This window comes from Haematobia irritans, chromosome 4 (genome assembly GCF_050003625.1).
Source record: "Haematobia irritans isolate KBUSLIRL chromosome 4, ASM5000362v1, whole genome shotgun sequence".
NCBI lineage: Eukaryota > Metazoa > Arthropoda > Insecta > Diptera > Muscidae > Haematobia > Haematobia irritans.
Window position 1 is genome coordinate 48943605 of NC_134400.1, and position 71173 is coordinate 49014777.

At 36.1% G+C, this 71173-nt stretch overlaps 2 protein-coding genes across 2 annotated transcripts; both read right to left on the reverse strand.

Moving 5' to 3' along the window:
* Positions 1 to 40799: 40799 nt before the first annotated feature.
* On the reverse strand, positions 40800 to 41759 carry LOC142235389 (uncharacterized). Its single transcript, XM_075306643.1, has one exon. The coding sequence runs from the start codon at positions 41757 to 41759 to the stop codon at positions 40800 to 40802; it is 960 nt and encodes a 319-aa protein (XP_075162758.1).
* A 582-nt stretch (positions 41760 to 42341) lies between these two features.
* On the reverse strand, positions 42342 to 43250 carry LOC142235390 (uncharacterized). The gene is made up of 3 exons (XM_075306644.1): positions 43115 to 43250; positions 42918 to 43064; positions 42342 to 42838 (listed from the first exon to the last, which is right to left on the reverse strand). Exons 1-3 carry the CDS (start codon positions 43248 to 43250, stop codon positions 42342 to 42344), a joined length of 780 nt encoding a protein of 259 aa, XP_075162759.1.
* Positions 43251 to 71173: the final 27923 nt, after the last annotated feature.

Sequence of the window (71173 nt, forward strand, 5' to 3'; positions counted from 1 at the left end):
TGACAGTCCCGGAAGCTATGAAAATGCTGCTTTTCAAGCCACAGGTACAGATGGCTTGCCAAACCAGATATTTCTTTGCGAACTTTGACAGTTTTACGTGCTTGAAAATATCTGCTACCTTTCCCCTTCCTTTTGCCGTATAAAACTCCTGTCCCGGAAGCTGCTTGTAGTCGGCTTTGACGTAGGTTTCGTCGTCCATTACCACGCAGTCAAACTTCGTCAGTATCGTCGTGTACAGCCTCCGGGATCGCGCTTTGGCCGTCGTATTTTGTTTATCATCGCGATTTGGAGTCACTACCTTCTTGTAAGTCGATAGTCCGGCTCGTTTTTTGGCTCGATGCACGGTTGTAGACGATACACCCAGCTTATTTGCGGCATCTCGGAGAGAGAGGTTAGGGTTTCGCTTGAAACTACCGGCAACTCTCTTTGTCGTCTCAGCGGCTTCCGGTTCTCGATTTCCCCCCGATCCAGACTTCCTGGCTGTCGACAAACGTTCCCCAAACACTTTAATTACATTTGTAATGGTTGATTTGCAACTCTTAGCGATTTTGCCAGCTTTGCGTGCGAGTAGCTCGGATTTTCGCGATGCGCGAGCAAAATTTTGATACGCTGCTCTTCTTGCTTGGACGGCATTTTGACAACTGAAGAGTGAATTCCAAAATAAAAATAGGAGCAACATTCTACACACACACACCTTCAAAATGAGGGGTGTTCAGGTTTTTTAAATGCAAAATTGAAAGAAATACGTCAAGTTTATATTGACCAAATTTTGACCGTATCACCCTTTATAAGTTCAATATGAACTAAAGCAAATGACAATTTTCGTACGATTCCCAAAAATAGTAAGAATGAACTACTGTATGGTTAAAATAGTCATGATTTGGCGTCACTGATTTTCTTCTTTAATTCTAGTTTATTTCTTCTATGAGAGGGTGTAATTTCGAGAACTGCAGCTAAAAAGTACAACAGGGTATTAAATTTTCCTGGTTTTAACAACACTTTGGGGAAATCTCAAAATGTGGAGTAAAATTTAGTTCAATTTTCGTACGAGCTAGTTTATTCTTCCTATAAAACAGTTTACTTTTTTTCGGTGTGGGGATTATATATAATTGTGGACCGATAGTAACCAATTTATGCATGGTTGTTAGAGGCCATATACTAACTCAACGTACAAAATATTAATCGAATCGGATGAAATTTGCTCCTCCAAGAGGCTGCGGAGGTCAAATCTGGGGATCGGTTAATGTGGGGTCTATATATAATTATCGGTCCATAATTATATATACCCTCAGATTTGACCAATTTTTACATGAATCTTGGGGCCCATATATTAACACCACGTATCAAATTTCACTCGGATCGGACAAAATTTTTTCCTTCCAGAGGATCCGCAAGCAAAATCTGGGGATCTGTTTATATAGGGGCTATATATAATTATGGATCGATAAAAACCAATTTTTGCATGAATGTTAGGCACCATATATTAAGACCACGTACTATATTTAAATCGAATCAGATGAAATTTGTTCCTCCAAGAAGCTCCGTAAGTCAAATCTGGGGATCAGTTTATTTGGGGGCTATAGATAAGTATAGACCGATATGGACTAATTTTTGCCTGAATGTTAGGGACCATACACCACGTACCAAATTTCAACCGAATCGAATCAAATTTATTTCTCCAAGAGGCTCCGAAAGTCAACCCTTGGAGTCCGTTTATATGGAGTCTATACGTAAAAGTGATCCGATATGACCCAGTTGCATAGCATCTGACCTACATTGAGTGCAAACTACTTGTGCCAAGTTTCAAGTCAATAGCTTGTTTCGTTCGGAAGTTAGCGTGATTTCAACAGACGGACGGATGGACATCGCTAGGTCGTCTCAGAATTTTACTATGACCCAGAATATATGTACTTTATGTGATCTTGCAGCAATATTTCGATGTGTTACAAACGGAATGACAAAGTTTATATGCGCCTATCCTATGGTGGAAGGTATAAAAACGAAAAAATCAAATTTGTTTCCTAGTATCAAGTACCCGAAACTCAAATTTAAAAGATAATTAGTGTGAAGACAATGTTTTTGGAACCGGCGTCCTTTTTTTCAGTGCATAGAAATTTCGTCCAAATCGGTTCAGATTGAAATATATGTATATGGGAATATAATCATAATAATAATATATATAACTCCCTACTATATATGTAATAGATACTTTTAGTTAATTGTGTATTAAAATATACTGAATAGTCAAAGTGAGCCTGAATCTTTGTTATAAAAAGTACTCCTTGTGCAATTTTTTTAATCAAAGTAAAGCTCTGGCTTCTGGGCGATATAAGTACAGTAATCTCGCATATTATCAGTATCTTATAAGGTAGGGTTTGTCATTTTGTTTGTAACACATACAAATAACTATTTGTGGCTATAGAAAGTATATATAGTCTTGATCAGGGAGAAACTATAAGACGATATAACGATGTCCGTCTGGCTATCTGTTTTAATCAGGCTACATCTTTCAATAATGAACCTGCACTGCTGACATTTTGCGCAGAGACGTATTTCTACAAGCAAGTCAAGTTTGAAGATGGGATACATCGGCCTAAGTTTAGATTTTGCCCCAATATAAACCGACCCCCCCCCCCCAGTTGGGGTCTTTTTGACATAGACATTAAAACTTTTATCCGATTCGCATGAAATTCAAAACATATACTGAAAAAAATATTTACGTGATATTAAAGATTACGCAACCTTAATTTTTGGGATGCGAAATTTACAAAATATTAAGGACAAATTTTTTAAAATAATGAAATTTTAATAAATTTAATTTAACTAATGCTTCAAAATGTTTTTCATTAAATTTAGGACACAAATTTTGTAAACTTGGGTCCCTCCGTTAAAGTCCCCTGTCTAAGGCTAATTTTCTTTAAAGTAAAGAACCACATTTTTGATTTCAAGAAATTGTCCTTAAATTAACTGAAATATTGAAACTTTAGATTTAATATAAAAACGCTTCAAATATAGGCTAAGACTTATCTTGAGGATTTAGCGTCTTTGGTTTAAAGTGTTTTTGTTTTTTTAATTAATAAAACATTTTGTACTTTGAAGTATCCGTTATAAATTGGATTTTTATACCCTCCACCATAAGATGGGGGTATATTAACTTTGTCATTCTGTTTGTAACACATCGAAATATTGCTCTAAGACCCCATAAAGTATATATATTCTGGGTCGTGGTAAAATTCTGAGTCGATCTAAGCATGTTCGTCCGTCTGTTGAAATCACGCTAACTTCCGAAGGAAACAAGCTATCGAAACTTGGCACAAGTAGTTGCTATTGATGTAGGTTGGATGGTAGTGCAAATGGGCCATATCGGTCCACTTTTACGTATAGCCCCCCATATAAAGGGACCCTCAGATTTGGCTTGTGAAGCCTCTAACAGAAGCATATTTCATCCGATCTGGCTGAAATTTGGTGCATGATGTTGGTCTATGGTCTCTAACAACCACGCAAAAATTGCTCCACATAGGTCCATAATTATATATAGCCCCCATATAAACCGATCCTCAGATTTGGCTTGCGGAGCCTCAAAGAGAACCAAATTTCATCCGATCCGTCTGAAATTTGATACATGATGTTGGTATATAGTCGCTAACAACCGTGCAAAAATTGGTCCACATCGGTTCATAATTATATATAGCCCCCATATAAACCGATCCCCAGATTTAGCTTGCGAAGTCTCCAAGAGAAGCGAATTTCATCCAATCCGGTTTTAATTTGGAACATGGTGTTAGTATATGATCTTTAACAACCGTGCCAGAATTGGTCCATATCGGTCCATAATTATATATAGCCCCCATATAAAACGTTCTCTAGATTTGACCTCCATATCGGTCTATAGTTATATATAGCCGATCTCCAATCACACAAAAATTGGTCCATATCGGTTCATAATCATTTGTTTGTACATGAAATTTTATTTCTATAGAAAATTTTGTTAAACTTTTATTTTTATAGAAAATTGTTGTTAAAATTTTATTTCTATAGAAAATTTTGTCAACATTTTATTTCTATACAAAATTTGGTCAAAATTTTATTTCTATAGAAAATTTTGTCAAAATTTTATTTCTTTAGAAAATTTTGTTAAAATTTTATTTCTACACACAAACAATTTTTTTTCTGATTCAATCACGAACTTAATTGATCCAATTAATTTTTAATTGAAATGTCTTCAAGCACAGAAAAGATAGTATCAATTAAAAAATTAATTGAAGGTCAATTAATTAATTGATACAATTATTTTTGTGATTGATTTTTGTTTCAATTAAAAACTTTGTTGAATCAATTAAATTTTTAATTGAATATTTTTTAAAACTCAATTAAAATTTTAATTGGAAAAATGTTCGTGAAATTTTTTTGTGTGTATAGAAAATTTTGTCAAAATTTTATGTCTATAGAAAATTTTGTCAAACTGAATTGTATACGTATTTGATCGATCTTTTTTGATTTAATATATACCACGTATGGACTTACATGCAATTTAGAAGACGGTGTTAGGTTTTAATATACCTTGCCATCGGCAAGCGTTACCGCAACTTAAGTAATTCGATTGTGGATGGCAGTGTTTAGAAGAAGTTTCTACGCAATCCATGTTGCTGAGTACATAAGCTTAGGCCTGGCCGAACTTACGGCCGTATATACTTGTTAAACTTGCATATGTTTGTACATGAATACCTTTATTAATAAACTGCGAAAAGAGAATGAAAATTTGATAAATGAGATCTTTACCCTAATTTTAATTTTATTGATCCTAGATTTAAAGCCAGTTAGGTCGCAAAAAATGTCTTTATATTAAAGAAGCTTTATCTTAAGGGAAGGTCAAAATCTTTGGATCCAAGTAAACTTTTTTTGAGTGTAGAGGTACTTTTGGTCCATTCATAGGTGTGCCGAATTTGGTGTGAGTATGTCAATGTTTTGGTACATTTTTCGAAACAAGTGGTATTGTTTTGAAATTCCAAATTGTAGAGTCTACACGTTTAATCTAAAGCACAAAGTTACACATACACTCAAAAAAAGTTTACTTGGATCCAAAGATTTTGACCTTTCTTTAAGGATTTTGGTATTGATACCGAGCCAAAGATGCGGCTTCTTTAATATAAAGACATTTTTTACGGACCTCCCTGGCTTTAAATCTAGGATCGATAAAATTAAAATTGGATACAGATCTCATTCATCGAATTTTTATTCTCTGTTTGCGATATATTAATAAAAGTATTCATGAACAAACAAATTCCAGTTTCAAAATCTAAATTATGCCAAGTACTTCAAAGTAAAAACTGTTTTCTTAATACTAAAAAAAAACTTTAAACCAAAGATGCAAATCCTTAAAATTAGTCTTATCCCCTATTTGAAGCGTTTTTATCTTAAGTTGAGTTAAAGACGATTTCTTTAAATTAAAAATGTTTTTTTTTCTATTTTAAGGAACATTTGCCTTACTTCAAAGATCTACAACTTCAACAGAGGGATGCAAAATGTAAAGATTTGTGTCCTAAATTTAATGAAAAAAATTTTGAAGCAAGGATTATAAACTTTCTTTTAATCGAAATGTCATTATTTGAAAGAATTTCGTCCTTAGCATTACGTAAATTTCGAGTCCTAAAATTTAAGTTGCATAATCTTCCATATTATGTCAATATTTTTTCAGTATATTTATCCTGTAGAATACGTAGGAATAATAGTAATGCAGTTAAGAAAATAGAACAATAAACGATCTTAAAACTGTCCTTCTAGATACACACAAAAAAAATTTTTCTGATTCAATCACGAAATTAATTGATCCAATTAATTTTTAATTGAAATGTCTTCAATTACAGAAATGATAGTATCAATTAAAAAATTAATTGAAGGTCAATTAAAAAGTTAATTGATCCAATTAATAAATCAACTGATACTATTATTTTTGTGATTGATTTTTGTTTCAATTAAAAAATTTGTTGAATCAATTAAATTTTTAATTGAATATTTTTTAAAACTCAATTAAAATTTTAATTGGAAAAATTTTCGTGAAATTTTTTTTGTGTGTACAAAATACTTATCCCACTTCGTTCAAATTTTGCCAAAAAAAAGGCCCATATCTCGCAAATATTACGAGTAGATATATTCGCACACACACGTAATCTTTTTATGCACTGAAAAAAAAGCATGCTCGTTTCCAAAGATTTTGTCTTTACTTTAACAAGTTTGGTATTGATTCCGAGCCAAAGAAGCGAAGAATACTAATAAGGGTACTTTTAAGACAAAATTCTCTTTTAAATTTAGGTTTTGTGTACTTGACTCTAGGAAGGAAATTTAAAATTTTTCGTTTTTGCAGCTTGTTTTCTTCATATGCTATCAAAGTCCTTTAAAAACGGGTTAACGACAACTTTGTTTTCCAAATTCAGACTCGACTTCCAGTAGAAATTATGCTATGTTTCAAGTAAAAAACGTCTTTAAAATAAAGTGTTGAAAAACATGTCCTATATTTGAACGATTTTTTGCTTTGTAGTCAAGATACAAAAAGGCAACAAATTTAAAGACAATTTCATTAAATTTAAAGAATTTTTCTGAATTGTTAAAGTCAAGTTGACCTTAGCTCAAAAATTTTTTCTTTCATGCTATGATACCCATTTTTAAGTCAAATCACTTAATTATAAGGACAATACGACTTCATTGAAAAGTTTATCGACTTTTGGACAAGGAAAAAAACTTTATATTAGAGAAATGCGTCTTCTATGCTAAGCTAAATTTGCATTCGTATTTTAAAGACATGCAATCTTTGACCTTACGACAATATTTTTTTCAGTGTGGAGGTATATAAGTTCTATCATGAAAATCGGTTCATAATTGCGCGTTTGCCAAGTAAAACGAAATTTCATACATCCGAGGTGTCCAATTTCTAACGTCTATAGGCCAGCCCATGAACCCACTAGGGACCTACAAACCCGAACAAAGAATAAACTATGTTGATATCTTAATCCATTCAAAAGTTTCAGAATTATTTCCAAAAATTGTACTATTTATAAAGAAATAATAATTTTTATTATGACATATCTACTACATTTACTCGAAAGAACTTATCAAGTAACTTGTAGTAAAAAATTTTTAAAAGAGACATGCATTTTGACATTGTTCTCTTAAAATTGTTTACTACTTTTACTATTTTTTGAGGTTTTGGAACGGTTTCTAGCAAAAAGTAGTAACTAGTAGTACGTAAAGGAACACAACTTTTATTTGGAAATATATTAGTGATTCTGTGTATATGAGAATTTTTTCTCCGAAATAATTCGCTTCGTAAAAAGAAGCAAAACGTTTGTTTATCGTATCGTACTTTTTGTGAAGCGTTTTGCTACATATTACGAAAAAGTTTGATACTGTCTATGAACAACATTCATGTTTTTCGTATGCTATTTTACACTTTCGTTTTCGAATTATTTTCAGTTTGGTTGCCTCAATTTTATTCATCACCCAAATGAAAAGTAATATGAAAATGCGATAAAATGTTGAATAATAACGGAAATTTTACAACTTCAACGAAACTTCTTGGTAATTTCAAAGAAACATTTTGGTACTTCTTATGAAGAACATTTCGTTAAAAGTACAAATGTTTTACGAAAAAAGTTAATGTCAAATGTTTGTTATATTCCTAAAATTTTCCTTGTACTATTTACGAAAATAAATGAAAATGTTGTTGTTTTAACAAAGACGTTATAAAGAATATTTCATCATATTAACGAAGAGAATTCTTTCGGTGTATGAAATGTGTAATTCGATTGTGAACAACTAAAAGTGAATCTCTTTAATTCAATCTTACAATTTACAATTTTTCATATTCCTCCTAATTTGGGTTGCAGCAAAATTTCAATTTCAAAACACTATGCCTCATTGTGTCACCCTAAGTTATATGACATTAGCGATATAAGCAAAATAACAAAACAGAAACGAAAATGTCAAGTAACGAACAACAGTCAAGAGCCGCAGTAATGGCACTTTCAGAAAAAGCAAAGTAATCATAAAAAACAGCTTAATTACATCATCAAAATAACAAATAGCCACAATTTAGATCATTTTTAATAGATTTCCATAAATGTTTTAAGACACATTGAAAGCGACATCCGCCACGCCGCAAAGCCAAAGTATTTGCATTGTTCTCTTTATCGCCCTCTCTCTCTATCTCTCTGTCCTTTTATTACAACAATTATTACGATTATTTCATTTTTCTCCACTGTCATCGCCATAATCATTGGCATTATCATCATGGCACCAACATAAAACAACAAAAGCACCAGAAGAACAAGTAATCATTGCCAGTCATCCATCCGTGGCATGTGGCATGCCAGGAAATAAAGGGGGATGGCATTTGGACTTTTTAGCTGCCACAGATATTCACACGTAATGCATGCATTCATCATCGCCAGTGCTGTCATTCTCATTTCATCGTCCCATTTTGTCCATAATGCTAAATTCAAAAGCACCAATTAAGTGTTAGATATTCTATAATAAATCGAACTGGCCGTTGCCTCCTTTCCATTACTTAGTCAAAAAGAAAGAGGTTAGCAGGAGCGCCTTTGGGGCTCGTATGACAATACGAATGCCCGGCACTATGTCAATCGAATCGATGTTACATCATCACTGTATTCCCTCCGGCAAATGCTGAGATTGATTCATGAAATGAAATTCTCGTGGCTACACAAAGAAGCAAATTTCATCTGATCCAGCTAAAATTTGGTACATGGTGTCAGCATACACCGAAAAAAAAGTTTACTATTTTTTATGAAAAATGAACTAACCCGTAGTAAGAATGACCATGATTTGGCGCCAAAGATTTTTTTCATCGATATAAGTTCATGATTTTCTTATAAATTAGTTCATGTGTTGTATCGTATTTTAGTTCATTATTACTATGCTGTGGGAAGAATATTGTTAAACTCATTCAAAATTTTCCTGCTATCCGGAAAAATGAACAATTTTTTGGGAAACCTGTATTAAGAAATTGGTTTGAAATAAACTGTTTGTCGATATAATTTCCAAAAAAGTAGAGAAATTGAGGAATCAAAGGTACAACAAGCCTGTATACAACTAAGAAATTTTTCGTACAAAACAAGTCAATTTTCTGTAATCACCAGTATTATATTTCAAAAAATTATTATTATATTACACAAAATTATGGGTTATGATATACAATAAAGGATATATTTTTATTAGTACGTTGGATGCAGTTACTTGTCGGTAGTTAGTAATTGCTTCTTCAAAAGAGTAATATTCTATGTTATTAGGACTAAACTAATTAATTTACATTTCCATGTTTTCTATTCATATGAAAGATATATGTGGCATAAGTTGCTATATTCAATTGAATTGTCCAATTTCATCGATTTTGGCTAACTTTTGTTGGGCGGATTTGTCTTATAAGCATCTGAAATTGCAAAGTTATACAAAATATTATCAAATTCTATCGTTCATATTGATTTTTAACTTACTGTTCAAGAGTATTTCCTAGAGCCAATAAGGATATCAGCTTAATTAGCATTAAACAGTAAGAATATTCAAAAAAAAAATACCATTACAAGACCTGTCTACCTGCAAGTGAAAATAATTATTTTTAATAAATTGAAAGTTTGGTTTTATTAAAAACGGACAAAATACCGTTTATAGAAAAACTTACCACATTGAAAAATTCATCCAGTAGGTACATTATTGGAATCATATCCATGGACTAATGGGACGTTTTTGAAATTATTCTCTGAATATATTTGAAATAAAAAATATTATAAAATTAGACATAATTTCCACTTGCCAGTATAGCATTTAGTGTTTAAGGTGGATATTAAGTTCGAGTTTAGAGGCTAAAATCGCAATTTCTCTTTAATAATCCATTATAAAAAAAACAATCTTTATAAAAAACTTGGTTTGGCCTATTCTCCGTCAAGTTATATGTAAATTTGTATCGAAGACGTATAATTTTATACTTTTCTTAGTGATTTATTTTTAATTTTAGCGGCTAAACTCGAACTTAGTACTCACCTGTAGGAATTGCTGTAACATAAAAAATATAGATTAAAAAAAAAATGGTTGCATCTCCAACTTGTGATCCAGATGTGTAATAAATATAGATCATCCCATTACCACTCATGTTGTATATTATTTATGTAAATCAATTAAAAATCCGCACTAATTTTAAACTATTAACAGAAATGTACAGTTCCTTAATCTGTTATTTGTTTTTTAATCAATAAAAAGCGTGTTTGATTACTCTAACATCACATCATTCACTTCTCAGTTTCTAAAATGTTTCGAATAAATGTATTTTCATTAATAAACACCAATACCGCACGTACAATTTTGCAAAATTTTGTGCACTTCATAAATGCATCAACAGAACTGAATGCAGCAATAAAACGCAAAGACACAAATAGTCACAAAGGATACATACCTGCCGTAAAGAAAAACAACTCCACACACACACACGATCCCTTTCTGATCTCGCTATTGCAAGAAAAAAACTCGCACCACAAAAGATACCAACAACACACAAGAAACATTCCATTGTCTCTAGAATCAAAACAACCAACAACAGCATAAATGACGCAATAACAAACACAAACAATCATACGAGATATACACAAAATGTCTCTAAAATCACCCTCACATGATGCACTCACATTTTCCAGTAGCACGTTTATTGATTATTTGGAATTCTATCTAAAGGGGTGATTTGTTAAGAGCTTGATAACTTTTTTTTTAAAAAAAAACGCATAAAATTTGCAAAATCTCATCGGTTCTTTATTTGAAACGTTAGATTGGTCCATGACATTTACTTTTTGAAGATAATTTCATTTAAATGTTGACCGCGGCTGCGTCTTAGGTGGTCCATTCGGAAAGTCCAATTTTGGGCAACTTTTTCGAGCATTTCGGCCGGAATAGCCCGAATTTCTTCGGAAATGTTGTCTTCCAAAGCTGGAATAGTTGCTGGCTTATTTCTGTAGACTTTAGACTTGACGTAGCCCCACAAAAAATAGTCTAAAGGCGTCAAATCGCATGATCTTGGTGGCCAACTTACCGGTCCATTTCTTGAGATGAATTGTTCTCCGAAGTTTTCCCTCAAAATGGCCATAGAATCGCGAGCTGTGTGGCATGTAGCGCCATCTTGTTGAAACCACATGTCAACCAAGTTCAGTTCTTCCATTTTTGGCAACAAAAAGTTTGTTAGCATCGAACGATAGCGATCGCCATTCACCGTAACGTTGCGTCCAACAGCATCTTTGAAAAAATACGGTCCAATGATTCCACCAGCGTACAAACCACACCAAACAGTGCATTTTTCGGGATGCATGGGCAGTTCTTGAACGGCTTCTGGTTGCTCTTCACTCCAAATGCGGCAATTTTGCTTATTTACGTAGCCATTCAACCAGAAATGAGCCTCATCGCTGAACAAAATTTGTCGATAAAAAAGCGGATTTTCTGCCACTGATTTTGGTAATAAAATTCAATGATTTGCAAGCGTTGCTCGTTAGTAAGTCTATTCATGATGAAATGTCAAAGCATACTGAGCATCTTTCTCTTTGACACCATGTCTGAAATCCCACGTGATCTGTCAAATACTAATGCATGAAAATCCTAACCTCAAAAGAATCACCCTTTATATAGCCCTCAGATAAATCGATCCCCAATCACACAAAAATTGGTCCAGGCAAAACTTTTAGACAAGCGTTAGAATGCATTAAAAATCACAAAATGTTATAAAAACTATTTATTTATCAAAATATCACAAAATTTTTTAACGCACATCCTAAATACAGAACTCCGATCACACATTAAGAAGTGATGCAAATTCAGTGCAACGGCTGTTGAAATGCAGGACATCCGTCCTATGGCAATCCCATGTTAAATTCATCGCTTCTGCGCCAATTTTGCACTACTTCCAAATCCAAAAGGAAAATCCTCACTACATTTTTGGCGGAGCTTGTTTTCTGGGTTGTTTTAATTTTATTGCTCAAAAGCAAAAGGAACTTTATTTTTAAGTCATTCTTAGTTGATGCGTAAAGAGTGCAATTGTGATTCCTGTTGCGATTTTCATTTTCTGTGGTCGAAATGTTTGTCTGCCCACGGCTTCAATGCAGTCTTTAAAATATTTTCGGTATTTATTTTGACCGACAATCAATGAATACGAGTTGCCACACCATTACTATCGGCGGCGTACAGTGGTTCCAAATCGCTTTTTTGGAAATAATTCTTCTAATTTTGAACAGATAAATGTTTTTCTTAAGTTTGAACTGATTTCGATTATTTTTTTTTCCTAGAAAGAACTTGTAAAGCTAAACAAAATTGTGGAGTTGACAGCAAAACAAAATTCCAAAGCTTAGAGGAAAACACCCCAATTTTCACACAAAGAAAAAATATGTTGATATCTTTATCCGTTCAAAAGTTGCAGAATTATTTCCAAAACAAAGCGATTTGGAACCACTGTGCGACGCACAGTTCCCTTTATTTATATGAAGCGATGTTGGCCAATTCTTGCATGATTGTTAGATACCATATACTAACACCATGTACCAAATTCCAGCCGGATCAGATGAAATTTGCTTCTCTTAGAGGCTCCGCAAGCCAAATCGGGGGATCGGTTATATGGGGGCTATATATAATTATGAACTGATGTGGACCAATTTTTGCATAGTTGTTAGAGACCATATACTTAGGTTAGGTTAGGTCAGGTGGCAGCCCGATGTATCAGGCTCACTTAGACTATTCAGTCCATTGTGATACCACATTGGTGAACTTCTCTCCTATCACTGAGTGCTGCCCGATTCCGTGTTAAGCTCAATGGCAAGGGACCTCCTTTTTATAGCCGAGTCCGAACGGCGTTCCATATTGCAGTGAAACCACTTAGAGAAGCTTTGAAACCCTCAGAAATGTCACCAGCATTACTGAGGTGGCATAATCCACTGTTGCAAAACTTTTTGGTGTTCGGTCGAAGCTGGAATCGAACCCACGCCCTTGTGTATGCAAGGCGGACATGCTAACCATTGCACCACGGAGGCTCCCGTATACTTCCACCATGTACCAAATTTCAGCTGGATCGGATGAAATTTGGTTCTCTTAGAGGCTCCGCAAGCCAAATCTGGGGATCGGTTTATATGGGGGCTATATATAATTATAGACCGATGTAGACCAATTTTTGCATGGTTGTTAGAGACCATATACTAACACCACGTACCAAATTTCAGGCGGATCTGATGAAATTTGCTCCTCTTAGAGGACCCGCAAGCCAAATTTGGGGGTCCGTTTATATGGGGGCTATACGTAAAAGTGGACCGATATGGCCCATATGCAATACCATCCGACCTACATCAAATACAACTAAATGTGCCAAGTATCAAGTCGATAGCTTCGTTCGGAAGTTAGCGTGATTTCAACAGACGGACGGACATGTTTAGATCGACTCAGAATTTCACCACGACCCAGAATATATACTTTGTGGGGTCTTAGAGCAATATTTCGATGTGTTACAAACGGAATGACAAAGTTAATATACACCCCATCCTTTGGTGGAGGGTATAACATAAAAAGAGGATATCGCTCAATTAGTGTGGTAAGAAATCAAAATTTCCCAAAGATAGGGCAATAGATTTATGTAAGAGCTACATGTAAGTCAAAAAGATCGGCTAATACATGTACATTTGAAATTTGAGCAACATTGGTTAATAAATAAAAGTATTATGGCCAAGTCGATCGGTATATATTTTATGGGGTCTAAAATCAATATTTCTGATAGGCACATTTTTTGGCAGATCAAAGTTATTATAACCTGGTTTAGGGTATAAAAAATCCACTATTTGATAAATATATAGTAATGTGTTTGTCATTCTTCCCTTACCTTAAATCGATAAAGAAATCCTGCTGTCGATAATGTTGAATCAATATTCAAAAAAAAAGCAACAATGAATTTGCAATAAAAGACACTTTTACACAAAAAGAAAAACCACTTGGAGAAGTTTTGATACCCTTTGAAAAGCTTTTGGGGTTCGGTCGATCCATGACCCAAGGCAGGCTTATAAACCATTGCCCACGGTGGCTCCTTTCACAGTATTGATGAAATTACTTCGCTGGTTCAATTTTAATAATTGCGAAATTATTTCTACCAATGCTGGAAGTGTGGGACGGCTTATGATATAGTCTATACCCCGTCCGACTTAAGCATTTCCCTTCCTGTCAATGTTATCCATTTGCCTGTAGTAATTTCTAAGATAATATGCAAATTTGGACGACACCAGTCACCTTCTTTTATTACTCATCACTTTCATTACAACGAGTGGAATATAATTTAAGTGCACCTCATTAACAATATTTATCATACAACACATAACAATTATCCTCTAAGGGCTTTGACTGGTAGATCAAGGCATTGACTAATTTGTTGGGGGTGACTAGAAGTCTTTACGCCTTAGGAAAAATGTTTCCAAATTAACTTATTTGTTTTGGCTATAAAAAATATTTGATTGTATATTTAATGCATAACGCCTTGGGATATAAAAAAAAATATATAAATAAGACAAATATCTTGGCGAGACCGTCTCACACGTCACACAACACATCAGAATTTCAAACCATTCAGACATTTACAATAAAAAAATCTACTATACTAAGAAGTTATTAGCTTGCACACTCCCTTAAAATGGAAATTCACTAATATTTTTATTTTCATTTTTTTTTAACATAAAATCCCATATAAAACTGACAAAGATGTAATTAAAATTACAGCAATAAAAAAAGCTGAAACATTAAACATTTATCTACATTGCCGTGAAATGAAATTATAACTAAAGAGAAAAATGAAACAAGCCAATAGGTAATAAAATTCTACAAAACGTTTTAATGTAATATTGCGTCCGTCCCATAGCCTTTGGTTTAGGAAGTTACTTATTGAGTTGTGTAAATAAATAAAGTGAAAAGACATTAGACATTTTATGTGTATTAAAAAAAATATGAAGTATTGCTAAATTATTCTTTTTTATTGCAGAGATCTTTGAAAAACACTACTTCTTTGAGTTTTCGTTGGAAAAATTCGACTTTTTTCAAGTTTTTTAACCTTTCCAAAATTGGAAACGCCGAGATTTTGACTTTTTAGAATTTTAAAATTCTTTCTTCGACATTTTGAGTTTTGGAAAAATCCCAATTTTGATATCAGGACTGTGGATCTTTTAATGAATTGTCTGTACAAGAAGAGATACATCATTTTATACCCACCACCATATAATGGTGATGCACTGTTAGAAAAATATGTTTTTCATATGTTCCGATATAAACAAAATGTGTTTCGGGCACAATTTTTAAACACAATATATTTAAGTGCAAACATGTAATGTTCCTAAACTAACACTAAATGTTTGGGACACATATGTTAATATGTTAGAATATATTATGTTTGGGGCATGAATGTTTCATAAAAATAATATGTGCGAATGTAAACATATATAAATTTACAAATTTCGAGTAAGGTTAGGTTAGGTTAGGTTATGTGGCAGCCCAATGTATCAGGCTCACTTAGACTATTCAGTCCATTGTGATACCACAGTGGTGAACTTCTCGAGTAAATATATATATGTTGTGATATTTTATTCAGAGAGCGACAGAGAGAGAGAGAGAGAGTATAGAGAAAGAAATAGAGATGGAAACCGGGAGGGTTGACGACAGATATCAACATAACACAGCGAGAGAATCAAAAGAGAGCAATTTCTGTGAAACTGCTTGTATGTTGTTTCGGAAAGTCTAAATATTATTTAATTTGAATACTCGTGTAAAGAGAATAGACATTCGAAAGCGGGCATTAAGTTCGAGTTTTGCTAAAAAATTGAAAAAGGTTATTTTCTTTAAAATGAATTATTAAAGAAAAGTAAAAGGCAAAACAGGGTCATTTTAGAACGATAATGCCAACTTAATACCGGCCTTAAGGGTAAAAATGAAATTAAGTACAAAACACGATAAGTTTTAAATGCATTTAAAATGGTGTTAAATGCTAGTAAAAAACTGTTCACGGCTAACTAAATTTATGTGTATATTATAAAATTATTTATGTATGTTTATACTCGACTCCACGTTCTTCTTTTGTTAGAGTTTTTGAATTCCTTCCAACAAAAAAAAATTTATCCAAAAGCTCAGTCCATTTCGTTTATATCAAGCACTGTTCTTTTCTGACTGTAAATCTTTAATAACACACATTTCGAAGTTTCATTGTAAAAATTTCATTTAATAATATAAAAATGTAAATACAAAAATTAAAAAATTGGTGTTCGGTCGGAGTAGGGATTGAACCCAGGACCTTTTGCATGCAAGGCGGACATGCTAACCACTGCTCCACGTGACCAACAAATATATGTTTCTGTTGAATAATGTTTTGTTTGCATCGGCTCGTGGGCGCTGCAAACTATGCTATATAAATGTAACTTATAACGATATTTGTCTATTGGTAACTATAACAGCTACGTAGCCCAGTGGTAGTGTGTTGGCTTAGAAATTGCATGGTTCCCGGTTCGATTCTCAGTCCAGGCGAAAGGTAAAATTATAAAATTGAATAATTTCTTCAACATTATTTGTATTACAGAAAAAGGTGCCAAGAACTAAAAAAATTCGTGGAAGTGATAATTATGTGAGGGAATGAGCACAATCTTCTTTGGGGAAAATTCTTCCAAGCATATAATATTTTTGGGCTCAAAATGCTTCACAACATATATGTTCACATAAAACAAACATATTAATGTTTCGGCATTATCCACCAATATATGTGCTTCCTGCAAAATATGTTTGGAACATATGTTAGAGAAGCGATTTTTTCTGAGGGTGTGGGGGTATAATAAGTCTGTCATTCGGTTTGTAACACATCGAAATATCGATTTCCGACTATATAAAGTATATATCAGGGAGAAATTGGAAGACGATATAAGCATGTCCGTCTGTCTGTTGTAATCACGCTACAGTCTTCAATAATGAGGCAATCGTGCTGAAATTTGGCACAGATTCGTCTTTTGTCTGCACGCAGGCCAAGTTCCCATCACACGGTTTGTGGTATAAACCCATCACACGGTTTGTGGTATTGGGCTTCTAAAAACCGTACATTTTATTCGATTTCCCTAAAAGTGGAACTCTAGAGGTATTTTAGTACCACAAATAGGTGTGCCGAAAATGGTGTGTATCGGTGCATGTTTTGGTATTTACCTCATATACCATATGATAGACTGACCTTCAGATTTGAAGTCTTAAGTGTGTAGACATCCCAATTTTTATGCGATTTGCCTGAAATTCAAAATCACGATTTATTTTGGGTCCCACACATAAGTACGCCGAATATGGGCGTATCGATCGACTTTGATATACCCCACATATAGACCAATCTCCCGATTTGGCTTCGATGCACCACAATTTTTATCCGATTTGCCGGAAATTCAAAATTTATTTTCGGTCCGTAAATAGGTGGAACGAATATAGTGTGGGTCGGTCCATGTTTTGGTATAGTTTCCTTGTGTTAAATAAGTCTCCCGATTTCTATGTTGGTATATATATATTTGCTTGGCAGAGTAAATAATAAATAAGCATGCCTAAATCAGCTAAAAGGTGCAGTATGCTGTAAAAAAGAAACTGTTTTGTGGTAGATGTGAACGAGAAATCAAAGAAGAAAATGGTGATTATATACAATGCGACAATTGCGAAAAAAGTTACCACTCTCAATGCTCTGGTTTGAGTCAGCGAGACTTTAATCGGTTATTGGAGGATGAGAGTGAGATATTCAACTGTCAAATGTGTGAATCGGTTAACGAAGGTGGTGACATTAAAAGAGAGTTGATGACAATAAAAACAGAACTAAAGAAATTGGAAAAATTGGAGAAACTGGATCAGCTGACTGAATCAATATGTCTGAAAAGTTTGATACTCTTTTTAAGGATGTCAAAGAAAACAAAAAGAAAATTTATGATATACAAAAAGAAAACAATAAACTAAAATCTAAAGTACAATATCTAAAAACATCAGTTAAAAATCTGAATGACCGAATGGTTAGAAACGATTGTCTTAGTAGTGGTCTAAAAGTAAAAACAAGTAAGTAAAGTCTAAAGTCGGGCGGAGCCGACTATATTATACCCTTCACCGCTATGTACACAAACATTTGTGTTACCATCTCAACTACTTCAAATTTGTTGGGAGCTGTATAAAGGTTTGCGTTTCCAGATACAAATACTTTTAATGGAGAAATTTTTTTTGTATTTCTACAAAATCTCTAGAATTAAAATTTAAATAGGATAACGCCCTGGGATGAAACACAATGTTAGTAAAAAACCAGATCGGGGATAACTATACATGACAACTATATCTAAATCTGAACCGATTTTTTCCAAAATCAATAGCGATCGTCTTTGTTCCCCAAAACGATCCTGTGCCAAATTTGAGGACTTAAACTGCGACCTGTACTTTGCGCACAAAAATCGACTCAGAATTTAATTCTAAGACGATCGGTATACTAAACGATGGGTCTCAGACTTTTCCTTCTTGGTTTTACATACAAATGCACAAACTTATTATACCCTACAGTGTGGCGCAGGGTATAAATATGGGAAATATGAAGCGGCAGAAATTTTAATGCAATTGTACAAAAGAGCATTTATGATTTATCACGCGATACTTATGTATTCGAGATATAGGACATTTCGAGTAACATTTACAATTTTTGATATTTAGCAGTGGTGATTTTACAAGAATATTGGTTAGATCTCGCCAAGATATGTAGTCAAGAGTGGGTTGTGATATATTATTTGGTCAAGTCGGGCGACTTGGAGCCTTATTTATGTTATGTATTCGAGATATAGGACAATTTTAGTAATATTTACAATTTTTTCAACTCATCAGTGGCGATTTTACAAGGATATTGGTTAGATCTTGCAAAGATATGTGGTCAAGTGTGGGTTGCGATATATTATTTGGTCAAGTCGGGCGACTTGGAGCCTTATTTAAAACTCAACCGTTCTGTGAAAATTCTGGCATTACAGTGTATAGGATATGACTAAGATATGGGGAAATCATCACAGAGTTCTGTATAAAGTCAAGGAATTTTGGCCATATTTGTATAAACCGGAAAAACGAATATATGGAGGCTTTATCTAAATCTGAACCAAATTAGATCACACTTGATAACCTAAATATCATATTAAATATATTCTCTGTGGATACTATCCGGTCAATTGGAGGAAAATCCCATTGAAAATGGGTCTAAGATATGAAAAAGTCTACCATATTTCCCCAACTCTGGTGTACGTATATATGGGAGCTATATATAATCTGAACTGATTTTGACTAAATTTGAACTGCATAGTTAAAATAATAATTTACCAAGCATTGGTAGAATGCCAATTCTGTTCTCTGTGCAAAATTTCACGAAATTCGGTAGTAAACTTTGGCCTCTGTTGCCATATGAGTCTAAATCGGACGAAAGATATATATGGGAGCTATATCTTAATCTGAACCGATTTGGATAACATTTTGCAAGTTTTTCGAGACTCATAAAATATTCGGATGTACTGAATTTAAAGAACATCGGTTGATAAACACGCAAATTATAACCAGATCGGGGATAAATATATATGACAGCTATATCTAAATCTGAACCGATTTTTTCCAAAATCAATAGCGATCGTCTTTGTTCCCCAAAACGACCCTGTGCCAAATTTGAGGACAATCGGACTTAAACTGCGACAGACAGACAGACAGACGGACGGACAGACGAACAACGCTAAATCGCCTCAGAATTTAATTCTAAGAGATCGGTATACTAAATGATGGGTCTCAGACTTTTCCTTCTTGACGTTACATACAAATGCACAAACTTATTATACCCTGTACCACAGTAGTGGTGAAGTGTATAAATATGGGAAACATTTAAATCTGAAGCAATTTTAAGGAAACTTCGCAAAAGTTTATTTATGATTTTTCTCTCGATATATATGTATTAGAAGTTTAGGAAAATTAGAGTAATTTTTCAACTTTTCGACTAAGCAGTGGAATTTTGACCATTTTTGTCGAAATCAGAAAAACATATATATGGGAGCTATATCTAAATCTGAACCGATTTCAACCAAATTTGGCACGCATAGCTACAATGCTAATTCTACTCGCTGTGCAAAATTTCAACTAAATCGGAGTTAAAAATTGGCCTCTATGGTCATATGAGTGTAAATCGGGCGAAAGCTATATATGGGATATATATCTAAATCTGAGCCGATTTCATCCAAATTTGGCACGCATAGCAACAATGCTAATTCTACTCGCTGTGCAAAATTTCAACTAAATCGGAGCAAAAACTTGGCCTCTGTGGTCAAATGAGTGTATATCGGGCGAAAGCTATATATGGGAGCTATATCTAAACCTGAACCGATTTCAATAAAATTTGGCGCACTTGACTACACTACTAATTGTACTCCTAGTGCAAAATTTCAACCAAACTGGTATAAAACTCTGGATTCTGGGACCGTATTAGCATTTGGATAATATTTTGCAAGTTTTTCGAGACTGATAAAATATTTGGATGTACGGAATTTGAAGGAGATTGGTTGATAAACACGCCAATTATAACCAGATCGGGGATAAATATATGTGACAGCTATATCTAAATCTGAACCGATTTTTTCCAAAAACAATAGCGATCGTCTTTGTTCCCCAAAACGAGCCTTTGCCAAATTTGAGGACGATTGGACTTAAACTGCGACCTGTACTTTGCGCACAAAAATACATGAACAGACAGACAGACGGACGGACAGATAGACAGACAGACAGACGGACATCGCTAAATCGACTCAGAATTTAATTCTAAGACGATCGGTATACTAAACGATGGGTCTCAGACTTTTCCTTCTTGGCGTTACATACAAATGCACAAACTTATTATACCCTGTACCACAGTAGTGGTGAAGGGTATAATAAATGAAAGTGCTAAAGATGCAATTGTTAGACTGTCAACTTAAGTTGCGGTAACGCTTGCCGATGGCAAGGTATCTTAGAACCTCCTAACACCATCTTCTAAATTGTATGTAAGTCCATACGTGGTATATATTAAATCAAAAAAGATCGATCCAATACGTATATAATTCAGTTTGACAAAGTAGACATAAAATTTTGACAAAATGTTCTACAGAAATAAAATTTTAACAAAATTTTCTATAGAAATAAAATTTTCACAAAATGTTCTATAGAAATAAAAATGTTGACAAAATTTTCTATAGAAAGAAAATTTTGACAAAAATTTCTACAGAAATAAAATTTTAACAAAATATTCTATAGAAATAAACTTTTAACAAAATTTTCTATAGAAATAAAATCTTGGTAGATTACTTTTGGCTCGAGTGACAACCATGATTATGAACCGAATAAAATTTGAACAAAATTTTCTATAGAATCAAAATTTTGACAAAATTTTCTATAGAAATAAAATTTTGACAATGATGAAAATTTTATTATGAACCGAATAAAATTTTAACAAAATTTTCTCTAGAAATAAAATTTTGACAAAATTTTCTATAGAAATAAAATTTTGACAAAATTTTCTATAGAAATAAAAGTTTGGTAGATTATTTTTGGCTCTGGTGGCAACCATGATTATGAACCGATATGGACCAATTTTTGTGTGATTGGACCAATTTTGGTATGGTTGTTAGCGACCATGCCTAATTTGAACCGGATCGGATGAATTTTGCTCCTCCAAGAGGCTCCAGAGGTCAAATCTGGAGAATGTTTAATATGGGGGCTATATATAATTATGGACCGATATGAACCAATTCTCGCACGGTTGTTAAAGATCATATACTAACACCATGTTCTAAATTACAACCGGATTGGATGAAATTTGCTTCTCTTGGAGACTTCGCAAGCCAAATCTGGGGACCGGTTTATATGGGGGCTATATATAATTATGAACCGATGTGGACCAATTTTTGCATGGTTGTTAGAGACCATATACCAATACCATGTACCAAATTTCAGGCGGATCGGATGAAATTTGCTTCTCTTTGAGGCTCGGCAACCCAAATCTGGGGATCGGTTTATATGGGCGCCATATATAATTATGGACCGATGTGGACCAATTTTTGCACGGTTGTTAGAGACCATATACCAACATCATGTACCAAATTTCAGCCGGAACGGATGAAATTTTCTTCTCTTTGAGGCTCCGCAAGCCAAATCTGGGGATAGGTTTATATGGGGGCTATATATAATTATGGACCGATGTGAACCAATTTTTGCATGGTTGTTAGGGACCATATACCAACACCATGTACCAAATTTCAGCCGGATCGGATGAAATTTGCTTCTCTTTTAGGCTCCGCAAGCCAAATCTGGGGATCGGTTTATATGGGGGCTATATATAATTATGAACCGATGTGAACCAATTTTTGCATGGTTGTTAGAGACCATATACCAACACCATATACCAAATTTCAGCCGGATCGGATGAAATATGCTTCTGTTAGAGGCTCCACAAGCCAAATCTGAGGGTCCCTTTATATGGGGGCTATACGTAAAAGTGGACCGATATGGCCCATTTTCAATACCATCCGACCTACATCAATAACAACTACTTGTGCCAAGTTTCAAGTCGATAGCTTGTTTCGTTGGGAAGTTAGCGTGATTTCAACAGACGGACGGACGGACGGACGGACATGCTTAGATCGACTCAGAATTTCACCACGACCCAGAATATATATACTTTATGGGGTCTTAGAGCAATATTTCGATGTGTTACAAACGGAATGACAAAGTTAATATACCCCCATCCTATGATGGAGGGTATAAAAAATATTGTTTAGTTTTCTTAGTTGACCTTTGGAATTTTATAATTATTGGGATTCTTTTTGGCTTGAGGTCATGATAAATGAAAAATGCTGGTGTAGTTGCTTTTTTCAATGTTTTATTATACCCTTCACCACTACTGTGGTACAGGGTATAATAAGTTTGTGCATTTGTATGTAACGCCTTGCAAATATGAACTTTGCAAGGAGAAAGTCCATTACTTTGTAAAACATAATATCTCGCTGAAGATGATCACCGAAGGTATATCGAAATATCCGAAATAGCAATATTTCAATAATAAAACATTGAAAAAAGCAACTACACCAGCATTTTTCATTTATCATGACCTCAAGCCAAAAAGAATCCCAATAATTATAAAAAAAAATATTATTAATGAAAACAAAATCAAAACTTAAGGAAAATGAAACCACTAAGAATGTGTTTGTGAATGACTACTTAAGTAGAGAAACTTTGAGTCTGTTGAACTACGCAAAATCATTGAAAACTATTGGCTATTGCTTTGTGTATGCTAGAGATGGGAAAGTTTTCTGTAGAAAAAGTGAAATTTCAAGAGCTCAGATTGTGAGAAATGAAGAAGACGTTGATAAGATACTTGAAGACGCAACTACTAGCAAACACTGGAACTAGGGTTGCCAGATTCAAATGGTCTATTGTCTGGAATTTTGGAAAAAGTTGGCTGGAATAAAAAATCTGGATTTCGTAAATCCCCAAATATGAGGAATAAAACTGTTTATCAAAATATTTAAATAAAGAATAAAAACAGAAAAAATCTTTTACAATTTAGTCTTTTCATAAACATAAATAAAATAAAGTAAATTTAATTAAATAACTAGTATACACGGCCGTAAGATCGGCCAGGCCGAATCTTATGTACCTTCCACCATGGATTTCGTAGAAACTTCTACGAAAGACTGTCATCCACAATCGAAATACTTGGGTTGTGGTATCTTAAAACTTCTTAACATCGTTTTCTAAATTGTGAGTTAGTCCATACGTGGTATATATTAGACAAAAAAGTTATGTATAGTTAAGTCTACAAATAATTACGAATCGATATGGGCTTTTTGCACGGTACGTAGAGAGCCAGAATTGAAATATGGGGGTCGCTTATATGGGGGCTATATACAATTATAAACTTGATATGGACCAATTTTTGTGTGATTGGAAATCGATTTATCTGAGGAAATCGATTTTATCTCGGGGTCGGTTTATATGGGGCTATACATGATTATAGACTGATATGGACCACTTTTGGCATGGTTGTTAAATATCATATACGATCACCACGTACCAAATTTCAAGTAGATCGGATGAATTTTGCTTCTCCAAAAGGCACCGGAGGTCAAATCTGGGGATCGGTTTATATGGGAGCTATATATAATTATGGGCTGATAGGAACCAATTCCTGCATGGTTGTTAGATACCATATACTAACATAACGTTCCAAATTTCAACCGAATGGGAAGAATTTTGCTCTTCCAAGGGGCTCTAGAGGTCAAATCTGGGGATCGGTTTATATGGGGCCTATATAATTAGGGACGGATTTCGACCAATTTTTGCATGGGAGTTTGAGGCCATATATTTCAACTGAATCAGATGAATTTTGGTCTTCCAAGAGGCTCCGAAGGTCAAATCTGGTGATCGGTTTATATGGGGGCTATATATAATTATAGACCGATGTGGACCAATTTTTGCATGGTTGTTAGAGACCATATACTAACACCGTGTACCAAATTTCAGCCGGATCGGATGAAATTTGCTTCTCTTAGAGGCCTCGCAAGCCAAATCGGGGGATCGGTCTATATGGGGGCTATATATAATTATGGACCGATATGGACCAATTTTGGCATGGTTGTTAGATACAATATACTAACACCACGTACCAAATTTCAATCGGATCGGATGACTTTTGCTCCGGAATATTTCTATAGAAATATTTGTTTGGTAGATTTGTGGTAACCTTGAAATTTTGTTTGTTTTTTTTTTTTTTTGGCACTAGTGGTAACTGTTGTTACCACACATTGTTAAAGATCAAGCCTTGCCGGCTTCTAATTTCCTCATCTAGAGCCACCAAAATGTAAAAATTATTACAAATTGTGTTGAGTGAAAATGTCTCTACATTGTGGCGCTACGTCCCTACAAGACGCTAAATATTAGAATTAACCTACATATAGAGAATTTACCCTACTTCTAGCAACACTGGCTGTAGTTGATATTGCACCTACGGGGTTAGTATGCCACTAATATTGAGCCCATTATTAAAAAAGAGAAAATCGCTCAATTAATGTGGGTAATAAATCCAAATTTGTAAAAATCGAGCAATATTCTTATGTAAAAGCTACAAGTACGTATAAATACGATCGGCTAGTATATCAAAATTTGAAATTTGAGTAACATTGGTTAATAAATAAGAGTATTATGGCCAAATTTGGGAAAAACGAGCGATTATGGACCCTGATATATTATTTGGCCTAGTTTATTTAAAACTCGACCGTTTTGTGGAAAGTGTGGTATTACAGTATGAAATATGACTACCAAATCTGAACCAATTAGATCAAAAAGCATATTAAATATATTCTCTGTGGAAACTATCGAGTCAACTGAAGGAACCTCCCATTGAAAATGGGTCTAAAATATGAAACATTTTACTCAACTCTGGCGTATATATACAAAATGTGAAGCAAATCAGGCTTCAACTCTGGCTTTTGTGCAAATCGGACGAAGTATATATATATGGGAGCTATATCTAAATCTGAACCGAGTTCAAACAAATTTGGCACAGTTAACCATACTATTAAACGCACTCCTTTTGCAAAATTTGAAGAAAACAGAGTAAAATTCTGGCTTTTGAGGCCATATAAGTGCAAATCGGACGAAAGGTATATATGGGAGCTATATCTAAATTTGGCACAGTAAACCATATTATTAAACGTACACTTTGTGCAAATTTTGAATCAAATCAGGGCAAAATTGTGGATTTTGAAGCCATATAAGTGCAAATCGGACGAAAGATATATATGGGAGCTATAAATCTGAACCGATTTAAACCAAATTTGGCACAGTTAACAATATTGTTTAACGTACTCCTTGTGCTAAATTTGAAGCAAATCACGGTAAAATTCTGGCTTTTGAGGCCATATAAGTCCAAATCGGACGAAAGGTATACATGGGAGCTATATCTAAATCTGAACCGATTTCAACCAAATTTGGCACAGTTAACCATATTATAAAACGTACACTTTGTGCAAATTTTAAATCAAATCAGGGCAAAATTCTGACTTTTGAAGCCATATAAGTGCAAATCGGACGAAAGATATATATGGGAGCTATATCTAAATCTGAACCGACTGATGTTTTGCAGGTTTGAAATTTGAAGAAGATCGGTTCATAAATACGTGAATTATGATCAAATCGGTGATAAATATATATGACATCTATATCTAAATCTGAACCGATTTTGTTCAAAATCAATAGCGATTGTCTTTGACCCGAAGAAAGACCCCATGCTAAAATTGGGGACGATCGGACTTAAATTGCGAGCTGTACTTTGTGCACAAAATTACATATACAGACAGACGGACGGACATCGCTAAATCGACTCAGAATTTAATTCTAAGTCGATCGGTATACTAAAAGATGGGTCTATGACTATTATTTCTTGGCGTTACTTACAAATGCACAAACTTATTATACCCTGTACCACAGTAGTGGTGAAGGGTACAAAAATACTGTTTTTGGTAGAATTCTACCAACTGTGGCAACCGTGGTGGTAATACAAATTTATTTGCTACGTTATAAAGGGTGATTCGTTTGAGGTTAGGATTTTTATGCATTAGTATTTGACAGATCACGTGGGATTTCAGACATGGTGTCAAAGAGAAAGATGCTCAGTATGCTTTGACATTTCATCATGAATAGACTTACGATCTGCCACAACGTCGAATTTTCAGTGAATGGGCCCTAGAAAAGTTGGCAGAAAATCCGCTTTTTTATCGACAAATTTTGTTCAGCGATGAGGCTCATTTCTGGTTGAATGGCTACGTAAATAAGCAAAATTGCCGCATTTGGAGTGAAGAGCAACCAGAAGCCGTTCAAGAACTGCCCATGCATCCCGAAAAATGCACTGTTTGGTGTGGTTTGTACGCTGGTGGAATCATTGGACCGTATTTTTTCAAAGATGCTGTTGGACGCAACGTTACGGTGAATGGCGATCGCTATCGTTCGATGCTAACAAACTTTTTGTTGCCAAAAATGGAAGAACTGAACTTGGTTGACATGTGGTTTCAACAAGATGGCGCTACATGCCACACAGCTCGCGATTCTATGGCCATTTTGAGGGAAAACTTCGGAGAACAATTCATCTCAAGAAATGGACCGGTAAGTTGGCCACCAAGATCATGCGATTTGACGCCTTTAGACTATTTTTTGTGGGGCTACGTCAAGTCTAAAGTCTACAGAAATAAGCCAGCAACTATTCCAGCTTTGGAAGACAACATTTCCGAAGAAATTCGGGCTATTCCGGCCGAAATGCTCGAAAAAGTTGCCCAAAATTTGACTTTCCGAATGGACCACCTAAGACGCAGCCGCGGTCAGCATTTAAATGAAATTATCTTCAAAAAGTAAATGTCATGGACCAATCTAACGTTTCATATAAAGAACCGATGAGATTTTGCAAATTTTATGCGTTTTTTTTTTTTAAAAGTTATCAAGCTCTTAACAAATCACCCTTTATACGTTGCATTTTCATGTTTTGAAATAATAAAGTACTTACAACCATTTTGATTTTTATAAATTTGTTCAAATATAACGAAAAATATTGTAGGGAGAATTGTTGGGGAATGTATGGGAAAGTAAGGAACTTTTTTTGTCTTTGTAGGGTAAATCCATCATTTACCCTGACAACACTGACCATGAGCTATAGTCAGATTGAGATAAAGCAACTGCGGTTAATCCCCAGACCCATATCAGTTTTACCCCACAAATGTTTATGATTACTAATTCAGTAAGGGTGGTTTAGGGTATGATATAGTCGGCCCCGCCCGACTTCCTACTTTACTTACTTGTTTTTAATTTGTTTAGAACATTTATCAATTCCGAAAGGCTTATATCGCAATCCAATATTTATGGGGTCGGTCCGAAAGTTAGGTGCATAACTGATTTCTACTATTCTACTTGTGGGATTTAAAAGGCTTTCGAAATAGTTTTTGAAGTCGGTAGATGATATGTTGAAGCTTATTTGGAATGTTTGGTTTCTTATTTCTCTCGTGACTTTCCACCATTGTTTGGAATCACAAACGTTATTTATTTTCTCGAGAAGCAGATCCTGATATTCTTTTTTGTTAGACCTACAAATCGATTTATTATTTTTGAAAGCGTTTATATATTGTTCTTTGGAGTCTGTTGTGTTTGCCAGTTTATGTTTTTCAGTAATTCAAACATTTTGTTTCTAGCGTTAAAGCATTGCAAGGTATTCCATTTCTGTTTAGGTTGAAAAGGCGTTTTGTATGACTTTTGTTTCTTAGACGAGTCTGTAATAACATTAGCAAGATCGTCCAGGGTGATTTCCAGCCTCTCGGATAACATGTTCGACATATTCTCATTTAGTTTCATTTGATATCTTTCTTTATCCCCATCTTTCCAATAAAGTTTTGGTAATAGTTTTAGACCATCTTCAGTTCCGTGCTGAGTAGGTATACCAAGTAATAATTTAATTGGCAGGTGATCTGACCAAGTTTTATCCTCCACTCTAAATTCCTTCACAAGGTTCAATAATTCTTGAGAGATAGCACATATATCGTTTACAGATTCGCCGGTATGTCCTAAATGATCCATCTTCATCTCCTCTGGTTACTCCATTCAATATCAGTAAGTTATTATCAGTGCAGAATTCCAATAATTTCCTTCCATTACTATTAACTACTCGTTCTTCGGATTTACGGGTTTCTGATCCCGCTTTAAAGATATCTTTGTATAACTCATTTATATATTGACTTTGCTTAGATCCCCGATAATGATTGGATTTGCAACCAATTCTTGTTGAAAATTTGTACATGTAAATAATTTTGAAAAAAGTCTTTCAAAGGGAATATTTGAAGTGAATGAACAACTTCTTTAGAATGACGAATGTTTATAATATTTAACGAAGATTCCACTCCTCGATGAACTGCAACTTGTCTACATTTGAAAAAAACATTTCAATTGCTTTAAATATTTTATAAACTTATATTCGGTCGTGGGAATGTCAACTTTAAGGAACTTTTGAATTGGCCCGCCATTATGAAAACTATCATTGCTCATATTATCGGTAATACATTTTTTAATAATCAACGAAAACTTTGTATGCATTGCATCGAGTATTTGCACGGTATTTTTGCTTTGCAATAATAATTTAACATGTGTTTAGTTAGTTCGCTGACATAAGAATCAGTATTATGGGTTTCATTTTGACTTATTGTCGCTTCATAACTATTTTCTTCAAAACTATTTTCAAAAAATTCGGAAAAGCATTCATTATTGTTTAAAGCAGAATTTGCAGTTACTTTTTTTGAAGACTCATGACGCTTAACATGTTTTAAAAAATTGTGAATATAACCAATGAACTATTACAAATAGTGCAAACATATCATGACGTCTTAAGTGTTTTTAAATGAAAAATAAATTGTTTCAATTCAAAATTGAGTCCGCAGTGAAAGCAATTAAGATTCATTGTGAAATAGTAAAATAATTGTAAACTAAGTTTAAATTCGAATAACTTAAAATTAGTAACTTAAATGAATCGAAAATTATTCGATATAATAATAAAGATAAAGGCATGGAACCAGTACCGAACTGTCCTTTGACCAAAGTGATGATTACTACGATAAAATCAGTTTTTAGCAAATCTAAATCGTTAACTACAGTACTAACACTTTTTTCCAAGTAGTTGTCAAATGATGTTGATATATTAAAAAAATATTTTTGTAAAACAAACCAGGCAGTTCCCGACATAACAGGATATTTAACGTTCAACGCCATGTAAGTCGCTATTGCACATTTCAAACAGGAAGACAAATCGGTAAACGTATACTTAACGTGAGCAACAACTACCCATCCGAGGTTTACCGGTGATCCAACAATCACAATAAAAGGCTGCAGTTGAGAAAGCTCGCTAATGAGTTTCCTTACTCCACTATCCGCTGATTGCAGGTCCTATCAAATAAAATAATTTAGAAAAGTAAATGTTAAGGAAATTCTCATTAAATTGTTATTTTTGTTTCAAAATTTATACATACAGGAAAGTGGCAAATAAACGAATCGGCACACTTTGCTTTGGTATGTTTAAGAACACCTCTTTTCGTCCCTTTCATAGGAGATGGAAATAAAAATGGGAGAAGCATTAACGCTAATATTGATTTATTACGTTCTGAAAATATAAAAGCCTATAAGCAGATATTTAAGATATAGTTGAAAACAATTTTACCATTTCCTTCCAAATTAATAAGATTTACCACTCTCTCGATAGATTCAGATTTTGTTTTTTTTTACGCCCTGAAGTATTCTAGGTACAAAATTTTCCCGTGTACGCAAAATAACATCATCGCCACTTATTAGCCTAGTGTCTACAAGAAACTGGAAACAAAAATTTTTATTGACAAATGACAATTCAAATTTTAATATTACCAACTTATGACCGTCCGTCCACATGCAAATATTGGGTATCTTCGGTCTACATGGGACATGATAGGGAGATGCCACCGTTAAGACCTTAGTTGAGGAGTCACTAAAAACAAAGAAAAACTCATTATGGGATGCGATGCAAATGCACATCATAGTATTTGGGGAAGTAGTGATACTAATGCAAGGGGAGAGTCGCTAATAGAGTTTATTTTGCGTACTAACCTGGTAGTTTGTAATAAGGGAGATGCACCAACCTTCGTCACCAGGAACAGACAAGAGGTTTTGGACGTCACGTTGACCTCTCCGGAACTGAATGATAAGATATCTGAGTGGCAAGTTTTGAGGGAACATAGCTTCTCAGATCATCGCTACATCAGTTTCAGATTGGCTGTTCGTACTTCAAAGACCATATTTCCGCCAAATGTTAGGAAAGCTGATTGGAATAGGTATAGGGAATCGTTCAATTTGATGATACCGGAAATGCCGGAGACAAATATGAGCACTGTGCAAGATATCGAACACGCAGTGGAGCGGATTACTAAGGCCTTCAACATTTCACTGAAATCTGCTTGCCCTAGAGGAAAGCCAAGGGGAAAAAATCGGCCGCCATGGTGGACTACGGAGTTAAGTAATATGAGGAAATCCTGCAGGAAGCTCTTTAACAAAGCAAAGTCCACAAGAGCTCCGGAGGATTGGGACACTTACAAGATGAATCTGATAGCATATAAACGAGAACTGAGAAGGTCTCAACAAAACTCTTGGGATGATTACTGTAGCAGTATTGAGAATACGTCAGAGGCTTCCAGACTACGGAAGGTACTAGCATCCACTAACACCGCTCCAGGTTTCATTAAAACATCGGAGGGAAATTGGACAACGTCCAGTAAGGAGACGTTGGAGGTACTTTTGGACATACACTTCCCTGGAAATCAGACGGTTGAACCATGTTCCGGCGGTGTAACAGAGGCTCAGCTATCATTTCCTATCGAGGAAATTGTGTCGAAATCTAGAATAAAATGGGCTTTAAATAGCTTTGGACCATTCAAATCCCCCGGACCTGATGGAATTACTCCGGCGGAGTTACAGGCAGTGTCTGAAAGAATTATCCCCTGGTTGACGGTGATATATAAACGATGTGTAAACTTAGCATATATTCCAGAAAAGTGGAGGGAAACAAAAGTCGTGTTCATACCTAAAGCAGGAAAAGCCTCTCACTCGAGTGCGAAGGATTTCCGACCAATCAGCTTATCTTCATTCCTACTTAAGACCCTGGAGAGGATGATAGACATGTATCTTAGAACTAGCGTGGATTCAAGTTTGCTCTCGAAACGACAGCATGCATACTCGAAGGGCAAGTCTACTGAGACCGCATTGCATGAACTAGTCAGCTTTATTGAAAGGTCACTATCTGTCAAAGAATACACAATCATGGAGTTTCTAGACATCGAAGGGGCGTTCAATAATGTCCATCCGAGCTCGATATTAAATGGACTGACAACTCTGGATGTTGATCCAGGTATACTTAGGCTGTTAGACGAACTTCTAAGAAAGAGACGCATTTCAGCCACACTAGGGCAAGCAAACATACAAAGGTATGTGAACAGACGCACTCCCCAAGGAGGAGTTCTATCACCTCTTCTTTGGAATGTTGCTATAAACGACCTTCTGGTTTCCCTAGAAAAAGAAAGGATACAAGTGGTGGCATACGCAGATGATGTGGCGCTAGCAGTCAGGGGAAAATTCCCATCCACAATCAGAGATATTATACAGAGAGCTCTCCGGATGACTGAGAAATGGGCGAAAGATAATGGTCTTGGTGTAAATCCAGCAAAGACAGAAATAGTCATGTACTGCAAAGATTGCAAAACTCCCACGGTTAGGCCCATTTCCTTAGGGGGTACTGAAATTCCCTTTGGTGAGTGTGCAAAATACCTTGGCGTTATTTTGGACAGGAAGCTGAATTTTAGGCTTAATATTGAAGAGAGGGCGAGAAAAGCCACGGTAGCTTTGTACTCGTGCAAAAAGGCAATAGGGAAAAAGTGGGGACTAAGACAAAAAATTGTGCATTGGCTATACACGGCAGTGGTTAGACCTATAATGCTATACGGTGTTGTAGTCTGGTGGCCGGCACTTCAGAAACCGACTTGTTTAGATAAAGTTCAGCGTATGGCGAGCTTATGTATCTCAGGCGCATTTAGTAAGACAGGAACAGACTCCCTTAATGTCATGCTACATCTATTGCCTTTAGACATTTTGGCCAAACAGTCAGCTGCAACAACGGCTGTGCGGTTGCGCGAGCTATCGCTATGGTCGGAAAAAATGTACGGTCATAGTTCGGTCCTCAAAGTAATGCCAGATGTGCCTAACGTAGTGGATTACACCCTGGCAAAACCACTTTTCGACAAAAAGTTTGAAACTCTAATTCCCAACAGTGAGGCGTGGTGTACACAGACCCCGGGGAATAAAAGATATATAGATTTCTATACTGATGGCTCCAAATTGAATGGACAAGTGGGGTTCGGAGTATATTCTAAAGATCTGGAAATTCGAATAGCGAAAAGATTACCTAATCACTGTAGTGTTTTTCAGGCTGAAATATTGGCAATAAGAGAGGTGGTGAATTGGCTGAGAAGTAATGTTCCAACAAATATTGGCATTAATATATACTCAGACAGTCAACCTGCAATAAAATCCTTGGACTCTGTGTTCCTTAACTCAAAAACGGCCATAGACTGCCGCAAATCTCTCAACGAGGTGGCTGAGCAGTACAATATTCACCTAATATGGGTGCCTGGTCATAGGAACATACCGGGGAACTGTGAAGCAGATGTGTTAGCAAGGCTAGGAACTACCTTACATATTCCAGGGGAACTAGAATCTGTTGGTATGCCTCTGGCCACCTGCAAGCTTTTACTGCGTGAGAAGGCTGTCATGATGGCAAATGTTCGATGGGAGAATTGTAAGGGTTGTAACGACACCAAGCAAATATGGCCCCATTTAAACTTAAACCGCACACTAGATATGTTCTCGAGACGCCAGATATCACTCCTGATATCTGCTATAACGGGTCGCTGCCTGATAGGCGAATTTGCAAAAACTATAGGTGCGAAGTATAATGACTATCATTATACTTCAATTAAACACCTCTTGTGTGAGTGTCCTGCTTTTTGTGTAAGGCGTAAGCGAATTTTAGGAGCATATAGCTTTAGATTACTGGCTGACCTGGAAAACGTTAACTTAAGCAGTTTGTTAATGTTTTTGGAGCAATCTGGTTGGTTCCACAAAAGTAAATAACAGAGAAGGTTCAGTGGTTAAGACTAGAAGTGCCCATATGTAATAGGTACTTTTAGTTAAATGTGGTATCACAATGGACTGAATAGTCTAAGTGAGCCTGAAATTTAATCGGGCTGCCACTTTAACCTAACATAACCTTCTATAAAGAAATTTTTTTGAGCAATTTTTCTATAGAAATAAAATTTTGATAATAAATTCTATAGAAATAAAATTTTGAGAAAAAATTCCATTGAAATAAAATTTTGAGAAAATTTTTTAGAGAAAAAACATTTTGAAAAAAAAAATTCTAAAGAACTACAATTTTGACATAATTTTCTATAGAAATAAAATGTTGACAAAATTTTCTACAGGAATAAAGTTTTGACATAAATTGCTATAGAAATATTTGTTTGGTAGATTTGTGGTAATCTTCATATTTTGTTAGAATTTTTGTTTTGGCACGAGTGGTAATTGTAGTTACCACACATTGTTAAAGATCAAGCCTTGCCGGCTAGAAAGTAGAAAGTCGGGCTGGGCCGACTATATCATACCCTAAACCACCCCTACAGAATTTGTAAACATAAGCATTTATGGGGTATCATTGGTATAGGTTTTGGAGAAAATAACAGATTGGCTGATAAGTCCCCGGTCTAACAAAGCAAAACACATTTTTTGTTAAAATTCGTTTTTATTATTCAACATAGTTCCCTTCAAGAGCGATACAACGATTATAACGACCTTCCAATTTTTTGATACCATTTTGGTAGGTTTTGCCTCAAAATAGGCCTCAGTTTCGGCGATCACCTCCTCATTGCAGCCAAATTTTTTCCCTGCGAGCGCTGGGGGCCAGATCTGGAGAATACGGTGGGTGGGGAAGCAATTCGAAACCCAATTCATTAATTTTTGCCATCGTTCTCAATGACTTGTGGCACGGTGCGTTGTCTTGGTGGAACAACACTTTTTTGTTCTTCATATGGGGCCGTTTTGCCGCGATTTCGACCTTCAAACGCTCCAATAACGCCATATAATAGTCACTGTTGATGGTTTTTCCCTTCTCAAGATAATCGATAAAAATTATTCCATGCGCATCCCAAAAAACAGAGGCCATTACTTTGCCAGCGGACTTTTGAGTCTTTCCACGCTTCGGAGACGGTTCACCGGTCGCTATCCACTCAGCCGACTGTCGATTGGACTCAGGAATGTAGTGATGGAGCCATGTTTCATCCATTGTCACATATCGACGGAAAAACTCGGGTGTATTACGAGTTAACAGCTGCAAACACCGCTCAGAATCATCAACACGTTGTTGTTTTTGGTCAAATGTGAGCTCGCGCGGCACCCATTTTGCACAGAGCTTCCGCATATCCAAATATTGATGAATGATATGACCAACACGTTGCTTTGATATCTTTAAGGCCTCTGCTATCTCGATCAACTTCATTTTACGGTCATTCAAAATCATTTTGTGGATTTTTTTGATGTTTTCGTCGGTAACCACCTATTTCGGGCGTCCACTGCGTTCACTGTCCTCCGTGCTCACGCTTGAATTTTGCATACCAATCAATTATTGTTGATTTCTCTGGGTCACAGTCCGGAAACTCATTATCAAGCCAATTTTTTGCTTCCACCGTATTTTTTCCCTTCAGAAAACAGTATTTTATCAAAACACGAAATTCTTTTTTTTTCCATTTTTTTTTCACAATAACAAAAGTTGCTTCACAAAAGACGTTCTATCTCACAAACTAATTGACTTACAGACGTCAAATTTTGACACGAATCATTTGAAGGTTGGTACTATATAAAAACAAGTAAGGAAAGTCTAAAGTCGGGCGGGGCCGACTATATTATACCCTGCACCACTTTGTAGATCTAAATTTTCGATACCATATCACATCCGTCAAATGTGTTGGGGCTATATATAAAGGTTTGTCCCAAATACATACATTTAAATATCACTCGATCTGGACAGAATTTGATAGACTTCTACAAAATCTATAGACTCAAAATTTAAGTCGGCTAATGCACTAGGGTGGAACGCAATGTTAGTAAAAAATAAAAATATGAGAAACATTTAAATCTGGAGCAATTTTAAGAAAACTTCGCAAAAGTTTATTTATGATTTATCGCTCGATATATATGCATTAGAAGTTTAGGAAAATTAGAGTCATTTTTACAACTTTTCGACTAAGCAGTGGCGATTTTACAAGCAAAATGTTGGTATTTTGACCATTTTTGTCGAAATCAGAAAAACATATATATGGGAGCTACATCTAAATCTGAACCGATTTCAACCAAATTTGGCACGCATAGCTACAATGCTAATTCTACTCCCTGTGTAAAATTTCAACTAAATCGGAGTTAAAAATTGGCCTCTACGGTCATATGAGTGTAAATCGGGCGAAAGCTATATATGGGAGATATATCTAAATCTGAACCGATTTCAACAAAATTTGGCACGCATAGCTACAATGCTAATTCTACTCCCTGTGCAAAATTTCGACTAAATCGGAGCAAAAAATTGGCCTCTGTGGTCATATGAGTGTAAATCGGGCGAAAGCTATATATGGGAGCTACATCTAAATCTGAACCGATTTCAACCAAATTTGGCGCGCATAGCTACAATGCTAATTATACTCCCTGTGCAAAATTTCAACTAAATCGGAGCAAAAAATTGGCCTCTGTGGTCATTTGAGTGAAGATCGGGCGAAAGCTATATATGGGAGCTATATCTAAATCTGAAGCGATTTCAACCAAATTTGACACGCATAGCTACAATGCTAATTCTACTCCCTGTGCAAAATTTCAACTAAATCGGAGCAAAAAATTGGCCTCTGTGGGCAAATGAGTGTAAATCGGGCGAAAGCTATATATGGGAGCTATATCTAAATCTGAACCGATTTGGCTGATATTTTGCAAGTTTTTCGAGACTCATAAAATATTCGGATGTACGGAATTTGAGGAAGATCGGTTGATATACACGCCAATTATGACCAGATCGGTGAAAAATATATATGGCAGCTATATCTAAATCTGAACCAATTTTTTCCAAAATCAATAGGGATCGTCTTTAAGCCGAAACAGGACCCTATACCAAATTTTAGGACAATCGGACTAAAACTGCGAGCTGTACTTTGCACACAAAAATACATCAACAGACAGACAGACAGACAGACGGACAGACAGACAGACGGACATCGCTAAATCGACTCAGAATTTAATTCTAAGACGATCGGTATACTAAACGATGGGTCTCAGACTTTTCCTTCTTGGCGTTACATACAAATGCACAAACTTATTATACCCTGTACCACAGTAGTGGTGAAGGGTATAATAATATGCATTTAATACTAGCGACGCCATCTATGTATCAGACCGGGGACTTCTCAGCCAACCTGTTAAAGGGGGGAACATGTTTACGGGAGACTTGTCACAATCTGAGCAGAAATGTCTAATATTAGGAGCTATAGTTTATTTTGCACCAAAAGAGTTAGTATGCCACTAATATTGAGTCCATTATTAAAAAAGAAATCGGTCAATTAGTTGTGGGTAATAAATCCAAATTTTTAAAAATCAATTTTATTATGTAAGAGCTACATGTAAGTCTAAATACGACCAGCTAGTATATCAAAATTTGCAATATGGATAACATAGGTTAATAAATAAGAGTATTGTGTCCAAATATGACAAAATCGAGCGATGCATATATATGGGACCTATATCTAAATCTGAACCACTTTGTATAATATTTTGCAGGTATGATTTATACCGCAGAAGGTTACCTTGTGTAAAATTTGAGTACGATCAGTTAATAAATGAGGCCCCTATGGTTAAAAATAAGGTTATTCAAAATCGGGCGAAACCTATATATGGAAGCTATATCTAAATTTGAACCGAATTCTTCCAATATCAATAGGGTTCTATGCTGACCTAAAGCACATACTTGGGCTAAATTTGAAATCGATTGGACTGAACCTGGGACCTAGACTGTGATTACAAATACGTGTGCACAGACAGACGGACATGGCTAAATCGATGTATCAAGTCTCCTTCTGGGTGTTACAAACATATGTACTGCCTTATAATACACTGTTCCACAGTGTGGCGTAGGGTATAAACTCAATAATATGCACATTTTTATTGGAATACAAAACCAATTTTCTAATTGAAGTTTCTTGTCTTAAATGCCGGTACTGTCTTCGGTTTTCGCGGTTATTTAACTGAACAATAAATTTTGAACAAGATCGTTTTACTCATTTTTATACCCTCCACCATAGGATGGGGGTATATTAACTTTGTCATTCCGTTTGTAACACATCGAAATAATGCTCTAAGACCCCGTAAAGTATATATATTCTGGGACGTGGTGAAATTCTGAGTCGATCTAAGCATGACTCGGCTATAAAAAGGAGGTCCCTTGTCATTGAGCTTAACATGGAATCGGGCAGCACTCAGTGATAAGAGAGAAGTTCACCAATGTGGTATCACAATGGACTGAATAGTCTAAGTGAGCCTGATACATCGGGCTGCCACCTAACCTATCCTAACCTAACCTATAGACTGCAAGATGGTTGGATGGACGCACGTTTCGGAATTACCACATTCCTCATCAGCATCCTCTACTTGCAGCAAAACTATCAACCAATTATCATAATAAATTCAGGCAGTTCATTAAACTCAACAATGAATCACACTTGAACCTTCAAAAAAAAGGTGTTGTATGATAGCCGGCTTATGCCGAAATAAATTCGAAACACACATATCTCTTTTCCTATGCCACTGTCAAATCGTCTGCGTCTGTAGTTGTTTTCGTGGTCTAGAATTTTTACGTCTTCTAAGTTTGGCTTGTGACCTATCAGCGCACAGTGGGCCGCAAGCGCTGTTTTTTGCTCCATGGGTTTTTCAGTGGCTTTAATATCCGATTTGTGAGAGGATAATCTAGTTTTCAGTTTTGTAATTCTAGTACCAATATATGTCTTTTTACATAAATAGGATTTGTCACCTTTACATTTAATCTTATAAATTACATTGCTTTTATCGTCATTTTTGATTTTAGTTTTACTAAATAATCCATTTACTGTTTTCGTAGTTTTTAACGCGAGCTGATATTTCTTTTTGTCGTACAAATTTGACTTGCACAGTTTTTCCGAAAAGCCAGATATATATGTCACTGGCTTGTAAATTTTAAGTTCTTTTTCGGTATTTCCATCTTTGTTGTTAATCTGCTTTGATTTTACTTTATATATTAGATTTTGAATTGTCCTTAATGGGAAATCATTATTGGTCAGTATTCTTTTGATTTTCTCTCCATTTTCGAAATGAAAACTAGGATCACTAATGTTGAATACTCTCCTGATGAAGTTCGTCGCAGTATTGATTATGATACGTTTGCTATGATTTGAATAAAAGTTAAGTAGACGTCCCGAAGCTGTTGGTTTTTGGTACCAATTTAATTTAAGTTGATTGCCTTGTCTGTGTATTATTGCGTCAAGATATGGCAATTTTTGATCCTGTTCCTCTTCCTTCGTGAATTGAATTTGTATGTTGCAAGAGTTTAAAGCTTTTAGTGTTTCTTCGACGTCTGAATATGTCATCTACATACTTAGTTATTATACGTGGTTTAGTTATCTTCTCAAATACGTCGTCCAAAAGTTCCTCCATAATTATGTCCGCTATAATTGGTGAAGCGGGGGATCCCATGGGCATGCCTTTCAGTTGTTCATAAACCTTGTCCTCAAATTTGAAATATCTTGTATCCTTAATTCAAAATTTTACTAAATCTATGAATACGTCCTTAGGTGTTGCACAAATTAGAGGGGGGTTTCTTCCAATACGTGGAACTCCCTATGAGTATTAGTGGACTGTATGACAAGTTAGTTCATCAGATTATTCCTCTCAGGAATGAGGAATAATAAGTTGAATTAATTTAGAGAGGAACACAAAGACAAAAATATAAAGAAAACCAAGAATGAGTGTAAGAAGTGATGTACAAATTCAGTTTTATTGAGAAGAGAACAACGATTTGATGCTCACCTTAATGGAGGTAAAAAAAGAGTGGGCAAATGCATGTAAGGTTCTATCCACTAAGCCTATGTTGCTAATTCTTGATTTATAAATAATTCACAATAAGTTTAATTCGAAAACTATTCAGCTAGATACAAAATTCACAAAAGGGAAAAGTTACCCAACTGGACATACAAAATAAGTACTTTTCTATTCAATGCATGGATACAAAAAATGTTGATGTACATTTAATAAAATAGAAAGTAAAAAAAAGGAATTTAATTTCAAAAATTAAAGACAAATTCAAATTTGTCCATGCCGCCCGCCGTGCGCACTGTGCGCCGATACGCATAATACCGTGGCCAAGGATTTAATTGCTTCAGACAATATTCTGGGATTTGGCTGTGGGGCATTGTGTGTTCTAGTCGTAGGATTCGATGTGTGTTTTCATGGTCGTGCAACTGGACGCCTTGCAGCCCGTCGTTTAGTTGAGCGAATCCATTTAGTGTTGGACGTTAGTTGGCGTTTACGTTGACTGGCGGTATTTCGCACACGGACTGAATCGAGTCGCTGCAGGATACTGGGCCTCCGATGAATATTATAAACGTTTCTTGGGTGCAACATAGTGTGATGCTCATACCCGCATTTGCGACACCGATCGGACGACTGGCAATTATCAACGGTATGGCTCCTGGCCAAGCAAATCAGACAATAGTTATAACTGCGGACCACACATCTACGTTCAGCAACGGTCATCATCACAAAATTTGGGCAAAACCGCAAGGAGTGTCTTTTCTTACAAACCATGCACTTATATAGGTCTTGAATGCGCATTTTTGAAATTTATTGTCTGTAATAGAGAAATTGTTAATGATCTGAGTGATAATGAGCCTAGCCAATGAAATTGAAAAAAGAAAGAAAAAAAAAAAAATAATAAAAAATATAGATTTGATAAATGAGAGGAGATGAAACCTATAACGATGAGTAAATATTGTTAAACTGTGTTATGGAATTTCATCCATTAATGGCAAATAACACAATTTCGCAATTGGTCTCGTAATGACACCTGTTGCTATTTTGACATCAGCAACTCTAATGTTATTATCCGATCCATGATGTGTTTTGACAATTCTTCCCAATCTCCAGTCGCTAGGGGGTAATAAATCATCCATCACGACCACTAAGTCGCCAATTTTCAGGTTACTCGTCAAGTTTTTCCATTTGTATCGCTTATGGAGAGCTTTTAAATAATCTTCCTTCCATCTCGTAGCAAACTGACGATGTATAGCTTTAAGTTTCGTCCATCTGTTGAAAAGTGACAAGTTTTGAGTGACTGGCTCTGGGAAGGCCATTATAGGTGATCCTTTCAAAAAATGGCCTGGGGTAAGCGCCGTTAAGTCTGTTGGATCTTCTGAAACTGATGAAATCGGTCTTGAATTAAGAACTCCTTCAATGCGAGCCAGTACTGTTACGAATTGTTCAAATGTAAAACGTTGAGCTCCTGCAATTCTTTTAAAGTGATGCTTGAAGCTCTTTACGGCCGATTCCCACAAACCTCCCATATGTGGTGCATAAGGAGGTATAAATTGCCATTCAAATCCATGAGACGTGTACTTTTGAGCTATATCACTTGCTGCCCCTATGATAAATGTACGAAATTCTTTGAGCATTTTGCGACTTGCACCAAGGAAATTTCTACCGTTGTCTGAAACTACTCTTCTGGGTAGGCCTCGCCTCCCAACGAATCTAGAAAAGGCCGCCTCAAAAGCTGCCAATGATAGATCAGAACAAGGCTCTAAATGAATTGCCTTTGTGGCAAAACATACAAAAATGCTCACGTATCCTTTCAAAAGTGGAGATTTTCGTAAGCACGAGCTTTTGATTTCAAAGGGTCCTGCAAAATCGACGCTTGTGATATGAAAAGGGGGTGTTATTGTGCACCTCTCTGGTGGTAATGGAGCCATTATTTGAGCACATTGCTTCTTTTTGAAAATTATACACGTTTTACACTTATGTATTATGCTCTTTATTCTGGGCTTGAGACGAGATATATAAAATTCGGTTTGAGACATACGACACATCAGTATGCATTCACCATGAGCAAGAAAGTGGTGCAAATGAACGAGATATAAGTGACAGAGACGGGAATTTCCGGGTAATATAATAGGGTAACGTTCATTGTATGGTAAGGATGAGTCAACGAGTCTTCCATTCACACGAAGGACTCCATTAGAATCAATAAAAGGATTCAAACACTGCAAGGGACTTTTTGCTGGCAAAGGTTTTGATTCGCTCAAATGTTCGAATTCGTCAAAGTAAAATCTCCTCTGCGCGAGAGAAATTAATCGATATTTTGTTGCGTTTACCTCCTTTTGAGTGAGCATCGGGGACAAAAGTCTGGGAACTGAGTGGATTCGACTTCTACAATTATTATAAAATCGGAAAACGTATGACATTACTTTCAATGCCCTAGAGTATGATGAAAATCTACCCAATTCATCGGCATCTTCAACACTCCCATGTAAAACATCAACATGTCTACGCGTTCATATGTCAGGAGGTTCGAGGGGATTTCTTTTTGGCCAACTTGAAGGAGGATTGGTTAACCAACTTGGGCCGTGAAACCATAATGAGTTACCATTCAAATCCAAAGGTTTACAACCTCTTGTTCCGAGATCTGCGGGATTATCGTATGTAGCAACATGTTTCCAAACACCCTTTGGAACTAAATCGTGTATTTGTGAAGTTCTGTTAGCTATATACGTCTCCCATGTCCACGGCGGTTTGGCGAGCCACCCCAACACAATTGATGAATCAGTCCACATTGTAATCCCACTTATCTTAAAATCGAAAGAACGAAATTTACCAGACGAGCCATTAAGCTCCAGACGTGGCAAACAGACGGGTTTTAGGGGGGCCACCTTACTTTTTGCAAGTAAGAGATTGGAATATACAACAGGTTTCGATGTTTTACAACGAACATAAACGCATGCGCAGAAGGCCGACTGAGACGCATCGCAAAACCCGTGAATTTCGATGGTATCTGATGGGCAGTATTGAAACCGAATCAATATGATTCAAATCCGAGTCGAGATTTTTCCACTTTGACAGAGAATCAGAACTTAGGACGTCATCCCAATCAAGTCCTTCTAACCAAAGTTGTTGCATTAAAATCTTTGAACGGATTACAACGGGTGCTATCCATCCCGCAGGATCGAATAGCTGAGCCACCGTCGAAAGCACTTTTCGCTTGGTAGTATTTTCACAAACTTGAATAGAATTCAGAGTGTAACTGAAAGTGTCAGTGAGAGCATTCCACCTGACTCCAAGAGTCTTTGTGGAGTTAGATTCGTGAAAACGTAGAAAATCGCTGTCATATAACCTTGTGACTCATTTCGGAAAAGTATTCGTTGATAGGCCCTATCGCCAGGATGCAACCAAATTTGCCTATACATTTTCGTAATGTCCCCACAAAACACATATTGATATTTTCGCCAATTCAGAATGACAGAAGACAAATCCGTCTGTAAAGTCGGTCCTGTGTGTAAGACATCATTTAACGAATATCCGGATTTGCTCTTACGAAACGCATTAAATACTACCCGTACTTTGGTAGACCTATGCTCTGGACGAATTACCGCGTGGTGCGGGAGATAAAAAGAATTGAAGTTTCCCTCATAATTCATTTCACGAGGGGAAGTCTCCTCAGCGTGGCCTAGAGTAATGTATTCATTTAAAACAGAGTTATATTGACTCTGCAACTCGGGAGTTTTCGAAACATTTTTTTTCCATTCTATGGAATTGAGCCAAGGCGAGAAATCTGGAAGACCCCAAAGACAATGTCCCAGAAAATTCTTTCTTAAAAGTTAACCGCACCATATAACGTCCATCTGGATTTCGAGTGGTAGTGCGCGTATAAAATTCTTCACAAAATCTATCTGATTCGGAGGCGTGAAAAATTTTTGGAATTTCTTTCTGCTCCCAAAACTTCCTTAATAATTCACTGATTAGAACATCCTCAGATTCAATAACATTTGTTGATCTGTTCGCATTGGACCACTTAACACCCAGCCGAAAATAGTATTATATGCTGATGCGTTCCCACATAAATTCTTTTTTACGCCGTCAATATTTATAAATCTCTCCGAGTCGTTTCCCAAAATCATGTCGATTTAGGCAGATTTATTAAAATAAGGATCAGCCAATTCTAAATCCTTAAGCTCACAAGGATTGTATATTTCAAATGACTGTGAAGGAAGTTGTTTAGCAATTTTTGGTACCACAATAGCAGACACTTTAAATCTGATGTCATGTTTTCTAGACACAATGACTAAATGGCATTCCTTTTCCGACACTTGTCGCTGATCGCAAATTCCAAAAATTTCGAATCGAGCCTTAGTGGTAGGCCTCTGAACCTTTTCTGATATAAAAGTTCTCTGAGACCCGGGATAAATCAATGCCCGCACGGTTACCAAATCATCGTAAGTTTCGATTTGAACTAAAGCTGTCCGAAGCAAAATCATGTCGTTATTTGAAGCGAAATTAGCTTGGACTTGAGACGAGCTTGGCGATTCTGATGTGGTGGGCCTTTCAATTTGAGACGAGTTACAGGGTAGTGTTTCAACAACATTTTGTTTCCCTCCCGTAGGGGTGTGATTCACCACCTTTTTCCCAATTTTTCCTTAGGGTTTTGCTCTCAAATGAAGGAGGCTGTGATGTGGCTTATTGCAAATAACACACATTTGCTTACTTTTGCAGCTCGCTTTAAGATTAGAAGGGGAGAGGCAATTACCGCATATTCTATTTTTATAGATAAAATCAATGCGTTGCTGCACGCCATATTTTCGAAATTCAGGACAATCCCTTATCGTATGTTGGGCATCACAAAGGGAACAAGTTGAGTTCAATTTCTCTTGAGAGTGGTAGGTTTGAACAGTATCGGTCCTTTGTGAAGAGACAGTACCCTTATTCTTTGTCGACTTTATGCTAGATATTATTTCTACCACTTCAAATCGTTGAACCAGAAACTCATCTAACTGCTTCCATGTTGGAAGGTGACGATGAGATTTGAGAGACTGTTCCCAAAGAGAGAGTGTTTCGTCGGGCAATTTTGTCGAAACTAGATACACTAATATAGGGTCCCAACTTTCAATTTCCACATCAAGAGTTCGCAATGTACATAGACAATCATTAACCGATGAATGAATTTTTTGTATGGAGTCGCTATTTTCAATAGAAGCCATGGGAATATCGAAAAGAAGTTCCAATTGTTTGTCCACTAGGACGCGTTTGTTTTCATATCGTTCCTTAAACGCCGACACACAATGAACACACAGCTTAAATCTTCTCTTTTTTCTTTGCTTCGAAAAAAGTTGAACCGTTCATAATTATGAGAGTGCGCACAATAAATATAAGCTTGAGACCGAAGCGTGAAAATAAGTTAAATAAATTTTAACTTTTCCGGCTTCTATAGGCTGCTTTGATTTTGACGTTAAAAACATTTGTTGCTCCAGGTTTGTGTATGGAAATATAAGTTTGTTTATGTTTATGAAGCGACAAATACGATTTTCTATGTGTGTTGGGAAAATGGAAGCCGCTTTAAAGCAAAGAAAAAAGCTAAGGCATACGCCTGCTTTTTTTCATTGTGTTTCGGCCTTAAGAGCATTACAGGCGATATCGAAATTTTCGTCACAAAGGGTATAACGTTTCACGATTCCCCCGCAGGCCCCTTTGTCTTATTCCTGAGGTGATACAGTTTCTGAGCTCTTGTCAATTTGGGATGGTTAACATAAACCGCCGTGAACATGTCACGGAATGACGGCCATTCCTCATATCCTCCTTTGAAAACCTCCGTATCAAAAGGCGGAACTTTAATAAAACTGTTCGATGCTTCTTGAGCTGAATTCTGAGGCTGATACGGATTTTGAGGAATATACGAGGGGACTAGACTGTGTCTAGTGCTTTGACGAGTATATCCGCCAAATATTCTCAGAATATCGAGAATTTGAGCCCTGGCGGTGTAATATGCCTCCGAACTTGCATTAAAGTTTATTTTGGCATTTTCCTTAAAGTCGTTTGAATTTGTAGAAACGGGAGATAACATTAAGCTCTCATACGTAGCTTGCAGTCTTTGCCATCGATTCTCCAAATCCTCCAACTTTACTTCCAGGACAGAGTCCGTCTGATCCGCGACATCTGCCTGTTCGAATGAGGTACAGAAAGTGATTAAATAATCACAGTCAAAGAGAAATTTGTCCTGTGTTGGTGAGCTCTTGGCTGAGTTCTTTCCTGAACCCCCAGCCTCCGACATCTTCGCCCCTGAGTCGGAGGGAGTGACAGTAGGTGCCATCGGACAATGACTTTAAAAGAGGGTACTACTGTTTATATTAGAATAAATATGTACGCTTCCTCCAAATTTCGAAGCGACAAATGTAGTCAGAAAATCTCAACTTGAGGACAACTCGTAACTGAATTTATTATTGAAATCCCGAACTCATATATTTAGTCCCAAAGGTCGAAGTGAAATTTGTTGACTTAATAATTTTCAAGACAAGTGTATGCGCTACGCGTTAAAACAAACTCAAACCCAAAACGGAATTAACCAAATTGAGGTTGAATAAAGTACAAGTGGTTTCCACAGATCGTTTCACAATGAATATGAATAGATATGTTGTATGGATATGAATAGATATGTTGTACAATCCTAGGTGATGAATGTTGACTGAACCACAAGCTCAATAATGAACTTTCCAAAATTCGTGTTACGAAGATTCAAAACCGAATTTGTATCGAGGTCACAGAATTTTCCAATATATAATAATTCATCCAAAAATTACAATAAGGTGCAAAATTGTATTTAGAGAAATGAATTAGTAAGCGGTTCCGAAATTCTGTAAAACTTTCATAATGCAAAGACGCATTCTAATCTACGCTCAAGAGTAAAGAACCATATGGAGACAAATTTTAGAGATATGAATTAGTAAGCGGGTATGCAGAAACTGCCTAAATGTAATAATTCAAACCCCGAGCCAGATTCAACAATAGATAATCAAAATAATTTTCCGAATGCCAATTATTAAGCATTTCCAAAGGAAATAAACTAAATGTATATATAATCAAATCAAAGTCATTTGAAAATTTCCACTTGAACCATCGATCTTTGCAGAACGGAGGACAACTGGTCCAAATACGTACAAATGTAATGTAAACTGTTATGAAAATTCACAATTTCTTTCAATTAAAGAGACGAGATTTTCATTTAAGTGAAGATGTAAATTTCATGTAATAAAAATTCTTTCAATTCTTTCAAATTTTAGACAATCGAAGTTTTTCTTTGACAGAACTAAATTTTCTTTAAAAGCAAACCAAAAATATCAGAGACAATCGTGGTATCGCATGTCATAAACTCGTTTATATTAGAGAAAACGCTTTATGAGAAAGGTGAGTTTTGTTTGTCTGAAATTTCATTCCGGAAGAAAGTATTTTTTCTCTGGCTGTAGATACTACAGGTTTCCCATATTTTCGCATAAACATAAACGAAAAACCAAAAAACATGGATTTCCCAAAATACTATATGATAAACCTCACCGATATTAAGCTTAACATAGGATTCCATATAAATAAATCAAGCATTCAATTGTGTAGTTTTAGGAACTCGACACGGAAAATCCATTGTTGCTGTAATATTGATGTCCAGTGCCATAAAATATTTACATCAGTTCAGACGAACAATATTTGAAATCATTCACAATACAGAATATTCTCCATAATATTTCAATTAGGGCTCACAACTAATTCGGCTCAATTGCACTGAGCATTAAATTCTACGCCAGTATTAATGAAGTTAATAACAATATTTCCATGATTTTCGTATGTTAGTGACACTGTCGGTACACCGTAATACTTCACGGAATGTAACACCATTCGTTTTTAACAGAAGCTTACAACTCTCTTTAAACATGTACTCTTTATCTGAGTATTGTTAATCACAAAGGTGAACGAATCAATATGTCAAAATGCAAGGGCCAGTGCCTTAAAGGCCAGTTGAATCTCTTAAATAACAACCGTAGTTACAGTAGGTGAGAATGGCTTAGTATAATTGCGAAAGACGCGGAAAACAAAGTAGAGAAATCTTCGTGATCAAAATAAACACTCGTTAATCCAAATAATTGGACAAACTCCTTAAACTTTTATTATGACAGCGGTGAACAGCACAAAATATAAATTCGATTAAAATACTCATCCAATGAGGCAATTTCCAAAATAATTTATCACATGCAATAAATAAATATGTCTAATAATTCATATGTTAGTAACAATTTATAAATGCATTATTTATTCACATACATATGCGTAAAAAACCGGTGGGTTTCTTTCAGTGATCTAGTCTAATTTTCGTATATTTATATAGTTTTATGATGACGACGGTTTTTTGTTAGTTTAAAGAAATGTGACTTTTACCTGGAAATTACTGCCACCTTTCAGGATTGCTCAAAAATCCGTAATCAAATTATTCACAAATATTTTCAACTGTGTTGACACTCAGTTTATATCTTTTTATATTCCTTCACTTTTCATAATTTGACAACTCTCCAAAATTTTTAAGATCGCATTCAGTCAATTATTTTTTCGTTCAACATAACGAGTTCAAGAGAGCCAGTAACTTTTCGGATTAGACACCTGTTTGGTTGATACTATTCGTGTAAGCTATTGCCAACATTTAGGATTCATTATATTCCCTATTTCTTTTTATACCCTCCATCATAGGATGGGGGTATATTAACTTTGTCATTCCGTTTGTAACACATCGAAATATTGCTCTAAGACCCCATAAAGTATATATATTCTGGGTCGTGGTGAAATTCTGAGTCGATCTAAGCATGTCCGTCCGTCCGTCTGTTGAAATCACGCTAACTTCCGAACGAAACAAGCAATCGACTTGAAACTTGACACAAGTAGTTGTTATTGATGTAGGTCGGATGGTATTGAAAATGGGCCATATCGGTCCACTTTTACGTATAGCCCCCACACGGATGAAAAAGACTGTTTTTCATATGTTTGGCTATAAACATTATATGTTTGGAACACAAATTTTTAAACACAATATTTTTGAGTGCAAGCATATAATGTTCAAAAACTAGCATAACATGTTTGGGACATATATGTTAATATGTTAGAACATATTATGTTTGGGACATAAAATGTTTGTAAATATAATATGCTTGGATGCAAACATATATTAATTTAGAAATAGCCTATAAACATATATGTGTTTAGTAGCTTGGAGCGCTATTTAACAGGGAGCGATATTGAATTAAGTTGGTGGTTGTTGCTTGTTATTACAAAATTAACATTTTATTTTTCCTTGGGCAATTGATCAGCTACTTCTTTGATCCTTACAAACTGTGTGAACCGCTGTTCGAATCCCCGTCCGGCAAAAGGTAAAATTAAAATAAAACAAGTAAGGAAAGTCTAAAGTCGGGCGGGACCGACTATATTATACCCTGCACCACTTTGTAGATCTAAATTTTCGATACAAAATCACATCCGTCAAATGTGTTGGGTGCTATATAAAGGTTCGTCCCAAATACATACATTTAAATATCACTTGATTTGGACAGAATTTGATAGACTTTTACAAAATCTATAGACTCAAAATTTAAGTTGGCTAATGCACTAGAGTGGAACACAATTTTAGTAAAAAACCAGTAAGGAAAGTCTAAAGTCGGGCGGGGCCGACTATATTATACCCTGCACCACTTTGTAGATCTAAATTTTCGATACCATATCACATCCGTCAAATGTGTTGGGGCTATATATAAAGGTTTGTCCCAAATACATACATTTAAATATCACTCGATCTGGACAGAATTTGATAGACTTCTACAAAATCTATAGACTCAAAATTTAAGTCGGCTAATGCACTAGGGTGGAACACAATGTTAGTAAAAAAATATGGGAAACATTTAAATCTGGAGCAATTTTAAGAAAACTTCGCAAAAGTTTATTTATGATTTATCGCTCGATATATATGCATTAGAAGTTAAGGAAAAATAAAGTAATTTTTACAACTTTTCGACTAAACAGTGGCGATTTTACATGGAAAATGTTGGTATTTTGACCATTTTTGTCGAAATCAGAAAAACATATATATGGGAGCTATATCTAAATCTGAACCGATTTCAACCAAATTTGGCACGCATAGCAACAATGCTAATTCAACCCCTTGTGCAAAATTTCAACTAAATCGGAGTTAAAAATTGGCCTCTATGGTCATATGAGTGTAAATCGGGCGAAAGCTTTATATGGGAGATATATCCAAATCTGAACCGATTTCAAGCAAATTTGGCACGCATAGTTACAACGCTAATTCTACTCCCTGTGCAAAATTTCAACTAAATCGGAGCAAAAAATTGGCCTCTGTGGGCAAATGAGTGTAAATCGGGCGAAAGCTTTATATGAGAGCTATATCTAAATCTGAACCGATTTGGCTGATATTTTGCAAGTTTTTCGAGACTCATAAAATATTCGGATGTACGGAATTTGAGGAAGATCGGTTGATATACACGCCAATTATGACCAGATCGGTGAAAAATATATATGGCAGCTATATCTAAATCTGAACCGATTTTTTCCAAAATCAATAGGGATCGTCTTTGAGCCAAAACAGGACCCTATACCAAATTTTAGGACAATCGGATTAAAACTGCGAGCTGTACTTTGCACACAAAAATACATCAACAGACAGACAGACAGACGGACAGACAGACGGACAGACGGACAGACAGACGGACAGACAGACGGACAGACAGACAGACGGACATCGCTAAATCGACTCAGATTTAATTCTAAGCCGATCCGTATACTAAAAGGTTGGTCTATGATTACTCCTTCTTGGCGTTACATACAAATGCACAAACTTATTATACCCTGTACCACAGTAGTGGTGAAGGGTATAAATATGGGAAACGTTTAAATCTGAAGCAATTTTAAGGAAACTTCGAAACAGTTTATTTATGAATTATCGCTCGATATATATGTGTTAGAAGTTTAGGAAAATTAGATTCATTTTTACAACTTTTCGACTAAGCAGTGGCGATTTTACAAGGAAAATGTTGGTATTTTGACCATTTTTGTCGAAATCAGAAAAACATATATATGGGAGCTATATCTAAATCTGAACCGATTTCAACCAAATTTGGCACGCATAGTTACAATGCTAATTCTACTCCCTGTGCAAAATTTCAACTAATCGGAGTTAAAAATTGGCCTCTGTGGTCATATGAGTGTAAATCGGGCGAAAGCTTTATATGGGAGATATATCCAAATCTGAACCGATTTCAAGCAAATTTGGCACGCATAGTAACAACGCTAATTCTACTCCCTGTGCAAAATTTCAACTAAATCGGAGCAAAAAATTGGCCTCTGTGGGCAAATGAGTGTAAATCGGGCGAAAGCTATATATGAGAGCTATATCTAAATCTGAACCGATTTCAACCAAATTTGGCACGCATGGCTACAATGCTAATTATACTCCCTGTGCAAAATTTCAACTAAATCGGAGTTAAACATTGGCCTCTGTGGTCATATGAGTGTAAATCGGGCGAAAGCTATATATGGGAGCTATATTTAAATCTGAACCGATTTTGCTGATATTTTGCAAGTTTTTCGAGACTCATAAAATATTCGTATGTACGGAATTTGAGGAAGATCGGTTGATATACACGCCAATTATGACCAGATCGGTGAAAAATATATATGGCAGCTATATCTAAATCTGAACCGATTTTTTCCAAAATCAATAGGGATCGTCTTTGAGCCGAAACATGCCCCTATACCAAATTTTAGGACAATCGGACTAAAACTGCGAGCTGTACTTTGCACACAAAAATACATCAACAGACAGACAGACAGACAGACAGACAGACGGACAGACAGACGGACAGACAGACAGACGGACATCGCTAAATCGACTCAGAATTTAATTCTAAGCCGATCCGTATACTAAAAGGTTGGTCTATGATTACTCCTTCTTGGCGTTACATACAAATGCACAAACTTATTATACCCTGTACCACAGTAGTGGTGAAGGGTATAAATATGGGAAACATTTAAATCTGAAGCAATTTTAAGGAAACTTCGCAAAAGTTTGTTTATGATTTATCGCTCGATATATATGTATTACAAGTTTAGGAAAATTAGAGTCAGTTTTACAACTTTTCGACTAAGCAGTGGCGATTTTACAAGGAAAATGTTGGTATTTTGACCATTTTTGTCGAAATCAGAAAAACATATATATGGGAGCTATATCTAAATCTTAACCGATTTCAACCAAATTTGGCAGGCATAGCTACAATGCTAATTCTACTCCATGTGCAAAATTGGCCTCTGTGGTCATATGAGTGTAAATCGGGCGAAAGCTATATATGGGAGCTATATATAAATCTGAACCGATTTCAATCAAATTTGGCACGCATGGCTAGAATGCTAAATCTACTCCCTGTGCAAAATTTCAACCAAATTGGGCAAAACTCGGGCTTCTGGGGCCATATAAGTCCATATCGGGCGAAAAATATATATGGAAGCTATATCTAAATCTGAACCGATTTCAATCAAATTTGGCACACATGACTATACTACCAATTGTGCTCCTTGTGCAAAATTTCAAGCTATAAAAAACGATAAAACTCTGGCTTCTGGGTCCATATAAGTGCATATCGGGCGAAAGATATATATGGGAGCTATATCTAAATCTGAATCGATTTCAACCAAATTTGGCACACATAGCTACAATGCTAAATCTACTCCTTGTGCAAAATTTCAACTAAATCGGAGCAAAAATTGGCCTCTGTGGTCATATGAGTGTAAATCGGGCGAAAGCTATATATGGGAGCTATATATAAATCTGAACCGATTTCAATCAAATTTGGCATGCATAGCTAGAATGCTAAATCTACTCCCTGTGCAAAATTTCAACCAAATTGGGTCAAAACTCTAGCTTTTAGGACCATATTAGTCCATATCGGGCGAAAGATATATATGGGAGCTATATCTAAATCTGAACCGATTTCAATCAAATTTTGCACACTTGACTATACTACTAATTGTACTCCTAGTGCAAAATTTCAACAAAATTCGGGCAAAAAACTGGCTTCTGGGCCCATATAAGTCCATATCGGGCGAAAGATATATATGGGAGCTATATCTAAATCTGAACCGATTTCAATCAAATTTTGCACACTTGACTATACGATCAAGTGTTATGCCAATACAAAATTTCAAGCAAATCCGTATAAAACTCTGGCTGCTGGGTCCATATTAGTGCATATCGGGCGAAAGATATATATGGGAGCTATATCTTAATCTGAACCGATTTCAATAAAATTTGGCACACTTGACTATAGTACTAATTGTTCTTCTTGTGCAAAATTTTCAGCAAATTAGGGTAAAACTCTGGCTTCTGTGGCCATATAAGTCCATATCGGGCGAAATATATATATGGGAGCTATATCTAAATCTGAACCGATTTCTTCCAAAATCAATAGGGATCTATTCTGAGCCAAAACACATACTTGTGCCAAATTTGAAGTCGATTGGACTAAAACTGCGACCTAGACTTTGATTACAAAAATGTGTTCACGGACAGACGGACAGACGGACAGACGGACATCGCTATATCGACTCAGGAACCCACACTGAGCATTTTTGCCAAAGACACCATGTGTCTATCTCGTCTCCTTCTGGGTGTTGCAAACATATGCACTAACTTATAATACCCTGTTCCACAGTGTGGAGCAAGGTATAAAAAATCGTACAATTGAATAATTTCTTCTTTCTTTGTATTACAGAAAAAGGTGCTAAGAACTAAAAAATCTCGTGGAAGTGAGAAAGATGTGGGGGAATATACAATTGGGCAGAAACAAAATTTTGAGCATTCAGGTCGAAAACCTATGTTGTTAGCACCTATATTACCTGTTTATTTTCATAATTCATTATGATTGTAAATATATAAATAAATAAATAAAATTTTGAGCACAATATTGTTTGGGAGAATTTTTTTTAAGCATATAATATTTTTGGGTGCAAAATGCTTCCAAACATATTATATGTTCACATAATAACATATTGTTTTTTGGAAGACAACATTATTGAATTTGGATGCAAAAATACAAAATGTTTGGAAGTTAGACTCCCCAAACATATATTGTTTAGACCAATATGCTTTCAAACGTATTATATATTGGAAGAGATCAAACATATAAATGTTTGGGCAATACCCAAAAATGTATATGCTTGAAGCAAAATATGTTTGGGAGTATATGTTACAGAAGCGATTTTTTGTGAGCGTGCATATAAAAGGACCCTCAGATTTGGCTTGTGGAGCCTCTAACGGAAGCATATTTCATCCGATCCGGCTGAAATTTGGTACATGGTGTTGGTATATGGTCTCTAACAACCATGCAAAAATTGGTCCACATCGGCCCATAATTATATATAGCCGCCATATAAACCGATCCCCAGATTTGGTTGTGGAGCCTAAAAGAGAAGCAAATTTCATCCGATCCGGCTGAAATTTGGTACATGGTGTTGGTATATGGTCTCTAATAACCATGCAAAAATTGGTCCATATCGGTCCTTAATTATATATAGCCCCCATATAAACCGATCCCCAGATTTGGCTTGTGGAGCCTCTAAGAGAAGCATATTTCATCCGATCCGGCTTAAATTTGGTACATGGCGTTGGTATATGGTCTCTAACAATCATGCAAAAATTGGTCCACATCGGTCCATTATTATATATAACCCCCATATAAACCGATCCCCAGATTTGGCTTGTGGAGCCTCTAAGAGAAGCATATTTCATCCGATCCGGCTGAAATTAGGTACATGGTGTTGCTATATGGTCTCTACCAATCATGCAAAAATTGGTCCACATCGGTCCATAATTATATATAACCCCCATATAAACCGATCCCCAGATTTGGCTTGCGGAGCCTCAAAGAGAAGCAAATTTCATCCGATCCGGCTGAAATTTGGTACATGGTGTTGGTATATGGTCTCTAACAATCATGCAAAAATTGGTCCACATCGGTCCATAATTATATATAACCCCCATATAAACCGATCCCCAGATTTGGCTTGCGGAGCCTAAAAGAGAAGCAAATTTCATCCGATCCGGCTGAAATTTGGTACATGGTGTTGGTATATGGTCTCTAACAACCATGCAAAAATTGGTCCACATCGGTCCATAATTATATATAGCCCCCATATAAACCGATCCCCAGATTTGGCTTGCGGAGCCTCTAACAGAAGCATATTTCATCCGATCCGGCTGAAATTTGGTACATGGTGTTGGTATATGGTCTCTAACAACCATGCAAAAATTGGTCCACATCGGTCCATAATTATATATAGCCCCCATATAAACCGATCCCCAGATTTGGTTGTGGAGCCTAAAAGAGAAGCAAATTTCATCTGATCCGCCTGAAATTTGGTACATGGTGTTGGTATATGGTCTCTAACAACCATGCAAAAATTGGTCCACATCGCTTCATAATTATATATAGCCCCCATATAAACCGATCCCCAGATTTAGCTTGCGAAGTCTCCAAGAGAAGCAAATTTCATCCAAGCCGGTTGTAATTTGGAACATGGTGTTAGTGTATGATATTTAACAACCGTGCCAGAATTGGTCCATATCGGTCCATAATTATATATAGCCCCCATATAAAACGTTATCCAGATTTGACCTCCGGAGCCTCTTGGAGGAGCAAAATTCATCCGATCCGGTTCAAATTAGGAACGTGGTGTTAGTATATGGTCGCTAACAACCATACCAAAATTGGTCCAATCACACAAAAAATGGTCCATATCGGTTCATAATCATGGTTGCCACTAGAGCCAAAAATAATCTAGCAAAATTTTATTTCTATAGAAAATTTCGTCAAAATGTTATTTCTATAGAAAATTTTGTCAAAATTTTATTTCTAGAGAAAATTTTGTTAAAATTTTATTCGGTTCATAATAAAATTTTCATCATTTTCAAAATTTTATTTCTATAGAAAATTTTGTCAAAATTTTATTTCTATAGAAAATTTTGTTCAAATTTTATTCGGTTCATAATCATGGTTGCCAGTCGAGCCACAAATAATCTACCAAGATTTTATTTCTATAGAAAATTTTGTCAAAAGTTTATTTCTATAGAAAATTTTGTTAAAATTTTATTCCTGTAGAAACTTTTGTCAAAATTTTCTTTCTATAGAATATTTTGTCAAAATTTTTATTTCTTTAGAAAATTTTGTGAAAATTTTATTTCTATAGCAAATTTTGTTAAAATTTTATTTTTGTAGAAAATTTTGTCAAAATTTTATGTCTACTTTGTCAAACTGAATTATATACGTATTGGATCGATTTTTTTTTTGATTTAATATATACCACGTATGGACTTACATACAATTTAGAAGATGGTGTTAATAGGTTTTAAGATACCTTGCCATCGGCAAGCGTTACCGCAACTTAAGTAATTCGATTGTGGATGGCAGTGTTTAGAAGAAGTTTCTACGCAATCCATGATGGAGGGTGCATAAGCTTCGGCCTGGCCGAACTTACGGCCGTATATACTTGTTTTTGTTAATATATATTTATGTATTTTCCCAAAAATTTTTGAATTATTTGAATCAAGCAGTTTATTACTGCCTTGAGATTAGTTATCATAATATGTTATGACATCAATTATCATAATACATTCTTAATTCTCCCATTTCAATTCCAGACGTTCCCCATACATTAAACGTATTTCTTTTGGCTTCACACCATTTAAACCGATTGGTCGTAATATTTCGTCGTTATGCAATGAAGAATGTAATGCCAAAACTAGAAAATGTGCACAACAAATGTAATTTTGCCACTTGTTAAAAAAAAATATATATATAGAACAATAAATAACGGTAAATTACCCGTTAGAGCATTTTTATGCAACTTTTCGCGGGGATGAGCGGGTTTTCAACAAAGTGGGAAAACCAAATTTGGACAATTAATATGTTATGGAATTTTATATACGATTTGCACCGTCGAACAGTGATTATTTCAAATTTTGGAGCTTTCCTATTTTTTTCTGCGATTTCCTTTATCGAATAGAGATTATTTGACCCTATGGCGCTTTCCCAATGGATTCATATTTACATTTTTTATGACTTTCTACGTTAAAATCACTAAATTCCTAACGTTTCGTACAAATACGATTACACGAAGTGCAATTTCGCCAATAGGTTTCTCACTATTTTCAAAACTTCCTTAATTGCATATTTTTACACATTATATTTGAGCCATATTTGAAGTACACATATATATCTCCATATAAAATGTGGCGTTTCTTTTTGAGATTTTAACGAAACTCCAATTATTTTTCTCGTATTTTATACGAATTTCTAGCAAAAACGCACTACAATATACACGCAAAGAAAAAAAACGTTTGGAAAACGTGTACCGAAAACGTTTTTCTTTTGTTAGAGTTTTTTGAATTGCTTCGAAAAGTATACACTTTTATCACCAAAAAACTTCGTTTGTTACAAAGTGTTAATTTTTTTAATAAAAAAAGTTATTTTTGAACCAACAACACAGTCCATTTCGTTTATATCAAACACTGTTCTTTTCTGACTCTAGGTTTTTAATAAGACACATTTTACAGTTAAAATTTTAATATACTACAATGTAATGTTAAACATTTTTTTTGGAATCTTCCTAACATATCTGGAATATATGTAAAAAAAAACAAAAAACAAAAAAAAAACTTTGGTCGAAGCAGGGATCGAACCCACGACCCTTGCCATGCAAGTCAGACGTAGCAACCACTGCTCCATGGTGTCCAACTAAATGATTTTTTCTGTGAAATAAACTTTGTTTAATCGGCTCGTGGGCGCCGCAAGCTATGCCATATAAATATAACTTATATAGGTAATTGTCTATTGATGACAATAACGGCTATTGGATTGCTCCCAATTCATTAATTTATTGAATGGGCTGGACTACCAGTTAACATTTAAGAGAGAACATTTATATTCTTAGATAAGACATAGATCGCTAAGAAAATGTACTTTAATTATTTGAATGATAATTATAACGATATTTAAAAGAAATGGGAAATAAAACAAAGATAAAAAACAATAACGGCTACATAGCTCAGTGGATAGTGTGTTGGCTTACAAATTACATGGTCCGCGGTTCGATTCTCCGTCCAGGCGAAAGGTAAAAAAATTTAAAAATTTATAAAATCGTTTAATTTCTTCTACATTGTTTGTATTACAGAAAAAGGTGCTAAGAACTAAAAACTTCGTGGAAGTGAGAAAGATGTGAGGGGAAAATGCAATTAGCCAGAAATTTTTTTTTTGAGTTAGTCTTTATGAAATTGTTTTTAAATCTTAGGTTAGGTTAGGTTAAAGTGGCAGCCCGATTAAGATTCAGGCTCACTTAGACTATTCAGTCCATTGTGATACCACATTGACTAAAAGTACCTATTACATATGGGCACTTCTAGTTTTAACCGCTGAACCTTCTTGATTATTTTTCTTTGTTGAACCAACCAGATTGTTCCAAAAACATTAGCAGACTGCTTAAGTTAACGTTTTCCAGATCCGCCAGTAATCTGAAGCTATATGCTCCTAAAAGTTGCTTGCGCTTTACACAAAATGCAGGACACTCACACAAGAGGTGTTTAATTGATTCTTTTTCCTCCGCATCATGACAGCTCATACAATAGTCATTATACTTCGCGCCAATAGTTTTTGCAAAATCTCCTATCAGGCAGCGACCCGTTATAGCAGATATCAGGAGTGATATCTGACGTCTCGAGAACATTAGCATATCTAGTGTGCGGTTTAAGTTGAAATGGGGCCATATTTGCTTGGTGTCGTTACAACCCTTGCAATTCTCCCATCGAACATTTGCCATCATAACAGCCTTCTCACGCAGCATGAGCTTGCAGGTAGCTAGGGGCATACCAACAAATTCTAGTTCCCCTGGAATATGTAAGGTAGTCCCTAGCCTTGCCAACTCATCGGCTTCGCAGTTCCCCGGTATGTTCCTATGGCCAGGCACCCATATTAGGTGAATATTGTACTGCTCAGCCATCTCATTGAGAGATTTGCGGCAATCGATGGCCGTTTTCGAGTTGAGGAACACAGAGTCCAAGGATTTTATTGCAGGTTGACTGTCTGAGTATATATTAATGCCCACATTTTTTGGAACATTACTTCTCAGCCAATTCGCCACCTCTCTTATTGCTAATATTTCAGCCTGAAAAACACTACAGTGATTAGGTAATCTTTTCGCTATTTGAAGTTCCAAATCATTAGAATATACTCCGAAACCCACTTGTCCATCCAATTTGGAGCCATCAGTGTAGAAATCTATATATTCTTTATTCCCCGGGGTCTGTGTGCATCACGCCTCACTGTTGGGGATTAGAGTCTCAAACTTTTTGTCGAAAAGTGGACTCGCCAAAGTGTAATCCACTACGTTAGGCACATCTGACATTGTTTTGAGGACAGAACTGTGACCGTAACCTTTTTCCGACCACAGCGATAGTTCGCGCAACCGCACAGCCGTTGTTGCAGCTGACTGTTTGGCCAAAATGTCTAAAGGCAATAGATGCAGCATGACATTAAGGGAATTTTTTCCTGTCTTGCTGAATGCGCCTGAAATACACAAACACGCCATACGCTGAACTTTATCTAAACCAGTCGGTTTCTGAAGTGCCGGCCACCAGACTACAACACCATATAGCATTATATGTCTAACCACTGCCGTGTATAGCCAATGCACAATTTTTGGTTTTAGTCCCCACTTTTTTCCTATTGCCTTTTTGCACGAGTACAAAGCTACAGTTGCCTTCCTCGCCCTTTCTTCAATATTAAGCTTAAAGTTCAGCTTCCTGTCCAAAATAACGCCAAGGTATTTTGCACAATCACCAAAGGGAATTTCAATATCCCCTAAGGAAATAGGCCTAACCGTGGGAGTTTTGCGATCTTTGCAGTACATGACTAATTCTGTCTTTGCGGGATTTACCCCAAGACCATTATCTTTCGCCCATTTTTCAGTCATCCGGAGGGCCCTCTGAATAATATCTCTGATTGTGGATGGGAATTTTCCCTGACTGCCAGAGCTACATCATCTGCGTATGCCACCACTTTTATCCTTTCTTTTTCTAGAGTAACCAGAAGGCTATTTATAGCAACATTCCAAAGAAGAGGTGATAGAACTCCTCCTTGGGGAGTGCCTCTGTTCACATACTTTTGTATGTTTGCTTGTCCTAGTGTGGCTGAAATACGTCTCTTCATTAGCAGTTCGTCTAACAGCCTGAGTATACATGGATCAACATTCAGAGTTGTCAGTCCATTTAATATCGAGCTCGGATGGACATTATTGAACGCCCCTTCGATGTCTAGAAACGCCACGATTGTGTATTCTTTGACAGATAGTGAGCTTTCAATAAAGCTGACTAGTTCATGTAGTGCGGTCTCAGTAGACCTGCCCTTCGAGTATGCATGCTGTCGTTTCGAGAACAAACTTGAATCGATGCTAGTTCTAAGATAAATATCTATCATCCTCTCCAGAGTCTTAAGTAGGAATGAGGATAAGCTGATTGGTCGGAAATCCTTCGCCCTCGAGTGAGAGGCTTTTCCCGCTTTAGGTATGAAAACGACTTTTGTTTCCCTCCACTTTCCTGGGATATATGATAAGTTGATACATCCTTTATATATCACCGACAACCAGGGGATAATTTTGTCAGTTACAGCTTGTAACTCCGCCGGAGTAATTCCATCAGGTCCAGGGGATTTGAATGGTCCAAAGCTATTTAGCGCCCATCTTATTCTAGTTTCCGATACAATGTCCTCGACAGGAAACGACCGCTGAGCAACTGTGGCACCGCCAGTACATGGTTCAACCGTCTGATTTCCAGGAAAATGTGTGTCCAATAGTACCTCCAGCGTCTCCTCACTGGACGTTGTCCAATTGCCCTCCGATGTTTTAATGAAACCTGGAGCGGAGTTGGTGGATGCTAGAACCTTCCGTAGTCTGGAAGCCTCGGACGTATTCTCAATACTGCTGCAGTAAGCATTCCAAGAGTTATGCTGAGCCTTTCTCAGTTCTCGCTTGTATCCTCTCAGATTCTTCTTGTAAGCGTTCCAGTCCTCAGGGGCTCTGGTAGACTTTGCCTCGTTAAAGAGCTTCCTGCACGATTTTCTCATATTACTTAATTCCGTAGACCACCATGGTGGTCGATTTTCCCCCTTGGCTTCCCTCTAGGGCATGCAGCTTTCAGTGAGATGTTGAAGGCCTTAGTAATCCGCTCCACTGCGTGTTCGATATCTTGCACATTTCTCATATTTGTCTCTGTTATTTCCGGTATCATCATATTGAACGATTCCCTAAACCTATTCCAGTCAGCTTTCCTAACATTTGGCGGAAATATGATCTTGGTGATATGAACATCAAATTTGAAACTGATGTAGCGATGATCTGAGAAGCTGTGTTCACTTAAAACCTGCCACTCAGATATCATTTCATTCAGTTCTTTCGAGGCCAAGGTGATGTCCAAAACCTCTTGCCTGTTTTTAGTGACAAAGGTTGGGGCATCTCCCTTATTGCAAACTACCAGATTAGTACGCAAAATAAACTCTATTAGCGACTCTCCCCTTGCATTAGTATCACTACTTCCCCATATACTATGATGTGCATTCGCATCGCATCCCATAATGAGTTTCGTCTTTGTTTTCCGTGACTCCTCCACTAAGGTCTTAACGGCATATGGAGGCATCTCCCTGTCATGTCCCATGTAGACCGAAGATACCCAATATTTGCATTTGGCTATTTCTAAACTTGCAACGACAGTGTCTGTATTGCACATTGAGGGAAGCAGAAACAAATTGAGCTCGTTTTTAGCAATTATACAGGCTCGATTTACATCATTACCAGTATACTGCAATAGTTTGAACCCCGGAGTACTTAATTCACATATTTTGTTTTTGTAAACATATGGTTCTTGAATAAGAACTATATCTATGTCATCTTTCGTCAGGAGAACTTTTAAGGCAGCACATGCAGCCTTACAATGATGAAGATTTATCTGGAGGATCCGTAGGACCATCGAGATTTTCAACAACCGTCACATCAGCCGCTTCAATCGAGTCGTCAAGAATGTCCTCTTCAGAGATATCGGTGACTCTCGCAATAACCATAGGTTCAACTTTGGTGAGTTCTGAGGCAGTAGAAGCCTCCTCACGCATACGGTATCTATCCATGTCTTCAAATGTCTTGGTATCCCCCTCGACTTCGCAAGAGGATCCGCTTACTTCTGATTCAGACAGAGGCTTGTCCATTTCTGAATCCTTTAGCTGATCGTTTTTATACACCTTCATTTGGATATAATGAAAGCCATAACATACACGGCCCTGGGACTTTGCTAGATGTGGCAAAGACTGAGTGTTCAATATAAACACTGCATGCCGTCTTGGCCCATCCACTTCATCCAAACGGCCAACCTTCCAATCAGCTGTTGGAAGATCTGGATTGCATTGTTTCAGTCTATTTAAAATAGATTCAGGGTCAGGAGGGTTTGCAGGTATCCACGCATGTGCTCTTGGTCTAGCCGGTATGTCTTTCTTCTCGACTAACTCTAGAGCAGCTCCTTCCCAAACTTCACCAATTAGTATCAGAGCAGCTTTAAAACATTCTATAGACCTCTGGTCCTCAAATGCGACTAGCTTAAATCGTCCTTGATACCAACCAGCCTCTTGGTGTCGAGGATCTGGGCCGGGAAACTTTTCCAGCACCTGTGAGTAGACGCCAGACAAAGCATTTTCAATTTCCCCCATTTTTGCTTTGGAACCATACCGTCCAATGCTCCTTTATTAATGATAGCCATCACAAGGCTGTCTTTAGCAACTGAGGCAAACGATCGTTGATCCCTTTTGGAGGATGGCAGCTCATCCGGTGATCGTTCCCTTTTTCCAGCCTCAAGAATTCCTTGAGCCCATTTTAAGGAATCGCTTTGTTTAGCCGACAACGTGCTTCGGTCGACTGATCCTAATTTCTTTAGGATAAACAAAGCATTTCTGCGTTCTTTGAATCTCTTTCGTGAGGGATTACCTCCTTTTGATGCCGTTACCTTGGAAAAGGTCCGACTTGTCAAATTGTCGCCACCTGTCGACCCGTCTACAGGTCGACTAATTGGGCCTAACTCTTGGTCATTGCCCAAATCTATAACTCCAGTCGATACTCGTCCACTGGGCCCTGAAGTTAGCAACCCAGTGGATGTCTTTGAATTTCTCTGCATGGTGGCCTAATATCCCACCACACTTGAAATTCGTAGTAGGTACTTATTACGATGATTTTATCCGCTATTAAAAAACACGTCCGTTCCGTTCGACGGTTGAAATTACATCTTGGAAAAGAATAAACGTTTATCACATAAAGTATATACTTTTCTTCCAAATACACTTCCTTTCAACGAAAAGGAAATGAGAAATGAACTTTGTTTGTCTAAAATTTCGTTTGGGAGGAAAGAATTATTTTTTTGCGTGTACACGTGTTTCGTTAAGTCTCCTCTTCAAAACGAAATTTGCGGTTTCACTTACCGATATGATAGCAAAATATAGACTGATTAAGACAATGCAGGTGATAAAATGTGTTACCTCACTGCTTCTCAGTGAACGGCTTCGATGGACCATGCACAAATTAGAGGAGGGTATCTTCCAAATCGGGGTTAGCAGGGGAGTGATGAGATCGAGAGCGCAGTGTGCTAGACGTCAATACATGGAACTCCCTATGAGTATTAGTGGACTGTATGACAAGTTAGTTAATCAGATTATTCCTCTCAGGAATGAGGAATAATAAGTTGAATTAATTAAGAAAGGAACACAAAGACAAAAATATAAAGAAAACCAAGAATGAGTGTAAGAAGTGATGTACAAATTCAGTTTTATTGAGAAGAGAACAACGATTTGATGCTCACCTTAATGGATGTAAAAAAAGAGTGGGCAAATGCATGTAAGGTTCTACCCACTAAGCCTATGTTGCTAATTCTTGATTTATTAATAATTCACAATAAGTTTAATTCGATAACTATTCAGCTAGATACAAAATTCACAATAGGGAAAAGTTACCCAACTGGACATACAACATAAGTACTTTTCTATTCAATTCATGGATACAAAAAATGTTGATGTACATTTAATAAAATAGAAAGTGAAAAAAAGGAATTTAATTTCAACAAGTATATACGGCCGTAAGTTCGGCCAGGCCGAATCTTATGTACCCTCCACCATGGATTGCGTAGAAACTTCTACGAAAGATTGTCATCCACAATCGAATTACTTGGGTTGTGGTATCTTAAAACTTCTTAACATCGTTTTCTAAATTGTGAGTTAACAAAAAAGTTATGTATATAAATAATTACGAATCGATATGGACTTTTTGCGCGGTACGTAGAGAGCCAGAATTGAAAAATGGGGGTCACTTATATGGGGGCTATATACAATTATGAACTTGATATGGACCAATTTTTGTGTGATTGGAAATCGATTTATCTGAGGGATATATATAACTATAGACCGATATGGACCTAGTTAGGCATGGTTGTTAACAACCATATACTAGCACTATGTACCAAATTTCAACTCACTCGGATGAAATTTGTTCCTCCAAGCGGCTCCAAAACCAAATCTCGGGATCGGTTAATATGGGGCTATATATGATTATGGACTGATATGGACCACTTTTGGCATGGTTGTTAAATATCATATACTATCACCACGTACCAAATTTCAAGCAGATCGGATGAATTTTGCTTCTCCAAAAGGCACCGGAGGTCAAATCTGGGGATAGGTTTATATGGGGACTATATATAATTATAGACCGATGTGGACCAATTTTTGCATGGTTGTAAGAGACCATATATTAACACCATGTACCAAATTTCAGCCGGATCGGATGAAATTTGCTTCTCCTAGAGGCCTCACAAGCCAAATTTGAGGGTCCGTTTATATGAGGGCTATACGTAAAAGTGGACCGATATGGCCCATTTACAATACCATCCGACCTACATCAATAACAACTACTTGTGCCAAGTTTCAAGTCGATAGCTTGTTTCGTTCGGAAGTTTGCGTGATTGCAACAGACGGACGGACGGACGGACGGACATGCTCAGATCGACTCAGAATTTCACCACAACCCAGAATGTATATACTTTATGGGGTCTTAGAACAATATTTCGATGTGGGTGGTAGGATGGGCTATGGGGGAGGCTATGGATAGGATGGGCTATGGTGGAGGGTAGAGGTCTGCATCGAATAACTTTTCACTACATGTATGCAATTCGCTGTCGAATATAGTACATACACTGTCTTTCTCCCAGAGCGCAAGTAGTGAAGTGAAGAGAACACTTGCTTGTCAAATACCACCAAGTACTTATCCGAAACAATATGTGTTCCGAAAAAAAGGAACAATAAAAATGTAAGTACTTGAGAAAAAGTACAACATGGATTCTCTTCACTTCACGTGGTACCACAAGTATTTCTCAGTTATATGCGAAGCAAAACTTTCCATTATTATTAATCATAGATATGTATGTATATCACATATTTCATATATTTATGTATGTCACACACTTACCTTAACGTTTGCCGTTCTTTATAACAAACCCAAACATATATTATTGAGAGTAACTGTTTTTTTGTATTTCTGAAACTTCACGTGCTACATGGAGTACTCTATGAAGTTTTGTTTTCGCAACATACTCGACGTGATCACTCTGAGTACACTTCAATAAGAGAGAAAGAGGAATATGTGTTTGTTGGTAGTGAAGACATCAGAGTAGCAACAAGAAGTTACTCGTGGCTTTTGGTGTTCATCAAAATGTGTACCAATAGTTTTGCGACTCTCTCAAATAGATGTACTCATGTAGCAAGTACACGTGTACTCTGCATTTACAAATGGAATTGTGCAGACCTCTAGTGGAGGGTATAAAAATTAAGGACAAATTCAAATTTGTCCAGGTATTTTTGTGTAGTGCTCAATCTTCGTCCATTTTCTTTCAATCGTCTGAATCGCCAAGTTTGTGGGAACACTTGGAAACAGGGATACAACGTCAAAGGAGATTAAAATTTCGCCATCTTGTATCAACAGATTGTTCACTTTGGTCTTAAAGGCTATGGGTCTTTCACATTGTATTTCGAATCTTCCGTAATATTTTTTAATATGTTTACTATGTATTTACATAGATTATACGATGGCGAGTTAATTGACGAGCAAATAGGTCGTAATGGTGTGCCCTCCTTGTGTATTTTTGGTAGTCCATAAATCATTGGCGCTATTGCGGTTCTACTGGTCAATTTGTTTTTCTCCTGTGCACTAATAATTTTAAGGTTAAATAGTTTATCCACTAATTTATTATTCTTTGTCTGAAGTCTCGAAGTTGGATCCACTTTTAATCGCTTATACGTACACATATCGTGTACAATCTCCGTCATCTTTAAATCGTAGTCCATTTTGTTCATTGCCACTGTTTTCCCCCTTTGTCAGCACTTAGAATCAGAATGTCGTCATTCTCCTTTAAATATTTTCGTGTTTGTACCACTGTGTTTGTTATATATCTGTCTCTCATGCTCAGTTTTGGTTTACGCAAATGGTCATCTATTAATGCTGTAAGCTTAGTTCTCGCCATCTCCTGTTCCTCTCTGCTCTCTATCGTCTGTATACAATCCTCTCCTTCTGCAATAGCTTGTAATCAGGGCTGCCAATTTTGCCGATTTATCGGCATTTTGATTTTTTAATCACAAAATTGACAATTCCGATTTTTTTCGATTTTAACGATATTAACTCCGTTCATTAGAAACATAGTTTAGGGGGTTAAAGTTTTTACATTTTGAAGAAATATTAAAATATTAAAATAAATTTGAAAATCTTTGGTGGAAAATTCGGAAACAAAACATGAAGTACTTTGGCTTTTCGAGTTTTGTCAAAATTCGTGCAAATAATCATGATTCTTCCACCCTCCAAAGCAAACGTAGACAATTTTAAGCAAAAAACTAAAATTAGATGATAGCTGGAGAGTAATTAATTGGAAGGAATATCCAGTTCCAAAAATAACCTAAAATGAAATAACTCAAGTTTTTTAATACCAAAATTGTTAATGATTTACTCAGAATGTACAAAAGAAACTTTTACTAATTATGATAAAATTCAAGTACAGTATAAACAAATAATCACATATAGACATATCTATCGGAAACACCATAAAAAATCACCTATTTTTGAAAACACGGAACTTTTTCTTGAGTTTCAAAATATTTAATTTTTCAACAAAAAAAATGTTACTCAATTAATAACAATATTTTAGAAAAATAGATTTTTTATACAAAAATTACGAAATATTTTTGTTCAACTACAAAATTATTTTTATGTTATTTGCATACAAAACTGATTTCTTTATATTTTATTTAATTGAAATGCATAGTTGTGTACATTAATTTTCTGTTTTGTATATGAAATAAATACTTTTATTTTGTTTTTTCCAAAAAATATGTTGATTTTTATATTATTTATATTGCCGATTTTTTGACGATTTTTAAAATGCAAGTGCCGATTATGACGATTTGTATCGAAAAAAGTGACGATTTTCTTGAATTTTTATTGGCAGCCCTGCTTGTAATAGTGGAAATTGTGTGTTGGTATGGGGGAGAGCGTGTCTGGGGCCTAGTGAGAGTATCCATTGTACCTCTCTCGGTATATCTTTCTCTGTCTTATTCACAAACTAATCGTTGTTAATGTTAAGTTGCTTATTGTTTTGTTGTTTGAGTGCTTGTAACTTTTTGATGTGTGTGTCTTTGTTCTTTTGAACTCTGCTGTTGTATAGAATGCTTTCACTCTCCAAGTATAGATTGACATCATCTTGTGTGAGAAGCTCAACTAATTGAGTTTGCGCGCAATCATTGTTTTGTTGATTTCCGTGTATTTTTTTGTGTTTATGCTCAATCAAAAGTTTTAAGAGTTTCATATGGAAATTATACGTGTGCTTTTGTAATGTTTCGTCAATATTTGGAGGGATAATTTTGTTTTTGTCTGTTTTGAAAATGGTATATGTGTGTTTGGTGGCACTTCTAATGCAATTTGGTATGATACCTGTTCGTTTGCATTTTATCAGAAATGTTACAGAAGATTTTAGATTTGCAGTCTGCTTTAGGATTTTTGAGAGCTTAACTGCAGTTTATGGGCCCCTCACCGAATTGCTTAAGATTAATATATGTTGTGTCATTCGATGAGCTGATTCCAACAAAGTGACCCACACCCGGGGGAAGTACCCGGGTCTTGAGATATAGCCCTCCAAAGGTATCATATGAAAGCTTATTCAATGCACTATTATACGCAAAAAATATTTTTTTAATATTTAATTTAGTTTGGGAGATATAAATAAAAAAAAATTACCCTATTTTTTTATACCCTCCATCATAGGATGGGGGTATATTAACTTTGTCATTCCGTTTGTAACACATCGAAATATTGCTCTAAGACCCCATAAAGTATATATATTCTGGGTCGTGGTGAAATTCTGAGTCGATCTAAGCATGTCCGTCCGTCCGTCCGTCCGTTCGTCTGTTGAAATCACGCTAACTTCCGAACGAAATAAGCTATCGACTTGAAACTTGGCACAAGTAGTTGTTATCGATGTAGGTCGGATGGTATTGAAAATGGGCCATATCGGTCCACTTTTACGTATAGCCCCCATATAAAGGGACCCTCAGATTTGGCTTGTAGAGCCTCTAACAGAAGCATATTTCATCCGATCCGGCTGAAATTTGGTACATGGTGTTGGTATATGGTCTCTAACAACCCTGCAAAAACTGGTCCACATCGGTCCATAATTATATATAGCCCCCATATAAACCGATCCCCAGATTTGGCTTGTGGAGCCTCTAAGAGAAGCAAATTTCATCCGCTCCGGCTGAAATTCGGTACACGATGTTGGTATATGGTCTCTAACAACCATGCAAAAATTGGTCCACATCGGTCTATAATTATATATAGCCCCCATATAAACCGATCCCCAGATTTGGCTTGCGGAGCCTTAAAGAGAAGAAAATTTCATCCGATCCGGCTGAAATTCGGTACACGATGTTGGTATATGGTCTATAACAACCATGCAAAAATTGGTCCACATCGGTCTATAATTATATATAGCCCCCATATAAACCGATCCCCAGATTTGGCTTGCGGAGCCTCAAAGAGAAGAAAATTTCATCCGATCCGGCTGAAATTTGGTACATGATGTTGGTATATGGTCTCTAACAATCATGCCAAAATTGGTCCATATCGGTCCATAATTATATATAGCCCCCATGTAAAACGTTCTCCAGATTTGACCTCCGGAGCCTCTTGGAGGAGCAAAATTCATCCGATCCGGTTCAAATTAGGAAAGTGGTGTTAGTATATGGTCGCTAACAACCATACCAAAATTGGTCCAATCACACAAAAATTGGTCCATATCGGTTCATAATCATGGTTGCCATTAGAGCCTACCAAAATTTTATTTCTATAGAAAATTTTGTCAAAATTTTATTTCTAGAGAAAATTTTTTTAAATTTTATTCGGTACATAATCATGGTTGCCACTCGGGCCAAAAATAATCTACCAAGATTTTATTTCTATAGAAAATTTTGTCAAAAGTTTATTTCTATAGAAAATTTTGTTAAAATTTTATTTCTGTAGAAATTTTTGTCAAAATTTTCTTTCTATTGAAAAATTTGTTAAAATTTTATTTCTGTAGAAAATTTTGCCAAAATTTTATGTCTACTTTGTCAAACTGAATTATATACGTATTGGATCGATTTTTTTATACCCTCCATCATAGGATGGGGGTATATTAACTTTGTCATTCCGTTTGTAACACATCGAAATATTGCTCTAAGACCCCATAAAGTATATATATTCTGGGTCGTGGTGAAATTCTGAGTCGATCTAAGCATGTCCGTCCGTCTGTTGAAATCACGCTAACTTCCGAACGAAACAAGCTATCGACTTGAAACTTGGCACAAGTAGTTGTTATTGATGTAGGTCGGATGGTATTGAAAATGGACCATATCGGTCCACTTTTACGTATAGCCCCCATATAAAGGGACCCTCAGATTTGGCTTGTAGAGCCTCTAACAGAAGCATATTTCATCCGATCCGGCTGAAATTTGGTACATGGTGTTGGTATATGGTCTCTAACAACCCTGCAAAAATTGGTCCACATCGGTCCATAATTATATATAGCCCCCATATAAACCGATCCCCAGATTTGGCTTGTGGAGCCTCTAAGAGAAGCAAATTTCATCCGATCCGGCTGAAATTCGGTACACGATGTTGGTATATGGTCTCTAACAACCATGCAAAAATTGGTCCACATCGGTCTATAATTATATATAGCCCCCATATAAACCGATCCCCAGATTTGGCTTGCGGAGCCTCAAAGAGAAGAAAATTTCATCCGATCCGGCTGAAATTCGGTACACGATGTTGGTATATGGTCTATAACAACCATGCAAAAATTGGTCCACATCGGTCTATAATTATATATAGCCCCCATATAAACCGATCCCCAGATTTGGCTTGCGGAGCCTCAAAGAGAAGAAAATTTCATCCGATCCGGCTGAAATTCGGTACATGATGTTGGTATATGGTCTCTAACAATCATGCAAAAATTGGTCCATATCGGTCCATAATTATATATAGCCCCCATGTAAAACGTTCTCCAGATTTGACCTCCGGAGCCTCTTGGAGGAGCAAAATTCATCCGATCCGGTTCAAATTAGGAAAGTGGTGTTAGTATATGGTCGCTAACAACCATACCAAAATTGGTCCAATCACACAAAAATTGGTCCATATCGGTTCATAATCATGGTTGCCATTAGAGCCTACCAAAATTTTATTTCTATAGAAAATTTTGTCAAAATTTTATTTCTAGAGAAAATTTTTTTAAATTTTATTCGGTTCATAATCATGGTTGCCACTCGGGCCAAAAATAATCTACCAAGATTTTATTTCTATAGAAAATTTTGTCAAAAGTTTATTTCTATAGAAAATTTTGTTAAAATTTTATTTCTGTAGAAATTTTTGTCAAAATTTTCTTTCTATTGAAAAATTTGTTAAAATTTTATTTCTGTAGAAAATTTTGCCAAAATTTTATGTCTACTTTGTCAAACTGAATTATATACGTATTGGATCGATCTTTTTTGATTTAATATATACCACGTATGGACTTACATACAATTTAGAAGATGGTGTTAGGAGGTTTTAAGATACCTTGCCATCGGCAAGCGTTACCGCAACTTAAGTAATTCGATTG

Excerpts from the sequence above, each read along its gene's own strand:
- LOC142235389 (XM_075306643.1), bottom strand. The coding sequence starts at position 41,759 with ATGGCTCCATTACCACCAGAGAGGTGCACAATAACACCCCCTTTTCAT.
- LOC142235390 (XM_075306644.1), bottom strand. The coding sequence starts at position 43,250 with ATGTATAGGCAAATTTGGTTGCATCCTGGCGATAGGGCCTATCAACGA. Across the intron at positions 43,065-43,114 it reads ACAAAGACTCTTGGAGTCAG|TTTGTGAAAATACTACCAAG; the intron begins GTGGAATGCTCT and ends ATTCTATTCAAG. Across the intron at positions 42,839-42,917 it reads TGATTGGGATGACGTCCTAA|ATACCATCGAAATTCACGGG; the intron begins GTTCTGATTCTC and ends ACTGCCCATCAG.